This window comes from Camelus dromedarius, chromosome 14 (assembly GCF_036321535.1).
Source record: "Camelus dromedarius isolate mCamDro1 chromosome 14, mCamDro1.pat, whole genome shotgun sequence".
In the NCBI taxonomy this organism is placed as follows: domain Eukaryota; kingdom Metazoa; phylum Chordata; class Mammalia; order Artiodactyla; family Camelidae; genus Camelus; species Camelus dromedarius.
The window spans coordinates 26793014-26865102 of NC_087449.1; the positions used below are offsets into that span (position 1 = coordinate 26793014).

At 39.7% G+C, this 72089-nt stretch overlaps 1 pseudogene; it reads right to left on the minus strand.

The window, feature by feature from the left end:
• Window positions 1-25506: 25506 nt before the first annotated feature.
• On the minus strand, window positions 25507-33731 carry LOC105096289 (bridging integrator 3-like; annotated as a pseudogene).
• Window positions 33732-72089: the final 38358 nt, after the last annotated feature.

The window sequence follows — 72089 nt, forward strand, 5'->3', positions numbered from 1 at the left end:
AACATACTCTGAGCCATATCAAGAAATTCAAAATAGATCATAAATCAAAGCAGTTGCTAATTATTCAGCTAGCCAAATGCCCCCTTCCCTTAGCATAATATATAACATTCCAGAATAAGAGTTTCAGCAAGAGTTGGCCTGGAATTTATCCTTAGCACCTTCAGTGGTGCAATTTGATCTTAGTACAGTAAATGTGCTAATCCCCTTATCTAAAATTGCCCAGAATAGGGGCTTTTAGAAGGAGAATTCACTCTAATACTGACATTGTTAGAAGGCAAGAGCTCATTCTTGTGACTTGGGGGGAGGGGCAGAGACTGAAGTAAGAACCTTTAAATTCAAAACTAGTCTCTACTTGAGAACAGTATCTTCTACCTTAACATGCTGATTTTAGTTTATGAACCCTCAGCAATCAGAGTACATTAAAATGTGGGTTATGGGATCTTACAACCTAAGGTTTGTCAAACTGAGGACCTCTCCCACACTCTTTAAAAATAAACTGGATATAAAATTGTGAAATTTCAACTGTTTTCAATTCTAAGCAGTTGTAAAAGGACATTGTGCCAAGTAAAACCTCCAAAGTGAAAGTAAAGGTACAGAAAACACTTGGGTTATAATGAGCCTTAGCTTCTTACAGCTACCTTAGTTTCAGCCAAATATCTTCAAATAACATTGGGAATTGCCCATCTGGATGAAATTCGAAAAGAATAAACTCTTCTCTTTGTGAAGGTAACTTTGAGACAAACTAGACAACCTCTGCAATATGTCAAAAAATCCTGAGTTTTTAAAAACATTTTTATAAAAAAAAGTTTTTATTTTCTCCAATTACATTGTAATTTTCTTTGTACAACTCATTCATATATCACATCTTCATCCATTCACTTCACAAATACCTACTGAGTGCCTACTATGAATACGAGGACAGTATGAAAACTCATTTACTACAGTGGCTGGTATATAGCAGCTGCTCAGTAAAAAACAGTTTGAATAATGTGATTTTTCATCTGTCGTTATACTCAGGTTCATCACACTTATAGTATTGTCAACTTTTGTTCATTCATTTAATAAATTTTTATTGATGGTTTTTGAGCTGCTATGCCAAGCACTGGGGACACAATGCTAAGTCAAACACACATGGTCCTTGCTTTATGTGGCTTATGGTCAAAGATTCTCACTAACACATATCAAATTTTTATTAAGCCGTGCTGTGAAGGAGAGATTCTCACCAGCTGGAGTTGGGGAAGAACTTTAGATAGTGAGGAATTCCTAAGAAGTGACATTTGACCTGAGATCTAAAGAGTGAGTATGAGCTTATCTAGGTGTCTTAGATGGAGTTCCCTAAAGGCAGCTCTGAGACACAGGATCCTGCACTAGAGATTTATCATGGAGAGATGGGTAAGGGCTGGGGAAGTAGGGCAGAGAAAGGGAGGAAGCCAAGCAAGTGTGTGCAGGAAGGCAGACCCAGTTATAAGGTGATCTAGAAAAGAAATGATGATGGAGCAGAGTTGGGGAGAGGTACAGAGAAGCAAGTATATTGGAGAAATTTTAGAAGGTGAAATCACATGGAATCGCTGACGGCAGAGGGGAGCCCTAAGAAGTATCAGTATTTGTGGCTTGCCTAACCAGATGGATGGTGGTTTTGTGCATATGAAATTGTGGACACTGGAATGCCAGGTCTCAGGGCTCAAGAGTACTAAAGATACACACATTATCCACAGGGGGAGGCTGTCACCTACCAAATGTCCATTTTAATTCTCACAAGAGATTACCTGCTGACTAGGTAATATTTGGGGAACAAAGAGAGAAACTGCAACCATAGATCAATTTACAAATAGGGATTTCACAGATCTAGGCAAAAATTAACCAACTTGCCCCATGATGAGATGGGACTGACTGGGAAGAGAATAGATGAAACCTAGTAAAGATTAAAGAATCAAGACAGCATTAGATGGAGTATGACTGTTCATGTACATGATTCAACTAGAAGTCTACATGCCTGAAAGAAGTTTTTAATTCAGTGAAAGAATCAAGATTCTAGTCCATGGTTGGGCACCAAAGTTGGTTCTCCTTTTTTGGCATTCTAAATAATACTGGAAAGGATATCAAAGGGGGTGGTGTTACTGGGTCACAAGGACGAGAATTCCAAAGCCCATGGGCATGGAGTCAGTTTGCTTACCCTACAGTAGTGCTTGAATGCCCTTTTCTTGCACCCCCACCCTGCACACTCAGTTTTACTGAAGGGAAGCATGTTATGTTGCGGGGGTTGGCAGTAGTGGCTTGCAGTTTGCGCTTGCTTGTATTTGATTTCTTGCATGATTAAAGTTTTCAGTGTCATCTTCTTAACTCTTTTTTAAAAAGGTCTAATTTACTTTGCCCAAATATATACCTTATCAATTTCTATGAATTTTTTACATATGACAATATAAACTTTGTGTACATTTAATGTAAAAACTTTCTCAAGCATGGTATTTTATGTCCATGACCTTTAATTCTAGTCTACAGAAATTCTATGAGATTTTCCTTTGGGATTTCTTGACTGATTTTGTTTTGTGGGGTTTTTTGTTTGTTTGTTTGTTTGTTTGTTTGTTTGTTTTTTGCAGCTTGGAAAGTTTTGCTTTATTCAGAGGTAACAGTATATTCTGGATTTTGTTTTTAAAAAATCCAGCAAGGTGTGGGGGTTGGCAACAGGTAAGCATATAGGTGAACCAAAATTAGTCACGTGTTTTTCATGTTGAAGCTAAGTAAAAGGGTTCATTATACCACTTTTTTATTCTATCAAATTTTTACAACAAAGATTTTTAGAAATTATTTCTAATTCAAAGACCAGAATAATAGCTCTGCATCATTGCTAATAGTCTTCCAACTGGGCTTCCTGTTTCCACTCTTCTTTCCTACAATCTATTCTCAACATGACAGCCAGGGTGACCTGTTTAAATGTAGATTTCTTAGTTCCCTATTTGACCCACAGACCTTCAATGGCCCAAAAGGTCCTAGGTGATCCATACTGTCACTATTTACTGCTCTGATTTTATCTACTGCTTGCCCCCTTTGCTGACTGTCCTTCTTGCTATTATCTCAACAAGCCAAGCATAGTCCCATCTCAGGGCCTTTGCACCAGCTTTCCTCTGTTGCTCCAGATTCCCACAAGTGAATTCCATTTCCTCCAGGTCTTACTCAAGTATCTCCTTACCAGTCACACTCTCCCTGAGCACTCTATGGAAAATGGCATCTCCCCCAGGACTCTCTGTCCTCTGACCTGTATTTTACCTCATATCACCAGCCACAGAACATAGTTACTTTTCTATTTATTATCTATCTTTCAGGATGTAAACTGCCTATGGGTCCTTCTCAGTTTTAACTTTTTACTATATTTCCAGTGCCCAGAACAGTGCTAAAAAGAGAAGTAGTCATTAAATATAGGTTGAATAAATGAATGATATTCAGGCATTAAGAAAATATTTAAGAACTATAGTGCATCTATAATGGACTATAACAGTCATTAAAAACTGAGATGATTTTTGAATAACATAGAGAAACAGTCATGCTGTAATGCTAAGTGGAAAAAAAGCAGGACACAAAATCTTCACCTTTGGAAAAAATTATGAGTTAAAAATACCTGGGAGAGAATTCAGACCCCTTTGAATGGGACTATTTTGTGTGATTATTTTGTATTTTTGTAAATTTTCCAAGTTTTCATCAAAGACTTTTATAATAAAGAGGTGAATTTTAAGAAAATATAGTAGCAAATTATAGAGTTTTCATTTCTAGGGCAATATCTAGTATGACCAGTAATAACATCTATACTCCATGATAATATTCACAATACATGTCACTAGATTCTCCTGGACAATATAAAGGTAAAGATGCTAATAATTTTATATTAAGGTTGTTAGCTAATGTCATTGGCAAGAACAAATACACACTGAGCCCTTGATATGCTGCAGATCCTGGGGTAGGTAACTTGGGAGTTCAGAGAGTAAGCAGGGAGAATGTCTACCTGTTTATTATAAGATCCCTAGCACACAACACAGCAATAGCACAAAGTATGTGCTAAATAAATCATCACTGAATAAACTGAGGAAATAGAACTTGGGGCCACCACCACCTTCAAGTAACTTAGATTAAATGAGAATTAACACCCATAGCACTAGACCTCACTCCTTTTACAATATTTATCACACTGGAAATTATTTGTATACATACGTCTTTCCTCCATACATGTCTTTCCTCTTATATTGTAAAGTTTGTCATGGCAGAAGCCATATCGTTTTGGTCAATAACTGTGTATCTGTTGCCTAGCCCAGGGCGTGCCACATAATCGGGGTCCGATAAATATTTGTGGCAAGACCAACAGATGGATATGCCCCAAACTCCCAGCTAGCTCAAATGTATAAGAAGGCATAAGAGGTTCAAAGAGGTTGAGAGAATTCAGGAAAGCAGAATTTATGCCTTGTTTAAAGGAATCTGCAAAATACAAGGAAAAGAGTTTGCACTGAGCATGACTTTAAAGACTAGATCACAAATGTTAAGGTAATGGTAAAAGAAGCAGATGTCATTTTAAGCAAAGAGAATAGAATGATCAGTGGCATCAGATGTGCTTCTGTGAGTTTTTACTACTCGGTGCCTTTTGAAAAGTTAATCCTATTTAAAGAAAAGTTTAATTGTAGGGACCCACAGCTGGTACCTTAAGTGCCAGATGCTGGTTTTGTTTTATAGTTAACAGTGGCGACACCGCTTAATTGTATATTTACAAGCAAACACATGTTGTTTCATGAAAACTACTTGATAATTACACAGTGACTACTGGAACCCCTGATAATTACACAGTTACACGTGTTACTGCTACCAAGTTATCTCCTGATAGCTGAGTAATTAACTTGTCAACTCGGCAAATGGGGCTGGAGGGGAGGCATCTGAAACGCTTGTTCCATTTCTTACAGATGTCTGCGGTTCATTCAGCACTTGTTGAATTTGGTACCTTCCTCCTCTCACTTTACCTAGAGGCTGAAACATTTTCTGCCTCCCTAAACCTCTTCACACTTCTGGTGACTTTTAACACATTTGCCTTGCTGCTAATTTGGGGAGTATCAGTCCATCCACCCATCAGTCCATCCATTCATCCATTCATCCATCCATCCATCCGTTCATCCGTTCATCTGTCCGTCCATCCATCCATCCATCCATCCATTAGTCCATCCAACCATCAGTCCATCCATCCAACCATCCATGCATGCATCCGTCCATCTATCAGCCCATCTACTCATCATGCCATGTTTATTGAGCCCATCCTACGTGCCAGGCCCCATCTGAGAATCATTGTTACTGCTTCACAAAGCATTGTGCTATAGCCCAAAGAGCATGAATCATGTTTCAAATTCAGGACCTGCCACTCTTTAGGTCTGTGATTTTGTGCCAGTTTCCTAATCTATAAAATGGGCCTAATAATTCTTAACAGGATGGTTGTTAGAATGACAGATAATAAAAAGGCTTGGCATAAAATAAGCACTCAATAAATTTTAACATTCAACCACTACCCACTTCCCACTGCCAGGCCCCAATTAGTCTTAGCTGTTCCATGCCTTCATCAAAATAGATCCCAGAATAGCCTCTACAGGATATTGTTAAAAATTTATGTATATATTCAAAATTAAAGTAACTACATTTTTTTAATTCTCAAAATTCACAGGTATTAACCAAATCAAAAGGCCTTTTTTATCAAGATATATTGCAATTAACAATTTTGCTAAATGGTGTCCCAAATACTTGAAATGGTAGAGACAAGTAAGATATACAAGACTGGTTCACTATTTTAATAAAAGCGATGCACACATCACAAACATGGGTCCTAATCACACAAAGCAAACCCCTTAGAAGGTAGAATCCAGGTGTCCTCAGAGCTCCTGGTCATTTGAGATGCCTCACTGCTCCTCCAGCTTTAGCATTCCCTGCCACAAAGCTTCAGTTAGTAAGGAAGTGGCTTTCTGCCTGGAGAACAGGGCACCAGACACTGTGCTAAGACACAAATAAAACAGAAGGTGAAAATTACACCTACCTCTGGGATTAAATAAGATACTGTTGAGGCTGAGACAGATGAGTGACTTGCCCATGTTAATGAAAACAGGAGGCAGCGGGACTACAGTTCAAACTCATCATTCTAATCCCCAACCCATGCTCTTTAAAGACACCACCACCCTACCTCGAGACAATGTGCACAGTGCCTTGAAAATTCTCATCCAGTGCTTTACTATTTATTTACATGTTTACCAGCATGCAGTGGGCATTTATTAAGTGACTACTACATGCTGATAAAATATCATGCCCCGTAATAAAATTACGTCTCACCAGCACCCAGTCAATGCCTGACGTGCAGCAGGCACACATTTGCCACACACATTAGCCCCCTGGATCATCTTGACAACAATGTAGGAAGGATACTGTTATCCTCACTAAATGCAGGAGGAAACTGAGGCAGCGAAAGCTTGTATAACCTGCCTAAGGTCACACCCCATTAAGTGGTACAAGTGAGACTGGAACCGAAGCTGACTATCTCCAAAGTGCACACTGTTAGCCACCAGGCAAACACTACTCTGCTTTGCTGAGATAACGACAAGGCCCCCTACAGGACTGGAACAAGGGCAAGTGTGCTCCAGATCCAAAAAGCTCACAGTCTACAGGAAAGAAAGATGGAAACAAACTTCATTCAATGTGCTGGGTGTTATAATGAGTGGATGTGATGGAGCCAGGATCCCCCATCCCAACTCAGTCACTTAAAGCTCCTGAGAAAATATAACACAAAAGATGCCAACCATATGCACCCTGGTTATTCCTTGCTGTGGTTTTCATCTGAATCTCTGCCTAAGCTGGGGAGCTGGAATAGATCCCATATGGAATAAGTGAGTCAAAAGTACATTTCAGGGGAGAACTCTAAGATGGAGCTCAAATCCATCCCAAGTAACTAGAACTAGTTTCCTCTTTTTCACTTTTTCACGGTACTTACCTGATCCCATTTGGCCCTCTCAGTTTGGGGAACTCTTTAGCAAAAGCTCTCTTCAGTCTAAATTTTGTATTCCAGCCACAAGGGAGGGGAGAGACTGTCACATGGCACATAGTCATTTGAACCCCTTTGTTCCTCCAACAAATGGTACTTCTCACATCACCAGAACTCTCCTTCTGGCTAAAGAAAGGACAGGACTCTGTGTCAACGTAACACAGGGCTGGTGGAGCTCAGAAGAACAGGTACGCACATCTGTTTGAGGAGAAAGGGAGGCTTCACAGGGGAGGGGATGTTTGAGGGATGACTAGGAAATGCCAAACACATGGGGAAGAAGAGACGGCCTGACAGTGGAAATATACGGAGGCACAGAGCAGGAATGGTAAGAGATCCAACGTGCACCTGGGCACCTGGACAAGGAGAAGGAGGCAAGTGATAAGAGATTATGGCTATAGAAGTCACTGGGATAGATGATAAAGAATCTAGCTTGTCAAGCTGAGTAGTTCAATCTTATCATGGGAGAGCTTGAGGCATAGAACTGGCATGATTTATTTCAAGGAGACCAGGGTCAGGAAGACAAGTCAAGAGCCTATTCCAATTTTTCAGAGAGTGTGAGTTTGCAAATAAGCCAGAAATAAACTTGCAGGCTATTTAAGTAATAATATCCAGGGCTTAGTGACAGATACGGGGAGAGAGGAGGCAGGGGAGAAAAGCATGTCCTCAATGGAAGGGAAAGTGGCACATAGAAACACAAACAATAAAACTCCGTACGTCTGTTCTCAAAGAGCTACAATTGCAAACTTGCCAAAGATACGAGCAAGCGTAAGCTTCAGGCTCCTTTCTCCTGATGGGGAGATGGTGCTGGTTGTGGGTGGTGAAGCAGGAAAAGAGAGATTTAACCCAACTTTCAGGCATAGCTCTTCTGTCTCAGTCCTAATGACACCCCCATCACAGGCTACAGCATCCAGCCAGTATGGGTTTGTAACCTACCTGTATATGCAGAATTTCCCACTAGCAGCTCTGATTTACCTATATCTGCTCTGAGAAATATAATCTTAACTTTCAGGTTAAATCCATGCAGCTAAAGTATTCACCAACAAAAAAGGCTGGAGTCTAATCTGTAACTTGTAAATAAACGTATATAAACTGTAAATAAACGTATGATTGGCAATGATTGAACCCAGTCTATGAAATTGCAATAGTTTAAGTAATACTTGATATTCACTGAGGGCTTTCTTTGTTCCCAGCCCTGTATTAAGGGATTTACATATAGATTGCTAATGTGACCTGTGATGTAATATGAATTTCACTTAAGGTGTCTCTTCTCCTCCCAAGTTTGCTCCTTATAATTCTCTACAGCATTACCAACTAGCAGGGGAGCAAAAAATGGGTCCATTGCTTACTTGGGCCAAAATGTAATAGAACTTTTAAAGCTGGAATGGGAGGCAGTGTGGTAGAATGGGAAATGTTTGGGGCTTTGAAGTTAGAGAGAACTGGCTTCAGATCAGCTCAGTTCAACTCGGTGAGTGTAACCGAGAGACACTAATTAAGTCTGTACCATGAGCACTCAGCTTGAGAGTGGGTATACAAAGAAGAACAAAGACGTAGCACCTGCTCTTCAGGAGCTTACAAGTTACTGGGAAGAGGAGGGTACATAAACAGACACCTTCAAAATAGACAATATTAAGATGGAGAAAGCCCTATGGGAGCAGGAGGGCGAAATGCTTAGCACAACTGAGATGATTCCTGACCCAGGCCTTAAGAGATAAGGAAGATGCCCCAGACAGGAAGGGTGAGAATCCAGTTCCAAGCATTAGGAGCACTGAGTGAAGACACATAGGAAGGTCATATGGCGGGTGTATGAAACATGATAAGCAGCAGAAAGTGAAAGGCGGGGCACACTGACTGTGTGAACCTGGGCCAATTCCCTTACCTTTCAGAGCCCCAGTTTTCTCACCATAAAAAGATACAAAATCTATGTTGCCAGATGGCTGTAACGATTAAAGGGGAAAACTAATAAAGTACCCGGAACAATGTCAGAAATTCAAAGTAAGATAATTCATAAAACATTCCTTCAATGGGATGTTAACAGACGTTATATTTTTAAGTTCCACAGTCAGTTACGATTTGGAAACATGGAATTGAACTAAGTACAAACTTTGAGCAGATTTCTTTAGAACTGGAGCTTTTAAGATGCTAATTTTCATTGTGGACCTTTAAGGGAATGAGAGCATGTACTATAAAGCTTTTCCAAAGCACTTTTTCTTTTTCTTTCTTTTTCCCCTAACTAAGGATCCCAAAGGACTAACGTCCCATAGTCACCCTGGGAAATACTGGCCAAGACTGAAAGAGCACATAGGATGCCCAGCACAGATTTAATCTACTTTACTTTTAGGGAAACTGTGTTTCATTAGTTCATCACGATATTTGAAAGCCAGGGTTTTTTTAATCCTATGACAGAATGAAATCTGTGTCACAATGACCCATGGTAATTAAGGGTCCTGTGTGTGTAAATTTTAGCCTTAGAACAGCTGGTTTGTGAGGAAGGCCAGACTCTAATACCTGGTCTCTTAAGTATCTGCACTACCATCTGGATGATAACCCACCGCTTTATAAGTAAGGAAGCAGCCTGATATGGCAGTTCTGAACTCTACAGTGACAGGAAAAATCACTTAGGTTCTCTGGGCCTCCGTTTCCAATTCTGAAAAGTAAAATCCTCTTATACAGCATCTATCAGCCCTCCTGTTAGATTCTGCAACAGTATCACACCCTAGGTCAACCCAGAGAATCCTCAGCCTCAGACTTCTAAACTCGGTGAGGCAGGAAGCCATGGCTAAGGAACAGAATTCCATACTTCTGTGGATTCCATACTCAGTGTTACCTGTGCAGTAATGTAAGGGTTCCCAGAATGAACGGATGTGCCAAGGGGAAGAGGATAGTATCTTTATCTAGCCAAAGTATTTTTGAAAGAACATAAGGACTAACAGCCTGTGTTAAAGGACTTGAATGAGGGCAGTGGGACAAAGACCAAAAAGAAAGTTATTTGCTTAAGTGTAATTTGACTAATTCAGGAGATTTCCAAAACTCCACCCAGAGATCTTCCAAAGCTATGTATCTATATATTCAACTGTCCAGTAAACATCTCCACCTACCTAACAGACACCTCCAACTCAATGTGTTCAAACCAGAACCTGTGTCTTTACTTCTCTACAATCTGTGAAGCAAGATGGTTCGAAGAGCTCCCACACGTCTAGGGAGGCAACTCCCTGCATCAGATCGCGCAGTCCTGACGCACTGGTCTAAGCAGACAGTCACCAGGGACCTCGGCTTCCTTAGCTGTCAGTACTTTCCCTGGCACACTGACTTACTTAATCCCTAATAAAAACCATTGATAATTAAATGTCATTATCCTCATTGTTACAAATGATAAAAAGTGACACTCTGAAGGGGTAAATGACTACCCAAGGTCACACAGCTGGACTTCCTACTGACACTCGACTCCAAAGCCATGTTCCTCTGACGAGGCTCTCTCCAGCCTGAGAATGGCAGCGTGTTGGTGCAGATGATGCTGGAGCTCTGATTCTGGGGGAGGCTGCTCCATGGGCTGCGTTGTGCTCTACGGCACAAGTGAGCATCTCGAAAGTGCTGACTACCACTAGAATAAGTCACAGAACTGTCAGGAAGGAAAAGAGATGGTAGGATACAGGTTCAGGAACGATCTCATGTGATGACTTGGAGCACCATGCTTCCTGGTCCTCTCACCTGAGAACCCCTCTGTCACACACACATAGCTCACCCCACTTCCAGCCCTGTCTCCCTGTCACTCTCTCTCTCACTCACACACACAAACCCTCTGCCTGCTTTCTGTGGACACTGGGAAAATGTGCAAGATTTATTCTGAGTTACCACACAGCATTAGCTCTCATTAACTGAGCACCTATTGTGAGCGTCTGCTCTACACGCCACACCCAATTTACGTCTCACAGCATTCCTCTGAAGCAGGTACTGTAAAGCTGCATTGTGGAGATGAGGAAACTGAGGCACAGCAAGTTTCAAAACCGTAGTCACACCGCTAGTAAGGAGACAGAGGCGGAGGAAAGAGTCCCCAGAGGCAAGCCCAGGTCTTCAGGCTCCAAAGCCTAGGGTTTGGCCAAGGCCCTTGGCTGTCTCAGCCAGCTCTGTCGGTGTAGTGCTGGGTAGACAATTCCATCAAGACAGCTTCCTGGTGAAGAAAATTAATTTGAAAAATCTCTGATCCCTCCATTGCCTCAAACTTAAGACTCACAGTAGCTGGGAAAGTATGTATCAAAGAGAGTTCTTATCCTTTCTCTCTTGAGTGGAAAAAAAAATCTAACAAATGTTACTTCATTCTGGTTCACCTGAGATATGTGAGGAAAGCAGGAAGCATTTCTTGCTGCCAAAGACAAGGTCCAGAGGCCTCCTTCCAGTGTAACAACACTGCCACCCAGTGGCCAAGTCGTCCTCCCCAGGCCCTCCCTGCATCCCCTCCCACAAGCCTCCGATGGGAGCCCACCAGCTCTCTCAGACCCTCTAGGAGGGGGCGCTAAGATGGACAGAACCCTTGAGAAGGAACCAGCCACTCGGCTGGGACAGCTGCTAGTAGAATCCAGTTTGCTCTCATCAGAAGGCAAATAGTGCTGAGAGTAACTGACCACAAAGCTAGTTCCTGGCATGGGAGAACAGGAAATTAGACACCCACCTCAATTTCTGCATTTCTTCATTTAACAGATTACATATCCCTTAACTTTCTTCCAAATATACTAATAGGCCACCTAAGAAGATGCACTGATGTTTAGTTTAGGTGATCCATTTTACAGTCTGGTGAGCAACATGAAGCATAGGTAAACGATGGTAGAAACAAAAACACAGGTCTAGGAAAGAAACCCATACAACCTGCATCACTGAAACTGCATACCATACCGGGGGACGGGGGTGGGGAGGAATAAACTGGGAGTTCGAGATTTGCAAATATTAACTATATATATAAAATAGATAAACAACAAGTTTCTTCTGTATAGCACAGGGAACTATATTCAGTATTCTGTAATAACCTATAATGAAAAAGACTATGAAAATGAATATATGTATGTATATGTATGACTGAAACATTATGCATTATACATCAGAAATTGACACACTGTAACTGACAATACTTCAACTAAAAAAATGTATACCAAAGGGGAAAAGGAGGAGGGATAAATTAGGAGTTTGGGATTAGCAGATACAAAGTACTATATATAAAATAGATAAACACTGTATAGCACAGGGAACTATATTCAATATCTTGTAATAGCCTATAATGAAACAGAATATGAAAAAGAATATATGTGTATAACTGCATCACTCTGCTGTCCACCAGAAACTAACACAACATTGTAAATCAACTACACTTCAATAAAACAATGCAATCCAAGGATATGGATGGGACAAGGACTTGCCTCTGGGTCTTCTACAAGCCAGTGAAAGGATGAAGGTCTCACTGGTTGGTCTATGAGATAAAAACAACCCACAGGCCAAAGAGGACACAACTAGTCCTAATACTGACAGCAGGGGGAAAAACAAAACAAAACAACAATTACAAATGAAAACCTCTCCTGATGCCGTCACAGAGGGCAGGGAGTAAACGTCATGAGTAGCCTCAGTACACAGATGGGCACAACTGGCCTGGACGACCTTTCTCTGTGACTCTGCAACTCAGAAAACGCTAGGACTCGTAACTCAACCCTCCACTTTTGCATTCTTAAAATAGTGCAAGACTTTTTTTCATTATTGGTTTTGATTGTGTGTGTTTGTTTAGAATGCTTTGTGCTTCCCCTTTAAATGATTGCTGCCAATTAGCTTTGTTTGTTTGGAACGCAGTAAGATTCCATCTTAAGAAGTCGATGCAGGGCTCTTACCGAGGAACACAATAAATTAATCATTAAATCAATTGTATTGATTGGAACTTGCAAGACATGAAAAATTGCAGTGCAAGGAATATTTTCACCATGGGGTGGGAGGGACTTCAGCATCCTAGGGGAAGGTGGGTCTGTATTCTCTGAGAGTACTGCCTCATTCTTTCTCTGGGTTGTGAGCTTCATTTATCAACTCTAAAATAAATATGAGGACCATTTAATTTCAAACATCTACCCTAAATTATAGTTTCCATTTATTAAGTACTCACTAGGCATTCTGAAGTATGCTCAGTGCTTTTCTGCCTTCTCTCACACAGTCCTAACAGTAAATCTGTAAAAAATGGATTCATATTCCCAATTTGTGGATGAGAATACTGAGGCTAATGGACACAGAAACTCAATCAAGGGGACCCCACTTTACCAGAAGCAGTGTTAGGATTTGACCCCAGTTCTGAGTAAACACAAAGCCCGTGCTCTTAAGACTAAATTATACTTAAATTTAAAAGGACTACAGAGGCAGGTTGGAAGCTACAGCGTATTTTTCTGTCTATTGCCTGGGTGCTCATCCTCCCAACAGTGTTCCAACACAAGTGCAGCGAGGTGGGATGTTGGAGCCAAGATTATCTTCTATTTGGAGGAAACAGAATACTGGTTACCAACAATGATACAACGAGCAAAGGCCCAGGTGAAGTAATGAGGCACCAAACAGACCACAGTGTGAGGCACTGAGATGAGGGCTGTGGAAAGAGCGGACCACCAGGGAAGGTAGAAGAACTCGGGGAGTGGGGGCAGGACACAGTTATCCACAAGAAGCAGCACTTGCAGCCTCTGGCAGTTACTGCTCTGATTTGGGGGATGTACAGACATAGTTTTCAACCGTAACTTTTACATCATGCACCTTGAGCACACACCTTAAAATTTCTAAGCCTCAGTTTCTTCATCTGTAAAATGGGGCAGTCAGACCTCCCTCAAAGTGCTGTTGCGAGGTTTAAATGCAATATGTCTGGGGAGCTCTAAAGAGTCCATATGGTACCAAGCAAGTGGCTGGGGAAAGGGTACCTCTTCCTCGCATCCCTCAGTCTCCCACAGCAGAGCCTCTCAAGGAACCTCTGGAATGGATTCCGTGGCAGAGTGTTCTTATCCCAGTTCTAGCAGTTTTGTCTCTTTACTCTAAGTAGCATGCCACCCAACCATACTCTGGCTTCATCACTTTGCCCTCAAGGAGAGCTCCCTTGGCCGGCCACTCACAGCCCAGGTAGGAAAGGGTAATCTGCTGTCGGTCCTCACAAGCATGAACAGGGCTGGTGATGGGGTGATGCTTGTGGCAGCGGTAAGCATCCACTGTGTGGCCTGACTCTCTGCTCATTTTCATGGGATAAAGCCATCTAGTCTCAGAAGACAGTCTTGCTTTTCAGGGAAGCAAAGACAGAAAGAAGCCTACACTGGTCTTTCCCACCACCTTCTCTCCCACAAGCAGAACCTCTCCCAGGCTCAGTGCCAGAGGTAACCTTTTTAGGATGATTCATTCCGAAGACTGATACGAGAGGCACTATTGCTGGACACATTACAAGCCATAGAACAAAACAAAACAAAACCAAAACTCCAGTTGATGGGCAAATTCTTTGGACCAATGCATACCTATTGGCTGATTAAAAATAAAGGTGGTTATTTATTCATGCCCCCACCTCTTGAAGAGACTACAGCTAAAAGGAGAAGAGGTCTTGATTATAGTTGCAGCAGCATTTAAAGGCTGGCTAACTACTCAGCTGAGATTTGAGCTTGAAGTTCTGATACCAGACAGTTTAGGATTCTAGGGAGGAACAGGAAATGGCCTAGCTCAGAGTATTCCTTTTCACTTCTTGAGTCCATTTATTTTATGGTTCTGACTGCACGCCAAAGCCATTTGGAGTCTTCAGGAGTTTAAATAGCAATGTCCAATTAATAAGGCATAAAACCCTGCAGCTTCCTCGCCCCCATGCATTTAGCCAGCCCTTCCCTGTTCTGAATGTCTAATTGATGGGAGACACTCGCAGGCCTATGTTTGCATCCAGGCCAAGGATGGGCGCAGAGTGGTCTCCAGCATGAGTCTGTGTGTTTGGAACCATTTGAGCAGTCATGTCAAGAAGAATTACAATTCCTCATGGACACGGTGTCTATGATTGGAATAGGATGAAAGTTCTGGTAGTTTTATTTCTTTCCGAGACATTCTGGAACGTTTTAGCAGTGAATTTGTCTCCTGGCTTTTTTGGACTAAAAACTCCCCACATATTATTTTAATAATGAGGCCTTCTGCGGAGGAATTAATGAGATAGCTTTGCGGTGTTCAAACTGACAATTAAAGCTGTTGTTTTTTCTCAGCAATGCATTCATCTCTTTCGAAGTGATTATTAAAAAAAAAAAAAGGCTCACATTTAGATTTTAGATTTCACCTCTATGCGAACAGAGTCAAGCTGGAAAGTATATGGGAAATAACTTTGTTCCAGGAATATTCGATCATGTTTAATGGAAGAGTCTATTAAATCTTTCCTCTTTTGTTTTTTTTTTCCCCCCACTGGTTTTAGGTTATAGCAGGTATTCAATACCCAATTTATAAAGGATAAAAAGCTCTTTTTTGGCTGAAGCTTTTAGTTTTGGGGAGGGGGCATGCAGAGAGGATCTTCAATCTCTTCCCTCCATAATTTGTAGATTACACAAACCCGTGTGCTTTTAAATAGATGGTTCCTCGTTAGACAGCACAACAGAATAAAATAATTGTCCTCTATTATCCTTGGGAGGCAGGGCCAAGTTACCCCCGCAAAGACATTATCATATCAAACAACCACTTTAAACGCAATGCAAAATACAGGCTTTATGGGAAACCTTTGGATTTCTCCCTCCTGCCAAAGGAGTTCTAAAAGATGAGCCCTTGTGTTATGGATGGCTCTGGAGCTTCTCTAATAGGTGTACCAGATGAAAGATGACTAAAGACATCCCAGATGGAAGAGTTGGCTAACAGCAGCGCCATAAATACCTGATGGATATACAAGCCTCTTGGCGTGAAATATAGTCTTTGCTCTGATTTACACTTTGAGGGTATATTTAAAAGAATGCCACATTTGCTGGTGTGGTGGGGAGGCATTAATAAAAAATGTTTTAGATTTGTGGGGAGAGGGTAAAGAGAGCCTCTATTCTTGACATATACATTATTGTTTTTGCTCACCAGGGCCCCTTCTTTCTATGGACACCTTTGCTTTTCTGGGTAGATTTTTTTGTTGTTGATTTTTGGGTTTTGTTTTTGCCAGAGAGAGCAAACTCTATTCTTCTAGATTGATTCTGAGGATTTTGCTGGAAGAAAAGGCTATGGTATTATGGAAACAGCATTGACCTTTGAGTTCAGAGGTAGGACTCTTTCTATCTGTGCTCACATTTGTCACACTGTTGGCAATGGTGCTCTGTCTGACACTGAGTTGGCTCTTAATAAATATTTGTTTATCTGAGCCTCAGTTTTCTCATCTGCAAAATGGGAGCTAGCAATATCTACACCACAGGGATTCAACCCATATTTAACAAGAGCCTCTGTATGCCATATGCCTTGCTCCGCACTTGGTTTATGTAACCTACCTGCACAAGTACAGGATGAAAAGGAAATGAATAAAAACACACCTGCATGCGAGATGGTCATAAGTAGTGAAGTCAAACGAACCTGAGTTCAAATCCCAACTCAGTCACTTGCTACCTTAGTTACTTTGGGAAAATTACTTAGCCCATCTTGGCTTCCAATTGTCAATTTGTAAAATGGAATATTGGTAGTTTCTACCTCGTAGGGTTCTTGAAAAGGCTAAGTAAGATGATGCATTAAAACTCTTAAGAAATTGCCTGCATATAACAAGTACTCCATAAATCCCTGTCAGTGGTTTGTCTAGACTTAAGGAAACTCAGTGCCTAGAGTGAGCTCTCTGCTGCTTTCTCCTGATCAAACCATTGTTTGGGTGATATTTTTGTTGCTGGACATCACAATTTAAACTGATGTTGATATTTCCAAAAAAAGAATCCCTGAGACAATGAAACGTTTTGACATCATTTTGTATTAAAAACGGTTGAATAACCTATTATTTTTGTTTAACAGGGAAAAAATCCATCACTTTATACACATTTGAAGAGAGATTCAAGTCCTGAGGGATTTTTAAGAAGCAAAACTGGAACCATCTGACAAGGAATTAGATACCACTTCTGTTTAGAAGAGGACCATTGAAAATGAAATTTTCTCTTTCACGTGAACATTAATCGCCTGCCACTATAGTTAAGAGAGCAGACCTGCTCTCTCTCTCCGACACAGACCCGAGCACGAGGTAGAGGACTGGACTTCCTTCAACCGTAAATGTTCTGTGACTCCACCTAATGATGAACAGGCTGGCTCTCCTGATATTATATATCGAATGGCAGAAATCCAGAGAGATCCTGTCTGTCCAGCTACTTAGTGGTAAATGTGTGCTACAAGTTCATTCTGCTAATTCCATTCCATTTATAGAAAGTCATCACTTTACTGTGATGTGTCGTTCCTCGGTCCAAGGCCAAGCCCTTCACATTTCTTCTTGATTCTGTTCTCCCCATAGTCTCTATGGTTTAGATCTTAAGTCTCTTCCTCTCTCATGGTTTGCCTCCTGTAAAAAGGAGCCAAATGTAAACCTGAAAACACGCTCGGAGCTCTCCTGTCCTCCTCTCTAACACCTCATTTTTCATCTTTTATGTCAGTTGATGATGTGTTCTCACTGTCTCTGGTAACTCAACTCCCACCTACTCCTCCATCCACTGACATCCACAGCACGGAACTGAAACAACTCCAGCAAGTTTCTCAGAGCTTTTCTATCACCATCCCCATAGACATCTCTCAGACCTTCGCGTACAAGCAAACTTTCCTCTCACTCACATCTTTCCAGGCTTGTGTCTCTCTTCCCACCATTACACACACAGAGAAGCTGTGGGACCTGAGGGAGGAACATATTAGCAACAGTAAGGAGGCAGGGCATTTTAAGGACATATAAGGGGAGTGATGAGTGGTTCATTTTGACTCACTTTGGTATAATGGTGGTGAGGCATAATAGACTCCTGCAAGGCATTAAATTTTAGGCTGAGGAACTAAGAATGACTTATATCTGCAACAAAGAACCATTTCATGTTTCTTAGTAGAAAATCATCATCATCTTTAATGATGACACATTGGATGGAAGACTCGAGGTAGGCAAACCATTTGGGAAGATCCATTTATCTTCTGCATGCTTCTCTTTGCTTCTCATCTGGGAACCTGTGTGGTTTCACTTGAGGAGATGGTATTCAAAGTGAGCATTTGCTTTATTTCAGAACAGAAGTTTATAATTTTGCCTCTAATAGAACAAGTTTCCCAAAATACAGGCGTGGAATACTGATGGTCCTAGAGATGGTGGGGTGGAGGGTTAGTGGAAGAGCATTGAATAGCCTTGAAACCCATGATGGGAATTTCAGTTATCTTTCAACCTATTTGATGGTATCAAAGGGGAAAACATCATTTTGGTGCTCTGTATCTTGAGCACCTCTCTAACACTTTGTTCATCTTTACTTACAAAGAAGTATACCTTAGGCACAGAGCCTTCTAGACATTAGCCTCTATTGCAGGAATTTAACACACTATCTTGTTTTCATGTATTCATTTTTGTTATTACCAAGTGAAATTGCCTTCCACTTATGTTGGCATTAAATATCTTCCTTTTAAAATGAATTCATCTAAGTAAAATTTAAGAAGGAGGGGAGTTGATTTATAGAAAAATCTTAAATAAAAGTACAAGGGCCACGCAGTTATGGCGAAAACAAGAAAGGGAACACCAGTGAATAGAATTTGGAAAACCATAATTTGGTGGAAAATGTGGAATTTGGAGTCAGACAAAATTGGCTTGATATCTAAGGCATGCTGAATAATGTAAGACAATTTTCTTAAACTGTTTTGGTCTCAGTGTCTTCATTTGGAAAAATGAAGAAAATAATACCTACTTGATAGGACTGTTGAGAGGAATTAGAAGAGAAAATATTTAAAAAGTGCTGAGCACAACACAGTGCATAGAACACATACTACATTTCAGCGTCCCCTTCCTTTCCTTCCCCTGCTGACCACTGGGATTGGCCCTTGCTCCCTGCTCCTAAAGTCCTCCCTTTCACAGTGTAACCTGTAGGCAGGCTTTTGGGTCTGATGGACTCAGTGAGTGAGTTCTCTCCTTGTCAGTTCTTCTACGGACAGGCTGCCATGGGGCTGTCTGTCCTGCTTCAAGGAGTGGGGAAACGCCTGGCTGCAGGTGGCAGGAACTCCCAGACAAGCTCTCCCCACAGGCATGCTCCTTCCTCCTCTTTGTGAAGGAATAGTGTCGTTTGTTCCTCCTCTTTCCTTCTACCTGCAAAGCAGCTAATAATCTGCCCTTTAATTGGTTCCCCCATGGAGGAACCCAGGAGCCCCACCTAGTGCAGTCAAAACCTTGAGAACCAGCGGATCTCGGGCTTCTTAAGAATTCTTCACCAGATAAAAAGTCAAACCCTACTGTACTTCTCACAAGCTTAAGAAAAACAGTTTCCCTTTCTGAGCTACAATTTTCTTATCTGCAAAATAGAATGATGAAGTCCCTCTTTTTAAGGTCATTTGAGAATGCAAAGGCTTCTAGCACTGTCCATGGCACCTGACATGACGGCCGCTCCATGGTGTTAGTCCTCTCTGAGTATCGCCACACTCGTGGACAGAACTACCATTTCAGAGCTGTAATCTCCAAATTCTTTCTCTCATCAGAAACAAGAATCTTCTCCAGTTTTAAAACATTCCACTTTCCAGCTGGAGGCTCCTTTCTTTGAAAGGTAGTTAATTTCATTGTTTGACAGATTACAGTGTTACAAATTTGATTTAAATATTGAGTTTAAATTAGCCTTCATTTATGTGTTGTTCTTTCTGGAGCAAGACTGGATACACCTAAGATTTAATGACTTATCATTATTCATCTGTTTCCAGGTGGCTTCTGATTTGTTATTTCTCCACCATCTCTGGTTCCTTTGAAGGATTTTCCATTTGCCTTTTGTTTCTCAGTATCAGATGGTTTTTCCCTACCCTTCAGTTAGTCCCACATTATCATCATTGTGATGTATAAAGAACCCTAAGATATTCAGACAATTATTTTGTATTATTCTGGGATTTCTAGCCAGCAAACATGAGTGCTTAATAAAGTAGCACCTAAGTGGGAAGACAACACAAGTTGTCTTCAAAACCTAGAGTCATAGAAAGATTGAAGGAGGAAGGCAGCCACATGGTGGGTTGAGGGACAACCACTGCATAGAAGAGTAAATTCAGCATGGCATGCCCAGCAGGACTTGAATAGGCTAAAATCATACAAGGTAGGAGCTAGGAGAGCCTTTGAATTGCTACCTATTTCTTTCTGATATTACTTGTGAGAAAGCTAGAAGCTGCCATAGAGAAATATGAGCAGACATACGACACACAAGTTAGGTCCCTTTAGACCCATTAGGTCTCTGATGCCCAGCCCAGTACTTCCTCCTCTACACCACATTGTCTCCTACCCACCCACTACCATTCTCCCTCTGATGACTGTCCCCAGCCTCAAAGCCTCATTACACCACTGTCAATGGGGTTATCTTCAGCTCTAAGAGTCTGCACAGGATTATTAGGCTTCTAACAAGGCTCCTGAAGCCTTTAATCCTTAGAGTCAAAGGATATAAGCATCTAGAAACTGAGAAGCAGAATCAAGGTAGTCTAATACAAATCTTCTTTTACAGAAGGAAAATACAGAAAAGAGAAAAGAAAAGAGACAAGAGAAGACCCGAATGACTTTCCCAGCGTTATACCTCGTTACTGACAGAGCTAGAATGCAAGTCGTAACAATAACTAAGTTTATTGAATGGTTACGATGTTTCAGATACACGATGTTATGATATTTACAAGCATTGCTTCATTTATAGCTCTCAACAAATCTGAGGAATGCCCAATTTTTCCTGTGTTTTTCAGATGAGGTAACCAGAGCATGTAGCACTAACCTGTCTCCTGAGACATCATGCAGTTATGGGCAAGACACTGGGGATACAGAGGTAACTAAAACCCTACCATCATCCACATGGAGTATAGAGTCTGGTCACAAAGACATACACATGAAATGTGAGCCTTAGGCTCTGTGATGAGTGCAACAGTAAGAAATATAGACAGAGGCAGCTCAGAAAACAAAGTAACAAATTCCCCTCTGGCCTACTTTACGTACAAATTTGAATCCCATGACCCTTCTTCTTAACATTGCAATAAAGGCATTTTCCATGTTATAAGAACTGTCTTTTGTAAGATTCTCATAATGTTCTATGAAATAGATGAACTGTCATTTAAACAGAACTGTCTTATAATACTCACCATTATAAATAACTCTCCAAAACACATCTTTGAATACTAAACATTAAACATATTTTTTTCCTTTTCCCTTTGACCATAAATGTAATTAGTGGCTCAACACACTCCCGTTTCTTTCCCAAAAGCCACTTCCCCCATTTTACATACAAGTAAGCCCTCGTCCAAAAGCGTTAAGCTGTTTGACCACGTTGAAATAATTAATAAGTAGTTGGTTTGAGCCTGGAATACAGGTTCACAGTTTCCAAGGTGATGCCTAAAGGTTGTAGGAGAAAAATATTTCTCTAGGTTAGGGTTTCTCAATCTTAGTAATACTGATATTTGTACTTACTACGACTGATAGGTAATTCTTTCTCATGGGAGAGTATCCTGTATTGTAGGATAACTAACTACCCAATAAATGCCAATAGCACCCCCCCACACACACATACCAGTTATGACAACCAAAAATATCTACAGACATTGCCAAATGTCCCCTGGGTGGCGCCAAAGTTGCCCTCAGTTGAGAACCACTGCTCTAGAGGGTTCCTGCTACTTTGATCTGAGAGCAGATTCTCACTGACAGCAATGACAGTAAGAAGGCATCCTTCTCAATACTGAATAGACTGACTCACAACCACATATTCACAAATGAATCAAGTGTAACTTACATATTAAACCTCAACAAATTCAGGATAAAATACCTATAAGGGTTTTGAAGTAGGTTATCCCAAATAAGAAGGCAAAATACGTTATTCTGAAAGGCTTTTAGGATTCCTGCTGGTGTCCAACAGAATATATGATCCACATAGACAATAAAATGAAGGCAAAGAACACAGAAACACACACCAGCTCCACAGTTATCATGGTCTTCCAAGCTGCTAATCTCCTAGAATTTCTCTGAAAAGACAAACTGTATGGAGAGCTTGTTATCTGCCACTCGTGTTTGAGTCCTTGGGTAGTGATGCAGGGCCTTGGGAAGACTCTGGCAGTCAACAAGGAAAACCGCAAAGCTCCAGGAATCTCTTTCAGCTAATGCGTAGGTGTCTGGTTTCTTAGAACACAGAATAAAGGGTATCGAAATCCTGTAATGAGTCCACGTACGTAGCCACTGACTGCATCCCTCACCATTCTGATTTCAAGAGACCATGGTTAAAGGGTGCTAGTGAATCTCCCAAAACCCATTCAGCATAAAGCAAGCAGAATTTGGCACAATGTAAGCTTTGCTTGAATTGCTCTTATATGTGAATAGAAAGAAAAGAAGTCATAACTAGGTGGAAAAAATGGCCTGGAAGTTTGCTTTGAGATACACTGCCATTCAATGCATAGAGTCACGGGTTTTCAAACAGGAGGACTGGACCATTGTTTTCCCTTGTGCATCTCTACATCCTGTGTTTTCAATTTGATGACTAAATGCCTGGCCAACAGCACACAGACTCCAAGGTGTAGTGGAGGGGAAAGAGGTTCTAGTAATTACTAACTGGGAACTCACAGGCAGCATCCTTCATTTCTGAGTCCCAGTTTACTTAACTGAACATACTTCCTCAAATTGTTTTAGGATTCAATGAAATATTATATAACTCCTCTAACGCAGCATCTGCTATGTGATAAACACTCAATAAATGTTACTTCTTTTTCCCTTTATCACCCTTCAGTAGTCAGGCTGTGGGCTAGTGATCATTCTTCTTATTTTGTAGATCTTTGGCATTTTGATAAATAAACTCTTCAATTAAAATCCAGGATAGAGTCCCTCACTTAACCTCCGTGAGGGAACAGATCATGTCTGTCTTTTTCTGTTATTTGAATGATAACTTAGTACTTGGCATATATTAGGTGCTCAATAAATCTTTGCTGAAAGAATGATTACGTAAATAAATAAATTGAACAATTAAGTCTTGGTATTGGGAAGGGAAAAAAATTGCATTTATTTAGTTCTTGCCCTGTGCTAATCATCTTGATATACATTCTCTAGCCACTAACTTATTAGTTTTCTCAAATTGTAGTCACGTTTTTTGGAAGATGAAACTGTGGCTTAAGTAACTTGGCTAAGGTCACTTGGTTACTAAGTGGGTTTGGCTAAACTTCAAACTCCTTACCCCTAGTACCTTAGAATGTGAACTTACTTGGAAACAGAGTCATTGCAGATGTCATTAGTTAAGATAAGGTCATACTGCAGTATTGTGGGTCCTTAACCCAATGTGACTGGTGCCCTTATAAGAAAACGGGAGATCCACACAGGAGGAAGATGGCCATGTGATGATGGAGGCAGAGGTTGGACTGAGTTATCTACAAGCCAAGGGATGCTGAGGATGGCTGGAAAACAATAGAAGCTTGGAGCATGCAAAACACCAGATTGCTCAAAACTCAGTTCTGAGTATATTGTACCCTTGATTTGTGTCTCGATTTAGCATTTTAAAAAACAAGCCTTTATTCACCTGGATATAATAACAGTGCCTGCCACAACCAACAGACAGACCTGGGGCTCCAATGCCCAGTTACACAGAGCAATCACTGGCATGTCTTCACTGGCATTATAAAATGTGGCCGAGAAGACAGGCTCTCAGAGCAGGAAGTCCACACTGGTGGCAGGAAACTCAGGTGGGGAGCACTTTTATCACCAAGTATCAGTTATTTATGTCAGTTCCCCAGTGAGACTTGTCTGTGAGTCTGGGTGCCATGATGGACTCTGGTCTATCTGCTAAATGCAACTGTGCTTAGAATAAATTTTGAGAAGCTACCTAATGCAGAAGCTTTATAATGCTGTAAAATATAGCGGCTAAAATTAAATGCCACTTACTTATTCAGAGATGAATTAATGGACAGCCTGGTCAAATTCAAAGCTTTTTGATGTATAAAACTTCATAAATGGAACTATTCCATCGATAGGCGAAGTATAATGAAACCCTGTCTTGATGTTGTTTTAGGGGGGCATGTTATTCTGAGTGTTTTATTTGCACCTCATATTAACAACCTCTGTGGAGGTAAACAAAGACCACCCAAATGAGAACAAGCACCCCACTTACTGACAGCAAGAAAGGGAGCCACTGACACAATTTGCATTGGGCAGAGACTCAAATCAAAGGCCGGTGGAGGAGTTGAAAAGCTCTATGATGGCAAGAGGGGAAGGTTCAGCCTGAGGGGAGGTTGTGGGAGTGAGTCAGCAGGAGTTGGGCTGATGAGAGGAGGGGCACCCTACATAATTGGCGAGGCGGGGCACATTTGTCTTGCCCTTGTTGGTCCTAAGTTGAGGGGATGGGGGAAAAACAGCAAACTGTCAGTTTAGTCCTGACTACTTGAGGCCAATTGTAAAAGGTGTGGTTTGGCTTCCTGATGAGACCCCCTTCTTGTCTTCAGTCAACTGAACATGAAGCAATGGCCCAGGGCAGAGATAGGCTTTTGGCAGGGAACCCTGGGGCCCCTGTTCGATGTCTGCCAAGGTCCAAGGCCGCATCAACCCAAATGCACTTCCCACTGAACATCCTTGGGCAGCTGTTCCTCCTGCCAGCTGTGAGGTGTGTAGTTTGTCCCAGGAAACCATGGCACCCTGTTCCTGATGCCTTCCCCCTGAAGAACAGCCTCAGGGTACTGTTCTCTCTGACCTAGCCCAGCTGCCAGCATAAACCCACTGCTCTTGCTTTGAGGATGTGAACCCATCTGTGACATGGTGTGTGGTAGGATATTTATATGAGTTGAATCCCGGTTACCTAGGGAAACTAGGAAACTTGAGGATCTTCCCTGCACTTGACCTAAGGCATAGAGGTGGACTAAACCAGGCTTTGTCATGCGGAGGTTGGAGTGAGGGACTTGGTAAAGCTGGAAGACCACAGGTCTCACTCCCTAGGGCAGGCTGACTTCCCAGATTCACACATTATGGGAGGGCAGGGCCTCTCCCCTTTAAAATTAAAATAAAAGTATCTGATATGGAAAGGAAGCAAGGATGGGTGGACTCCCAAGATGGGTCTTTTGGAGGCAGATGTGATTCCAACCATGTAAGCAAAACAAAGACCTCAAGTGAGTTGACAAAGCCCTTGCCATCAGAAGGCTGGAAGCTTGCTCTGGTCCCAGGCTAGGTTGTGTCTGCCGGCCCTTGCTACTGGGTGAGGAGACAGCAGCCTGCTTGGGTGCCAAGCTCATGCCAAGGTAAAGCGAGAGCGGCCTCTATCCCCAGCCTGCCAGCTACCATACTTCTCTCAGAGGCAGGCCTTCTGCTGGGCTGATGCCTGAGCCCAAAGTTGAAAAGGATAAAGACTAAAGAGGCTGCCTTGTATCCCAGGAGTCTTCTGAGGGGACCAGGGGCTCAGTCATCAGCCACAACAGAGAGGCTCTGAGCTCTCTCAGTTTGGTCTCTTTCCCCCACTCTTGCTGTCCAAACTGCAAGATGTCTGGTCAAGCCTCCGAAGTTACCGTGCATTTTAGAGCAGTGCACAGCTTGCACTTAGGTGAGGAGCTCACAAAGCTGGGCTGGAAGGAGTGCAGCCAGCCACTGCACACCCACAGCATCTCTTCCAGGAGCTGTTTTGTTTTGCTTTGTTTTGTTGGCATCAAGGTTGTCCTGCACAGGCCAAAGCTCCTCTCGGGCCAGGCGAAGCTTGGGCAGCACCGGCCCTGTTTTGTCCTTTCCCTCGTGCTTCTCCACCTTGGCCTGCAGTCCCCCATGGTCCTCCTATATGGGAAGCCTGCTTCCCACCACCTTTCCACCACCATGTCGAGGCTCTGGAAGACACTGACAAACTTTTTTAAGGCTTCAGTCATGGTCTTCTGGATCTGGTTCACCTTTTCCTGGTTGAGGGTGTGTCTATCCACTTCATGGTTATGTCCAGGGTTGTCACCATGTTCAGAAAGTCCTGGTCTTGCAGGCAGAGGGGATTCGAGCGTAAGTCTAAAAACATCTTCACAGCAGATTTGAACGTGATTGGGTGATTCTTGGCAGTCTTCTTCATGTCCTTTTGTAGCCTCTTGGTCTGCTCTTCCAGCTGCTGGAGTTTTCCATGTTTCCTTTTAAGGTCTCTCTCCACCGCTGCCCAATCTTGGAAGGAGTCCAGCTCATGGTCCTGAACATGGCCCCGCTGCTGAGGTCCTTAGCTGCAACTTGATCCTCCTTTATTTTTTTAAGGAGAATTGTTTACATAGAGTAAAAAAAAATACGATGCCAGGGACAAAGGCAATACAAACATGCATATGAAATACAAACATATGTATAGAACATTATACGTACAAAGAATGCTTGTAGGGGGTTGTACTAATGCAGAAGTAAGAAGCTTGGAGCAAGGAAGAATTCTCCCCTACAGGTTTCAGAGGAAGCATGGCCCTGTCAATGACTTGATTTCAAACTTCTGGCCTTCAGAACTATGCATTGATGAACTTTGGCAGTTTTCTTTTTTCATTTTTTGTTTTATTTATTTATTTTTAATTAATGTATAGTCAGTTATAACATGTCAATTTCTGCTGCACAGCACAATGTCCCAGACATGCATGTACATACATATTTTCGTTTTCATACTCTTTTTCATTAAAGGTTATTACAAGATATTGAATCTAGTTCCCTGCGCTATACAGAAGAAATTCGGGGGTTTTATCTATTGTTATAGATAGTGGCTAACAGTTGCAAATCTCAATCTCCCAAATCTACCCCTTCCCACTCCCTTTCTCTAGGTAACCATAAGATTGTTTACTATGTCTGTGAGTCTGTTTCTGTTTTGCAGATCAGTTCACTAGTGTCCTCTTTTTTTGTTTGTTTTTTAGATTCCACATATGAGTGATATCATATGGCATTTTTCTTTCTCTTTCTGGCTTACTTCATTTAGAATGACAATCTGTAGGTCCATCCATGTTGCTGCAAATAGCATGATTTTATTCTTTTTGATGGCTGAGTAGCATTCCATTGTATAAATATACCCCAACTTCTTCATCCAGTCATCTGTCAATGGACATTTAGGTTGCTTCCATGCCTTGGCTATTGTATATAGTGCTGCTATGAACATTGGGGTGCATGTATCTTTTTGAATTAGAGTTCCCTCCTATCTGATATATGCCCAGGAGTGGGATTGTTGGAACAAACAGGAAGTCTATTTTTAGTTTTTTGAGGAATCTCCATACAATGGTGATGTTGTTGAGAAATCTGAGTTAGTAATTATTTCTAAGGGTCACACCTAAACCAGATCCTGTGATCTTAAGATACAACGAACTTGGAGGGGAATGTTTCTGTGATTACATTATAACATCGGGAGGTGTCTGGCTAGTGTCACTAGTACCAGTAGAATTTTCTAAATTTGCTCAGCTTTTAAGCTACAGCCATCAATTAGAAAAAGATTTTCTTAAAGTGTTGTTCAGGTTTTTCTCAATGATTTATCTGCTTTCAAACAGGGTTCACCCTCCATGTGCACTGTGGATTTAATTGCTTTGTCTATATTTTGCCATTTTTCAGACCTAGGAGTGAAAATATATGTTTCATATATGAAATACTCTCTTGAACTAAGAAAGCAGGAGGGATTAAGAGGACTTCACCTGAGCCCTCCAACAGAGCTCTAAACTCCTCATCTCAGACTCTTGGAGCTTAAGAAGCATTGGATGACTGTGGAAACTACCAAACCTACAAATGAAGCAAACTGTACCAATTTCAAATGTCTCCTGTGTATATTCCATGTTGGAAATGGAGCCCCCTGCCTTTTTTATTGTTAGAGGAGTCTCAGTTTCTTTCTTGTGGTTATCCCCCACTATTGGATATTGATTTATCATTTTCATAAAATTGCAAATGGAAGCCTGTTGCCTGAGACCTGTCATAAATTATGAAAATGTGTTCAGCAACTCTGTAGGAACTGATCCTCTTATGGAGAGAATTTCCCAGAGCTAAATGTAACTGCTTTGCATAAGTTTGCAAGAAGGTTTAATGTTCCTGGCCCTCTGATAAGGAAGAGAAAGTAGAAAGGGACTAGCATTTGTTAACAACCTACTAGGGACCAAATTCTTTGCATGGTACTTAGTTTGATGCTCTTAACACAATGAAGCACAATCACCCTCTGCTTTGATAGAAGATAAAATAGAAGCACAGGATGATGAAAAGACATTCCCCAGGCTAGTGAAGGAATAGAGCCAGGTTCAAATCTAACTTTGTCTGCCTCTGAGGTTAAACCTCTTTCCACTTACTTCATTGCCATTCTGGAGTGGAAAAGTAATATCTCAGATAGGGGTGTAAGGGGTGGTTTTTATTAACATCAACCTAAACCTTGTGCTCTTCAAGTTCTGACAGATTTGCTCCAAGGAGCCATTAAGAAAGGCCACTGATCCAAGCACTATAAATTAACACCTTCCTCATACACAGCTATGAGCAGCTATTTAAAACCTGGGTAATATCCTCCTTAAAATAAGTTGCAGTTGTCTGGGTATTTATGCTCTGTCACTCTTGGTTTTTCCATCCTTGACTCCATTAATAGAATTTTTCTTAATTCCTGTTCTCTTTTTATGGCTTTGCAAGGGGGCTAATTTGCAGGCAAAATTGCTAATCTTACAGTTGCGTTCTGCTTTGTCAGCATGAAGCTGACTGAGGAGTTATTAATAGAAGAATAGGATTCCCTTTTCATCCTTTTGCTCTTGACTGCTGCAGGAGGTGGGACAAAATCCATTATTTAATAACATTTGTTCTTCTTGAAAGGTCATCATTCCAGCCTTTCAGTTTCCACTAAACCATGGCAGTACCAGCAGCCACAGCAGCCACTTTCTCTTCCTGAAAGGCTCCTGGAATCCCTCCAGCTTATACGGCTGGTGTAAAATTGTCTTTGAGATCCACCTTGGGAATGGGGTCCAGCTGGGAGATTCTCTCAGTGTTTCTGTGCATTTTCCAAATAGTTATTTCTAGCCATGATTATTTATAAGTGCCCCAGTCACCTACATTCCTGGAATGAACGCTGGACTTGGAATATATGAGTTGAGAATTGTATTTGGCTGCTAGTAGCACAAAATTAGAAGTAACAGTGGCATAAACAAGATAAGTGTATTTTTCACATAAAACATATCTTAAAATAGGCATTCAGGATGGGTATGGTGGCCTCATACTATCATCAGGGACCCAGGCTCCTTCTGCCTTTCAATTTTATTGTAACTACCTTGTGGTATCCATCCTCACAAGTGACCCATACTCTCAAACAGCCACTGGACCCATGACTATAAATATATGAGGCTAAGCAGGAATAAGAACATAAAGGGCAAAAAGGGACAGATCAGCTATCTACCCATCTCTTAGGGACTTTCCCAGAAGTCCTCCCAACAAATTCTGTGTATCTCCTCCAGCTGTAAGGTAGACTGGGAACCATAGCCTTTTAGCTGGGCACATTGTTGCCTCCAGATTAGCCAGGGTTATCTTACTAAGAAGAAAGGGTAGGGAAATATTAGAGAGGCAAGTAGCATGTCTGCTACATGGAACAAAGAGAACGACTTCAATAAAGTCAAGCCAATAAGCCCTTCTTATGCACCTATTTCATGTCTGGAAATGAAATAGAAAGTTTTGATTAAATCCTGTAAGGAACAAAAGCTTGCGTATCTTTTGCCCATGTTTTCTCAAGTCTAGAATGCTTCCCCCCACCACGCCCCACCCCACTCACTGTTGTTTTTATATTATTATTGCTGGTAATATTATTATGATCAGACTTGAAATCAAGGTAAAATTGATTAAATGTTGTAAACAAAAAAGTTTACTAAAAATACAACATATGGGACTATAGCTGTAATGACTTTTAAAGCACTGAAATAAATAGAACCAAAGAGTATGAAGCAAAATTCATGGAAATGCAAGCTAAATAGCTAAAAAAAATTATAGGCATAGAGCACTCAATATAATAAGTAATGTGAAATAATAGGTATGTATAAGCAAAGCTAGAGAAATATATCTGCATGTAGAGAGAGGAGAGAGCTCATGAGAGCATGAGTGTTAAATCAAACCTTATCATCTGTAAATATAAAATAAACTTTCTTTTTAAGGACTTATAGGATAGTTTTGATAATGATCATATATTAGAAAATTTTAAAAGCCTCCATGAAACTCAGAAAATAAAGCTATTATATACTACTTTTTCTGGTGTAAGTGAAACAATATAAAAACTGTTAACAAAGAGGCATATAAAATTCATTTATAAATGCAGACATGGTCTCTTAATTTGTATTCCAAAAAGGAGGGTATCAAGAAAATACCTAGAAATATCTGTTAAAATTACAAAATAAAAACACTAATATTAAAATCCATTTAACTCTGCCAAAGATAGACTAAAACAAAAATTCACAAAATTTAAGTAAGTTAAGATATATTAATTATATACTTAAATAAGATTTTGAAAATAAACTGAACAGTATAATTGCTGAATAAAACCAAGATGGGTTCCCTTGAAGAAATAAATAGAATAAATCAGCCAGTTTTTCTAAGAAAAAATAAGTGGGAGAAAACAAAACATATAAAATTAGAAATGAAATGGAGACAAACGTCTTAAAGTTACAGAGGAAATTACTGAAAATAATGTGTAATCTACTGTAATATGTTTTGAAATTCTGTATGAAAGTGATTATTTTCTAGGGTTTAAAAGTAAATTCAAGAAACAAAATTTGTGACTTTGTTCTGTAAATACGGTACACTGGAAATCCTATCAATTCTCTCACTGTAAAACACCTAGGAATAATAAATAAGAAAAGGGTATTTATAAATGCAGAACTGAGATTACAAGACCATAAGTAAAATTCTTAATGATGAGATATAAAGTAGGAGCATGAATTTAGACTGTAAGCAAACATTTAAAAGGTAACTGCCCTTTGTATATTTATAGACCCAAATATTTATTACAACCTACTATCTGTCCAGAGTGAGATTATGAGACCTAGGGCCAGTGCAAGGTGGAGAGTAAAAATAGAGACCCTGTAAAGAGCTGAGATTCCCAAATCACTATTTTATTAATAAAAAATGTGAACTAAAAGAGAGAAAAAGGAAAGTGCCCCACATGGAAAGTTAATTCTTTTAGCCTTGGAGAAAAAATATCTCCCATGTGAACTGTCGCCTGTGTCAACAGTATCATCAATCCTAAAGTCACAACCTAAGAATTTAATTTAAAGCTGTTCTAGGTTAAGACCACTTCTCAGCACTTAAAATGAGCAACACAATTCCTCTCCTGAAAAATATACCCTTAATCCTGGTCCCATGGAAGTACTGAATATAAAGCCCCAGTCAACATAATTCCACAAAAAATGTGCAAATCACACTTAGCATAAAGCACACAAATCACAAAGCAAAACCGCCATGAGTGAGGGTCAAAAGAAAACACTCACAGCAAAAACAGACTCCCAAAGACCTCATATATAAGATTTAAAATAAGACTAGTCAAAACTAAAACATTATAAAAGACACCATGAAAGCCAAGGGGTAAATCATTAGAATTAGAGTATTTTAAGATGCTTATATTATTCAGGAGAAGGGCAAAAATATTTATATAATTCAAACTTTCTTAAGCATAAAATAACTTCAAGGTTAAACTTCAAGTTGACCATAAAAAATAACAAAAACAAGTATATCACTTCAAAATCAGCAGGAGGAAAATGGTAAGAATTTTTTTTTAAAGTCTATCCAAAAGAAAGCAAAAAAAAAGAGAAGACAAATAAATAGAAGTAAAATTAACAAAAAGAACAAAAAATGCTAAAAATGCAAATATACCAGTAATTATAATAAATATGAATGGATTAAAATCTCCAAGTAAAAGAAAATTTTGTCAGATTGGATTTTTAAAAATATTAATACTTTTTATTTATAAGTGATATAAGTAAAGCATAAGGGCACTGAAAGGTTGAAATAAAATAGAAGGAAAAAGATTTGTCAGGCAAATACTATCCAAAAGAAATTTATACCTGTTATGTCAAAATTAAATAAAATTGACATGAAAGCCAAAAGCATTTTTTAAAATAGAAAAGGTTACTACATAACAGTAAAAGTTTTAATTACCCTGTAATTTTAATGATCCTAAATCTATATGGACTTAGGATGACCTCAAAATAATATAAAGCAAAAAAAAAAGTGAAACTTTGGGTAGAAACAGATAAACCTATGACCTAACAGAATATTTTAACACAATTATCTGTGAAAAATTAAGCACAAAAATCAGAAAAGATATAGAAAGTTTGAACAATGCAACTAATAAACTTGATCTACAAACTTGATTTAATATCTATCTATCATCTATCTCTATCAGTCTTGTATCCATGTCAGCAATCTCAGACAATTTCAAAGAATTATCATTACATATTATATATTACACATTATATATATATTATACATTATATATTTCAAAGAATTGTCATTATACAGACCATATTTTCTGAACAATGTAATGCAGTGAAAAGTTACTCACAAAAATATAATTCCATACAATATAAATTGGAAATTTTTAAATTTACTTTCAATATCAACCCCAGTTAAATGTAACTCTGTCTACTCTCCAACATCCTCACAGCAGAACTGATTACAGAAAAGCCAGGGCTCTGCTGATGGTCTTATTTTAGATTCATGATCACTAAACTCAAGCAGACTTTAAAACTGCTTGGTAATCCTGCTAATTTCACTTTCTCCTACTCTGTGACTATTCTGTACCTTTCTGTCTCTCCCCAAAACACCACCCCTACTCTCATGCTTCCTCTCAGCTAAAGACCTTACTTGCTATTTCCCTCAGAAAAAAGAGGCATCAGAAAATATATTCACCTATGTCTTCTTCAGCTTTTGTTTTGATGCATCAACTCTTCATGTCCCCTATAGGCTTCAACCCCCCCACATTTACACTCGGTCCCATTTCCTGTCACCTACCCAGAAAATAGCTCCAACACTTCTCCACTTTATTTCCTATGTCATCAATTTTCATAATCATATAGATATGTACATTTTCCCATCTTATAAAGAGAACACATTTTCTTCCATTTATCACAATATTTCCCTCTCCCCTTTTATAGAAAAAAAAAATCCTTATGATGACTGCAAGAATGCATCTGGTGACCTCCAACTACAGACAGCATAACTGACCAAGACCCCAACTGCCATACTCTGAAATTTACCTCTATGTTTGCACCAAGGCCCTGTTTCACACAATCTCTACTCTTAGTCAGTGGCTGAGTATAGCAGGAACACTAAAGCAGACACATTCAGTCCACTAAATAAGACTCCTCTGATGCCTGACTTTGGCTCAAGGACTCTCTGACAGCCTTGCAGAAATGTCTTAAGCTGCACGGCAGTCCATGACATGGCCATCCAATCTTCAGCCCCTTCCTCCTTCGTGCGGAGTCAGATTTCTCTTTTCCCTGATAGTCATCTGGCTCACTCCCTGGCTCTTTGCTTCATGGCTCCTCCTTTGTGAGACATACATTAAGTACCCTCTTTAAATCTGTGGTCCGAGGGGCTTCTTTTCTTACACTGCTTATCCACCTTTTTGGACTTATTTTTCTCCACCATGCTCATCACCATCAGACAAACTATATTGTCTAGCCTGCATCTCTCCATTAAAATGTAACTCTGCAAGGGCAGAAATTTTCATCCGTTTCATTCATTGCTATAATTCATATGTACACTGCACAATTATCATATGTACAAGTTCTCAATTAATATTTGGTGAATGAAAGAGTAAATAAATGAATGGAAAGACTTTTTCCTAGGGTCACAGGTTGGCCCACTGCCAGTCTATAGATTTTTCAGTCGTATCTAGACCAGAATACGTGAGAATGTGGCTCCTGGCTTTGAGTCACTAAGTCTCTCGTAGTGACCCGAGAACCTTGGGTTCTATTCTGGCTCCAAACTATCAGAAGCATCATGTGCTTCCCTCACTTGTACTTAAATGTCACTTTCTTGAGCTCCATCCTACTCCCCTTCAAAGATATATATAGTTCCAACTCCTGCAAATCAGTGTCTATCACAGGCTTTTTCTGTCTCTCCTGAATGGATTGCCATGGTCAGTCTTATTGGGGAATGGGAAATAACACTTATTGTGTGCTGGACATCATACAAGCTGTATCTCATTTAATTGCGGTAACACTCCCAGGAGTCAGGTGGGTATTATTCTATCCCTTTTACAGATGATGACACAAACATCTGTAATTAGGCCCAAAATCATATAAGAAATGATGCTCAGGATGAACCCATATTTAACTGTAAATCTGCAGTTCAAACTATTTCTACCCTTGGATCTTGTATTAGTTTTCTACTGCTGGCAAAAAAAAAAAAAAAAAAGCCTATTGTATTTAGCAGCTGAACAAAATACCCACTCATCATCTCACAGCTCCGTAGGGCAGATATCTAGTACTGTATAGCTGGATTCTCTGCTTAGGCTGAAATTAAGATATTAGCCATCTGGGTTTTCATCTGGATCTCAAGGAATGCTTTCAAGCTCATACCTGTTACAAGCAGAATTCAATTCTCTCCGATTGTAGGACTGATGTCCCCATTCCTTGTTAGCTGTTAGCTTGAGAAGCCACCCAGACTTCTCATCACATGGCTCCCTCAAGCCAGTAGCAGGTCATGGACTCTCTCTCATACTTGTACTCTCTCTGAGATCTTCTGATACCAGCCACAGAAAACTCTGCTTTTTAATGGTCCATGTAATTATATTAGATCCACCCAGATAACCTCCTTTTACCATACAATCAATAACACAGTCATGGGATGGATATCTCATCACTTCCACAGATTCTACTCACATTCAAAGGGGGGTCTATTACACAGGGAAGAGAATTAGAATTGTGCCTACCAGATACTGCAAACCTGAAATGAGACCTCCTGTTTCACTGACAGCCACCTGGCCTCAAAGCAGGCACTAATATCCTGATGGCTTTCCTGCAGTCATAAGCTTTCCGAAACAGCCAGGAGCAGATTTCCATCTTGTCTTAATTTAATCTCCTCCAATTCCATGAGATTCCTTCATCCTCTCAAAGAGTTGGCTAGGCAAGGCTAGGACTGAAACAATAACAATTAATCATCTAATGTATATGATGATGAAATAGGAGTTTGAGGAGAAATAAAAGTAAACTTTCAAATGCATTCATAAGTGTCTAACTAGAAACTAGAAAACTTTGTCAAGAAATAGCCAAAATTATTTTTCTTATCTCTATGAAAAATATACTCGGTACCACACTTCTTCCTGTAATTTTTGTCTTGTTTAGTTTCATGTAAACTTCAGGCTTAGCAAGGAAAAAAGCTCCAGGCTGATGACCACACAATGAAATCTGAAATGGTCTGAAATGGCTATGAGAAATTGGTACTAATTATGATTCAAAACTGGGGATGTGAAGGTCTCTTCAACTCACCACTATCTAGAGAGCCGCTGGACTCAGCTTTCCCCAGCTCACCCCAGCACACAACTTGATGAGACAACACATCTGCCTCAGATTTCAATAAATGTCCCCATGGGAGCACGCACAAAGTAGACGTTTTTACTTGAAGGAACAGAAGGATCCCATAACACTCCAAAGTATAACAGCATGTTCTAATGGAACACTTAAACCAGTAGGAACTTTCTGTCTATCCCAGGATTTCCATGTCATCTCTCAAACCTCCAACAAAGAAATGAAAATGTACAGCTGCTGGTGTTGCAAACAGCTCTCCTCTGTGGCCTTTCCTGAGACCCTGAGAAATTCCAAAGTTGCTTTGTTCTCTACTCTGTTAGAGGCTGTGAATTTGTTTCACTTATATGGCCATTATTTTTCTCATCATTTTTATTAAACTATTACCTTCTTAAGTGAGGAATCTATGCCTTACTGTATATGTACATATAATTCAGTGTCTGACACTTAGTAATTGATTAATAAAATGTCTAGTGATGCACCACCAGCCAAATGAGTGTTCTGTTATTATTCCTTGTGCACTGTTTTAGTTTCAGTTTCCTCAAGACCAAGGTTATATATTTATGAGTTAGTGACTTGAGTTAGGGTACTGATTATTAGTGTGAACAAATAAGAAAGACTTAGGTTCTGTCCCTGCTTATAGCCAGTTACAGTGTGAGCTTGCTGGGAGCATCTGGGGTGGATTCACAAGGATCTGGTGAAAGCAACAAAACCACAGGAATGGATTAACAAAGTTCAAATGGGACTGGTGAATGTATCCAGAAAAACACTGAGCTCCAAAGGAAAATTTCATCTGAGTACTAACAACCTCTTGCATCACTCAGATCCATTTGTCCTCTCCTGTCCTAAGGAGCTCCAGGACTGTAATACACATGTTTTGTTTTTGTTTGTTTTTTTAATGAAAGTGTTCTCACTCCTCTGAAAGCCCAGTAATTCACATTCAATATGGCGGCCAGTTGTGATATCCTGAAACACTAAAGCAAGAGAGCCTGTGAAACAAGATACAGCCCTACTGCTGTAGTTTGTCTAGAGGGCAAATTTTATATGCCTCTCCTTTATCAACTGCCCAGCCTAAATTCCCCTCACTTTCATCTAACATGTTAGCTGGTCTAGATTACTTGCTTAGTGGGGTAACCCAGATTTTAACACCTAAGAGATAGTAACTAAGTACTCTATTCTTATTCAAGCATGCTTGCTATAGTTGACCATTGTCATTACCAGTCATGGAAGTATGAAGAGCTACTCAGTGATTCCTCTCGATTCCAGGCCTGCCTGCTTAGTGTAGCAGTCACCCTTTCTCCTGGTAGTGACAGACACGCTAATTTCCTGTAGCCTGTACAGTAATGCCCTCCTTAACCTACTGGTCTATTAACAAGTGAGGAGTCCAGAGTGATTCAGTGGTAGTTACAATACCCAGCTTAGTAGAACCCTACTTTATTCCCTGGGAGAGAGTTGCCCCCACCACAGAACTAGGTTCTGTAACCTGGTAGAGGCCAAGGTTAAGGGAGTGGAAGCCCCAGTTCCACAGGTGGACCATGGAACACGCGAGTTGGGGTGGCCACTTTCACTTTCACTCATTTTTCAGAGCCATGTAGTTTAAACAGGATAAAATACTCTGAGTTCAAGGTATATGATACATCTTGAAGAAAAGTATCCCACCCTGCAAGCCTTTTCCCACTGCCAGTGTCTTAGCTGAGTGTTCACTCTTTTACCAAGCTGGCTGTCCCTATGTGATAGGGTACATAGTAAGACCATAAATCCATAATCACGAGCCCACTGTCACACTTCCTTTGCTACAGAATGGGTCCCTTCATCAGAAGCAATGTTGTGTTGGCCTCACACCAATGGATAAGACTTTTAAGCTGTCAGAAGGCACTGATGGGAACAGCTCTACAGGAAGGAAGGTCAAACCACTATCTGGAGTGTCAATTCCAGTCAACCATAAATGATTTCTTCCTCCAAAGTAGAAGGCTTTTGATATGATGTTCTGCTATCATGTAGCCACCTGGTCTCTCTAAGGAATAGTTCCTTGGTATTTGCTTCTAGCAGATTTGCATTTAGCAGGGATGATAATTGGATCAGTCTTGGTGAGGGAGAGTTTATGTTGTTGAGCCCACACATAACCTGCAAATCTGCCACCATGGCCTATCTATTAATTGCACAAGCACTGGGATACTGAGGAAAGAATCTAGCTGACATCCTCAGCACAGGTCATTCTGTCTTCCTGCGCTGGATGCTGTCTGGTGGCATTAAATGTGAGACATAGAGATCTGTACATTCCAGCAAATCACTGTTCCTTGTTATTCCTGATATACATTAGACAAATCCTGGAATTGCTTTGGCTTAAGAATTTTTCTTTTCAGAGCTAGGCTTGTACTCTTCCATCAGGGCTGTGCTGAGTCCTCACTCTGATTATTAGCCAAGAGGTAATGAGAAGTGGTACAGGTGAGTTTTAAGACAGTCACTTTATAAGGTACCTGCTCCAGATGAAATAATCGCAAGGTCTTCAGGAAAAGGGAGGCTAGTTTCCTCTGGAAAAGATGAAGGTGCTGCTTTTACTGGCCAAGAGAATTTTGCGAGATTTGTTTACTCAAATGTTACCACCCCAGGTCTCATGCTTCTACTCTTATACTATCAAGGCCCTGGCTTTGCCATAGGACACCTTCTGAGACTATACACCTATCCCTTTTGTAGCTCAGTAACCCTTATAACCAGTTCCTGGGTCTGACTTTCATCACGATTGAACCCTAAGACTGCAGGAGAGAAGATTGATTGTTTAAAAGCTTTGATAGAAACCTTCTAGTTTTCATATTTTTCCTTACATTGAAATTGTTTCTCCTTTTGTTTGTTTTTTTAAATTACGGCCTCTACTTTACAGCCATCCTACTTTACTACCTTTATTAAAAGAGAACAACAACATTGTTCCCATATCAATTAAGGGCTACAACTTTTGGTCTCCCAATGCTTTGCCCTCCAAATGCACTTCCCCAATTTTCCACAGGTAAAAACTTAAGTGATGGCAATGCATAACATCTTATTACCAGCAATGGGTCTAATTGCTTATAGACAAGTGGGCAATACAATTTTAAAATCTAGTTTTCTAAAATCATATCTGGTTTTAGACAAGTCTCTATAAAGTAGAGCCTGAGGCAAGGACTGAAGAGATGATACTTTATTTAGAAGAAGCAAGCCTAGAGAAATGAAGGTGAGAAGAAAAAGGAGAAACAAGGCAAGGAAATAGGAGAAGCAATGCAATGCATTTTTATGACACTGGCTACTTTCTCTCAATAAGCCCAAAGACTTACTGTAGCTTGTTGTCAGATATGTTTGCTTGACCTGCAGGACTTCTCTGGAGAGTTTACAAAGAAATTTTTCACCTCAGAGAAATACCCCAAAGAATAAATGAGGTGGAATTATCTGACTAGCTACCTTCTATCTCTCATTTGTCACTGCTCTTGGTCTGACCCATTGCACTAGATCAACTTCTATAGCAAATATGAGCCACAGCATTCTGTTTGAAAAAATATCTAACATTAAAAGTAACCAAATGTTTGGGAGCCATATATATAACAGTAAGAATTCATAAAGTAAAATAGACATATCAAGCTGACTCTTACATAAGAGGTAGTTAATATCATATGGAGAAGACTGAGGAAGAAAGAACCAATAGAACCAGATATTCATAGAGAATCTTGGGAATTTTCTTTTGATTGATATGAAAATGTGTTTAGATATCCATGATTATTCAAAAAATCAAGAAATAAAAATTACAATGTATTTTATATAATTCTACCCTAAAATAAATTTCTTCTTCTGCAATGAAATAGCAATGAAAATCAACATACAAAAATGAAAATGTATTTATATATCTGGTGTATATTTTTTATCTTTAAAACAAGGTAAGCATTTGTTGTAAAACAGTGGCAAAGGGACAACTTAGGGAGTACCCACTCAAGAGTGACCTCTGGGCTCATACTAAGATTATTTTATTTTTACCTAAATGTGTGGTCAAAAAGTATATAGTTCCCTCATGGATATGTACTTTCATACTGTTGTTACAAATACTATCCAAAGACTAGTGGATTGTATATTCTGTAAGAGTATGGACCATATGTTTTAGTCACCAGTGGATGTAGTATACCAAACTTGGTGAGTATTCAGTTAGTATTTATTGGATGATGCAGTAAGTCAATTAATCAATCGATTCAAAAATGTCTGATACACTTTTCCATCTGTCATTTTTCATTGTGCTTGGCTCACATCATTTTAAGTTTTGATTCTGTTTCAAGTACAAATTACATTTATTAAACTGTATTTGAGTAGGTATCCCCCATATTCCTCATAGCTTTCCCTCCGTGCAATGAATATAATATCAAAAATTGTGTAACTCCATGGTAAAGCTTCAGAATGCTCTGAATTTAATACATGGGTTGGGCATAGTTGAACGTTTATGGTCATCTAGGGTAACTTGGGCATCTTCAAAGGATTCAAGATGGCATATCATGTCAATGTTCATAGATTTCTAGGGGATACTTATTTTCATTCTAAATGTATAAAAAGACAAATACCAGATTGCCTTTTTGTAGCCTTATTTGACACGTCACTCACAATGCGCTCATCAATTACCTGCTATTGGCCAAATTTTCCTATTGAAAGCAACTTTTTTTCCTGCCTGTGCCTTATTTGATATGCTTCAATCCACATTTAATAGCCATAGGAAAATAAGCCTGAGCTTTGATACTCATCATGTTCTGTAGTCCAGAGCATAGATTCATGTACGGTTCTCTACGTCATGGACAGAAATGGAAATGGACAGGTAACTGACATGGGCTCAGAGTGTTCTAAGAAGGGTGTTATTTTTCTCCCTCACAATAATATAGAAATGTCCTTCTATAAGATACTTGAGAAACTGCCTAATTATCCCACAATATTTCCAAAAGTTACTAAAGTTCAGTCAGAAGGATAAAGAGAGTAACAACCTGAAGTAGAAGGGGAGCTCACCAATTCTCCAACCTAGCAGAAGCATTCTGGCCCTATTTAACCTGTTTCAAGATTCAACATTTTTAGTATAAGTTGACTGTCAAAATCAACCAACTGAAAATACATTGGGAATGTTGACTGTTGAAAGAATAAATGGTCAGAGAAGTGCAGGAATAGAAAATGACTCCCTGGTCAATAAAATCAACAAAGATATAAAGAGAAACAAGATATTAACACCCATGAATGGAATTAAGCACTTTTCATCCCTGGTGACATCAGACAAAATGTCCATAACATTTGTACCTCAGGTGGCAAATGATGCTAAGCAGATAACAGCTAGTAGAGCCAAAGGCTTGTTGGAAACTGTGAATGGATCACAGCTCAGGCAAACTCAGTGGGACCAGACCCAGTTAAATGGAATGATGGTGGTTCAAAAGGAGGCACAGATGAATTTTGTTTTAGTCTATTCTAAGCTAAATTCACATAGTGGATACTTGTGAAAGCTAGGAGGCTGAACACAAAAATCTTTCAAGTTTTCCGTGTCTGCTCAAGAAGACTAAAACATCAATCGTATGGGTTACTTGAATGACTCTTGAAGAACGAAGTTGTCCAGCAACTATCAGAGCCTAGCCTCCATTTATTCATTTCTCATTTAATCTAGTGTTGTAAAGTATGATATGCTGATTAAACTTCTTAACATATCTTAGAGGTAAGATAATTTGCCCAAATTATATAAAGTCTCAGAAATGAATATCATGCCCACATTCCATGAAGCTAACAACCTGGTGATGTCAAAGAAGATGCATAAGTTAAACTCTCCTCTTTTTAGCATAGACAGATGAGAGCATTTTAGGAGGTTTCCCTTCTTCCACACTTTTTCTCCAATTGTTTTAACACCGGATGTTTCCCTCTATGTTATCAGAGAAGTGATAAATATTCTTTCTCCCATTACTGAGTGGATAACCTCAGACTGCTGATCTCCCTGTCTGTCTCTGAGAGCCAGTATGATGCAACTATAAGGGCTACAGGCCTGGAGACCAGACACAAAGGCTACTGATCACAGCTCTGCCACTAACTCACGTTGTAACCTTGAACAAGTCATTTTCTTTTTCTAGGTCACAATTTCCTCATCTATCAAATGAAGGCATTCAATGCATAATTTGTAAGAACAATTTACAGCTTAATTGTTCTTTAATTCAAAGCATAATTTGGGGTATAGACTTCCTTGATACTTTTAGGCACTTCATTTACTCCAATAAAGATTAGACTCTGGATATTAAGTATGGTTAATGTATGTCTGATGTCGCGGATGTGGAGAAAGTAATTGTTAACTTTGTTGAAATTTTTGAACTTTTCCAAGTTTACTTTGGGTAATTTTGGAAACTCTGAAAGAGCTCATTTGCATACCAATCTCAGTGACCTGAGTGATTTGAAACATGTCTCTCAGGTGAACAAATCAATTTGTTCTTATAAATAGGTCAGTCTCTTTTGGTTCTCTTTGGGAATAGCCTTTCTGCTTAAGACTATTTTAGGAAGGAAATGGAGCTATTTAACACCTTGTGTCTTCCATATTCTGCCTCTTAGGTCCAATGTACCTTTACTGAGTGCCCAGTCAGAGAGAGAATTAGATGGTAACTGAGGCATTTGAAAAAGAGTGTCCATTTTGATTCAGTAATTAGTGATTCTCAAACTTTTATTATCCTCACTATGGCTGATTGAATGTGAATTCTTCATATGTACAGTTAGTCAATGGTTTTTCTTTTTTGTTCCACAGACCTTAAGATATAAAGCATAGAGAGATATGAAAGGGTCTCTCAGGGAGTTTAACTCTCCTTATATTGATGAAAAAATGCTTTAAAGTTGGCAAAAGACCAACTTCTAGAATCCTTTATGATTGTTTAAAGGAGAGAACTTATGTGATATCAGATGCTGCAAACTCTCAACTCACGTCTACAACTAAGTATGCATTCAATAAATATATTCTCTTGTTTTTATTAGTAGTATTATATTATTTTCCTAAACAATATCAGTACTAGAGAACTGGTATTCAACTTGATGTAACCCTTTTCTCCAGACCATATCCTCACCAGAGCTCTAAGGGTTGAACATATATGACGTATGGGGTATCGTCTATTTCTCCTTCAGATCCACTCTCTACATTTCTGCACCATGTGATCCAGGAGGCTGATCTGTATGAATACATTAATGGACTAACCTGCTTTCTAACTTCCAACTGGGTTTGATCCATGGATAATATCAGCAAGAAGTCAGAGGGCAACAGCAAAAAAGCTGTTTATTGCCCTGCTCCCTCCCATTATGATCAGTTAGTCTCTATCAACCAAAGGGCTCATCCCCTGTAAGGCAGTTCTCTTCACACAGCTATGTCTTGTCGCTAGTTACTAATCATTCCCTTGCCTTGCCTATCAAGCTAGTGCTTTCCTGTAACTAACCAGAGAACACTGCACTATTCTTCCCAATTTACCTACACTCAACCAATTCTTGGTAAGTAGTCCCTTTTTTTTTAATATTTTCTTCAAATTATCCAGTTAATGTGTGCCATGTCTTTCTTGACAGGACCCCGACAATGCACACGACCTCTAGGCTATCAGTTTCACGAGAACAGGGATCTCTGTTCTGGGTTATTCATTGCTGGATCCCTGGCACTTAGCACAGTGCTTGGTATGTATTAGGCATTTGAGATATATTTGTTAAATGAATGACTGTTCTCTAAGTAGGGCTTTAGCAAAGACTTTTACAATTTTGAAGGCACTCTTAAAGGAAAAAAATATGCAAATATGTCAGTGTTGCAAAGTTTACAAAAATATATCACCTAACTGCTTAGGCCCCTCAAGACCCTGAATGGGTCCTATCCAAATGAAGGGCCCTGAAACTTCAGTTTCTCTAGCTTCAACCTGATTTTTCTTGAATCTCAACTCAGAGTTTCAAGGAATCTTCTAATTTCCTTCATAGAAATGTGAAGAGAACAGCATGATGTAAGGGAAGATGCATAGAATTAGGGGTCAGATACACATGAGTGGGAATTCCAACTCCTCTGCTTGTAAGTTGGCCTCCGAGAGACTTGGTCTACTTCATCTAATATAGGGATAATAAACAGTCTTCTTTCAGAGAACTGTTGTGAGGATTACCTAACTACATAAAGGTCCTGGCTTACAATAGGCGCTTAGAGATTGTTTATTCTCGCCCTGGGACAGGTATTTTCCCAGCAGCCTCTGTTCAGGCCCTCCCCAGGCCTGCTTCCTATTATGGTAGAAGTGGATCTTCCTGGTGAGTTCTCTGAGAATCAGTTTAATCAGATGCTGCTTCAGGACCAGAACATGGCCCTGTGCATACTATGTTCCGGAGTCAGGATTTGCACAACGGCAAGCCTAGTATCTAGCACAACTTGCCTTCAGCTAAACATATAGCCCTATTTGTCAGGGATCCCTTTATATCACCGACCATAACTCAGCTGGATCTCTGAGGAGCCATTTAGATGCTCTAAGCAAATTTTTTCATTGCTTTCTCAGAGGAAAAATTCTCCCCATATCTCATTTTCTAAGTGATCCTTAAAGGCAAGTCAGCTGCCTTCTACATAAACATTTTATTATAGGTTTGAGTAAGCCACATTTTAGAGCCTGGGTTGTCTGTTTTTAAAAATTCTATGTGCTCTGTTATTAATGCTCTCCACTTCCAGTTACTCAAGTATGAATTACACCCAAATCCTTGCTTAAACAATGCAAAATCCATGAAGACAGGGATGTTGTTTGCTTTATTTATCATTATATTCTCAGAATATAGTGCCTGGTATGTAATAGATACTCAATATTTTAAATTAATATTGGGTACATCGTGCAGAATGGAATACCAGAGTATGATCTAGGGGATATGAGTGATAAGGATAAACTAAGAAATCAAATACGGGCCGTGTTATACATCACGTATCAACAAGGGTTAAATATCTTGTGAGAGAGTGAGTTCTTCATGACTGGAGGTGCCAGTGTAGAAACTGGTGAACATCTATCTGTCAGGGAGTCTGTAAAGAAAAATCTTGTCTTAAATTGAAGATGGAAGTTGGTTACCTCTAATTTCACTACGAACTCAGAATTTATGATTTCATAAATTCACACTGCCTAAGTGTTAAGTGGTAGTTTGTGGCAAGTTGGGGCCTAACTGACCTTGCAGCTAGTTCCAGTTCCAATGTCCTAACTTTGGTACCTTGACCACATCAACTTCTCTGAGCCTCAGTTTCTGTATCTGTAGAGTAAGCATAATACTGACCTCAAAGGATTAGTGCAGATTAAATTTAAGAGCCCTCAGTCACCACTCTAAATGTCTATTAACTGCTCAACAGGTATTAGATGACTTTTCTACCCTATTCCTCAATATGCTCTTAATAATGCTAGACTAGTTAAGGAATTTCTCAAGAATGCAATATAAGAAAGAGGCTGATACTACAATTTGAAAGACCTGGTCTCTTGGTCTATTGCTGGCCCTAACCACCTCTATGACTTTCAGAAAATCAGACACCTCTGATTCTTCAGTTATAACATGAAGGCCCTAGAATAAATAATGCCTTAGAGTACCCCAAGTCCTGAAGATATATCTCCAGAAAGCTCAGTTTACCTATATAAATAATCAGAGCAATATGAGATAGAAAAAAATCTACACTACCATTATGGGTAGGGTCCTAGTAGGTGGCTGAATCTGACTTGGTCTCATGAGTATATTACTACATACTCTGGGCTTTGTGAAATACAATAAGTCACATGTAATTCATTAGCCATAATCAGCCTGTCTTGGCTGAGATGCAGGTATTCTCTGTCTGAGGCAGATCTCTTCCACAATAACTTCATTCCTTCCTGGAATGAGACTGAAGAATTAATACACCACAGCTAGCAGGATAATATTTCAATTTTCCAAAAGGGAATGTTCTTAACATGGGCCTGGTATCCCTCCTCGTGGTACACAATAGGGTCCTCCACCTCCTTCTATGAGCCTCCCTATGAAGCCCAGAAAACTCATTCTCTGCTAAATGAATACTTGTATAACCATCGCGAGGAATGGATCATTCATTTTCGCTTCCTGTCCAGAAACCCTACAGTGCACTGATGTGTCTTCCTAAAATTTGATTCGTTCTTCAAATAAAAAGCCTGATAGTTTTTCATTATATTCTTTCTCCTCTGGGAATAATTTTCAAAAAAATAATATGAATAATAAAGCATACCATTAAAATGGGGTGAGCTATTCTGTGGAGACAAAGAGCAGGGGTCAAGAAAAGACTCTCTTGCCTCTAACTGGGAAATTAAACTGCCCTCTTAGTTTTGGTTATAAAGGGTAGAAAAAGATTTCACTCAGCTGTGAAGGCAAAAGGTTTGATTAATAGAGCTGTTATCCTTGGTTAGCTTTATAATGACTTCGTTTGGATGGGTTGATTTTAAGAAAAATTGATCTCAAAAATATGCTTCCACTTCTGTGTCTGTCTTTAAGTCACCGTCAACACCCACCTCCATTCCCAAAGCACTTTCGTCATTAACGAGCAGTGCTCAGGTTCCAGGTTATTTCAGGCCTCAGTCTGCTGATAACTGGCAGATCCTGGTCATGTTAAGTTTCAAAATATTCTTATCCAGAGGTTTCAATGAGAACCCCGTGTTTCTGCCACTTGCTCTAATACCAAAAACTCACAGGATCCACTACTCTTGAGAATTTTCAGGAACTCTCTACAGACCCGAGTTGCCCGAGCTCAAAGGATCTGTTTGGATATGATTAGAGCTTGAGTCCAAAAGGCACAGGGATGCCGTGAATTAATACAAAGAGCAGGGGAGAGAGCCATAATATAGACACAACCCTCCCAAAAAGGCTCTGGGAAAACAACCTCAAAGTAGAAATCAGAACACTTGAGCTTCAGGATCAATAAATACTGACTTAAGGGCCAGTGAAAAACCATAGCTTTTTCACATTATTTCAACATCAAATCTAGATTTTAAGGAGACATTAACTCTGTTTATAAGGCACTGAAGCTCAGAAAAGTTACATGATTTCTTAAGGTCACAAAATTATTGCAAAGTTGAAATCTGAACTCGTATCTCCTGAGTCTTTGTTACCAACTGCCTCTCAGAACCAAAAGGACAGCATTAAAATCCCTCTTTGACCAAGATTAAAATCACTGATCATTAAGAGTGACTTGCAATCACCAAGATCTTGCTTTTCCAGCTATAGTGACTGTCCACAGCTTTCAGGATAAAATTCAACATTCTTAGCTTAACCCACAAAGCTCCCCATCTCCTTTCTTCCAACTCCTTTGCCTTCCTCTCTCTTTAATCCTCAGAAGCATGTCTTCTTCTACAGCACTGCTCTCCACCCTAGACAGTCATTGCAATTTCCCAGTACATGTGCCAGTCCTCCACACAGGGTGACTTCTCCCCCTTGTTTATCCAGTTAACTCAACTATATCTTTAAAAATCAGCTCTATGTTCTCCTTTTCTGGGAAGCCTACTTTGACTCAGCTTAATTTAGATGCCTCTCCTCTGTGTCCCCACACACACCGCGGGGATCTTACTCATCGCAATTCTCCATGGACTTGCTTTTCCCTTTCACCAGATTTAGAACTACCCAAGAACTGGGCTATGTTGAATTTATCTTGTATCCTCAGCATCGATCACAGCTACTGAGGCATAAAAAGTGATTAATCAATGATTCTGAGTGAGTAAAGGATTAAAACAAGATTGATCAGGAAATGACTAAGAAGACAAATGGGAGACAATTTCTATTTCTGAGGAGACAAATTCTTTCAGCCGCAGTAGGGTTTCACCTGCCTACAATTTTACACATCACTCCCTGCTGCCCCTTTCAGCTCCTCCCATCTTATACAAGGAAGGAATCTTCTCTAAGCTCTCTTGACCTAAAACAGATCGACTGCCAACGATCTCTCAGGATCAGCAAAGAATTGCTATTTGGGGTCTGAAACCATGATGAGCCATGGGCAAGTCCCAGGAAAAGTGGAGAGAAAAAAATCATTTATAGAGGGGAAAAGGTTGGGAGGGTTACCATAAGCAAAGAGCCCATATCAGCATTTCATTGCCTGACTTCTGACAGTCTCTTAACAGGAAAGAAGAGGAAGTCTTTCTTTTTCCTATTGGTCTCTGCTTACTGTCACAGGGCATGAGAGCTTCCCTCTCTGGTCTCCCAACTTTCCTTAACTGAAGTTTGTTTGTTTGTTTGTTTGTTTTTACCACCCATTCGCAATTATCTTTGATATGTTAAAAATCAGCTCTCGTGCTCTCAACTGTCACTGACAATTACCATGAAAAATCACCTGAAAAACTCACTGCTGATTCTTGTGAATCTCTACTTTGGGAAGTTCTTATAAAGTTTAGCCCTAGAAGAACTTAATTTCCCCTTAATGGATTGGTGTCCTTTCACCTCTTTTACAATGTAAGCTTTGTAACCAAGTGTAATTTCATATTCACTTTAGCATCAAATTTCTTGTCCAACCATAGCAATTATATAAGCCCTCTGGTTTACAAATATAGTATTTTTATTTTACTTTCTGAACTCTACTTCAATTCAACACTGTCGAACTGTTCTGGGGGCTTAGTGTACATCCATTAACAAAACAGAATTAACATTCTACCCTCCTGAAACTTACCCAGTTTAGAGGTGTATAATTCTTACGTACATCACACAAGTCAATTCCAAAATTAATCCTGCATATATGATCTAATGTTGATGCTTATATTTATTCAATATGTTTCCCTCTTTCATATGCATTTATTATAAATACATCTCTCAGCTATGTTTTATAAATGCTAACAGTCACATATTTGCAACCTATAAGAAAAACATAAACTGCTGGTGGAAGTAGAATCAACTCAGTTCAGACTTTCCTTAAATAAAGGTAATAGCAAGTTTATAGGCAGCTTCAGTAATCCCTAATCAGCGTTTTCTAACACACTGGCAGTTGGTGTCTAGAGTCTGACATTTGCTGTGAATGAGTGCCTGACAGCTTTTGTTGGAAGTTTGGACTTCTTCTGCCTAGTAATTTGTTCCCTGCTGTCTAGAGGGAGGGAACATTACTTTCCAAGATACCCTACAAAGTGTCAATGTCAATCTCCCAACCCACTCCAGAGCTCACCACTGCTCCCCACCAACACCAGCTACCCTGCCCTGAAGCCTGTCTTGGTGCAGGTCAGATACGGCTTGTACTGGGATGCACCTGCCAGTCTTCAGAAATAGCCAGAGAGGGTTTTGTTTGTTTGTTTTGATCTGTTTAGTTTTTGGTTTGGTTTGGTTGGTTTTTGGTTTTTTTTTTTTTTTTTTTGGTTGTGTTTTGTTTTGTTTTAATGCTAGGCCTTGCAGAGATAGCCAAAGCATCAGTTGAGAGCTGAATCTACTTTGGACTAAGAATACACAGCTTGTAATACAGTTAACAAAAGCACAGTTTGCAGTGGACTGTACATACTGTACAATGGGAACCTGATATTTATGTCCCGTTCAACTTCCCAAAGGGTCAGAGAAAACCTTTAGAAATGGCTAAGCAAATGAGATCTACTACATCTACCATCATTCCTGTCATTGTTTAAACTCTTCTCCTGGGCCTCCTGCGGCTCTCATCCCACACTGCCTACTCTGTCAAAGGATCTGACCAGTGGGGGCCTGCGCTGAAAATGCATCCCTCATTGGGAAGAAAAACAGAAGTCCATTCACTAAATCCGACCTCACCTGCCCATCTCTATTTAACTATTTCACTCTCAGTACCATACAGGCTACACGTACAACGGTGCTATCCAATCCAGCCCAGTTCATCAAGCGAGAATTCAATGAATTGCTACTAAATAAGCAAAATAGAGACTGACTGCAGAACATGCACAGAAACGATAGCAGGGACTTGGGCCTCCTACAAGGGCCCTCCCCGTTTGTGTGCTCAGAGGATATCATCACCAGTCGGCCCAAAGAGTTCAGTTTTCCTTTGCTTTTTACATATTGAAAAATGTGACTTTTGCACTACAGCAAAGCAAACAGTAGCCTCCCCCGCTTTACCACTTTAGGTATGTGATTCCATTTTCTTTTGATAAATATACCACATTCCCCACTGCTTATTTTCATTTCCTTTCAGAAAGCTGGCAGGAAAACGTGCTCCCAAGCTACTGATACACAAAACATCATCAACAAATCTTAAACGCATTTTACTAGACAAAAGAAGCCCCTCCCCAAAGACTGCACACTGTGTGAATCCATGCAATAAAAATAGTCAGGAAAAGGTGAAACTATAAAAATTGAGAACAAATCAATGGTTTTCAAGGTTGGGAAGAGGTTCTGGGCTTGCCCAGAAAGAAACTACATGAGGGAACTTTGGCATTAAGAGAGAAATGAATCTGTATCATGATTTTAGAAGTGGCTGCATGACTGATTATTTATCAAAACCTATGGGATTGTATAGTCAGGCGTAATTTTGTTTTATGCAAAATTTTAAAAATGAATAAATGTCAAAGTCCACGTGATGAAAAGAACTCCAGCTTCATGTCTAATAAGCATGGCTTTGCTACACTATGTAAGAAATATATTAACATCATCTTTATTTATTAGCCTTTAGATTTATGATGTCCAAAATAATACTAGAATTTTGGTAAGATAGATCCAAGTATTTAAATAACTTATAATCACAGATCTATAGAATCTAAAATTTATTTTAAAAAATCTTGAGGGTACTTTACCATTAGAATAACAGATTAAAAAGGAAAACATATAATCATCTCAGTAGATTCAGAAAAATCATATGATGATATCCAACATCCAATCCTGTCTAGATTAAAAAAAAAAAAAACAGACGAAAATACAAACAAAAAACCTCTTATGCAGTCACAGAAGGGAACATCTTCAATTTAATGAACCACACCTACAAAAACGGTAAAGCTACTGTTAGGTAGTTTAGATAGAAATGAGCACTGGGCAGGGGCAGGGGATGGGGAAAGGAACAACCCAGAACACAAGGAACCTGAGATGTCAATTAACCAGAACGCAAGGAACCTGAGTTGTCAATCAGTCAATCAATCAATCAATCAATCAGCCAATCAATCAATCAGTCAATCAGTCAATCACAAAACCAGGATGTAAAAATTGGAAAAACAAAGGAACTGCACCATTTTTCTTCTCTTGGATTGGCCCGCTCCCAAATCTCAGGAGTGTCCTTTCACTTTTTTTCTTACTTCACTAATAAAAATCTTGCTTATATCACACTTTCTGTCTCTTCTCAAAAATATTTTTTTTCAGGTGACTAAGAACTTAGGTAATTCTTATCTCCCTTTTCCCGGTAACACTACCATCACACATAATAATAAAAGAGTGAATGTTTTCCCCTAAAAGGAGGAGCAAGTCAAGAGACCACTTTGGACCACTTCTTTTTAAAATTTTACTGTACATTCTACCCATAAGCAAGAGGAAACTATAATTTTTCTCATGGATGTTTACCAAATTATACGCTTCAAATATGTCTGGGTTTTCTGTATATCAGCTATACCTCATGTCTCTTCATAGCCTGGCAATATTGGACCTTAGAAGTGGCCAAGAAGTCAAAAAGTCATTAGGAAGCGGTAGGCCTGATGTTTGGGAGGTGGCTGAACATTTGTTTCTGACAAAATCGAGTAAAATAAATCAGATGTCCAGGAATCCTGTTCACTGAGAGCACAAATTATGAGTGCGGGCCTCACTGAGAAGTAGAAAAGAACAGTATGAAAGACTTCCAGTTATGGAATCACACAGATTTCAATCAAATCTGAATTCACCAATTCTTGGTTGTGTAACTTTAATGTATTTATTACACTTTCAGTTGTTAGGACAATGAGGACAATCATACTTTTTTTCTAAAGGGTGCTGTGAGGAACAAGTAAGTTCTTCTATGTTAAGTGGCATATACTAGGCTCTCAATAAATGTTGGGTAAATTTCCTTTCTCTTCCCCAAAGTCCTTTAAGTATTTTCTGCTTTTGTTTTTTTCCAAAGCCTTGTAAATAATTATTTATCCAATAATTTATAAAATATTTTCTCGAAATCAACCTCAGTACTGGGTAGTGGGTTATCACAGAAGAACCAGGAATGGCACTGAACTAGAAAGAGCTCTGTCTAGCCAGGAAAAACAGTGTAGAAACAAACGCTGTTCTGCAATCAGAGTAAGTACCACTGCGAGTAGCCTTACAACAAGCAGAGTGAAGAATTTGCTCAGCTGGCTCCGGGATGGTTTTTCCAGAGCAAAAAAAAACAGGTCTTAAAAGGTGGGTGAGAATTAACTAGGTTTTTGCGGATTTGGATGTGGCGAAACGCATTTCAAGCCGAGAAAACAAAGCGGACACTTCACGCTCACGGGCATTACTAACAGCGCTTTTTGTAGCGCACGCTTCATGGGGTAGCGCTGAATCCACACACACAGAAATCAACGTCACGTGTACCGGCAAAGCCCATTAACAATTCCCAGGGTATAAAAATAGAATATGGAAAATAAAGTCTGACCTTTCTTTTCCTTTGTGCTTCGTCGGGTGTCACTTGCTCACAGGGCACTGCACGGGGAGACCTTGCACCTGGCACTTCAGACCGGAGCTCCCCCGCAGGAGAGGGCTGCGCCCCGACAGCTCTGCTCATCTCAGGACCGCAAGCAGAAGCCGGGCCCACGCACTCCGTCCAAGATGGCGCCGGCGGCAGCGGGCCGTGCGCAGAGACGCTGCGCCGGGACGAGACTTGGAGCGGAGCAGCTCACCTGCGCATGCCCAGCCCTGCGAAAGCTCCGCCCCCTCCCCCACAGGAGATCCCCATAAAGCAGCCCCACCCATGAAGAGAGCATGCTCACTCCTCTCCATTCTCTGATCAAAGAATAGAACTTTGGTAATAATTCTACCTAATAAAACTGAAAAAGGAGAAGAAAAAGAAAAAAAAAAAAGAATAGAACTTTCCTTTGTTTCTGAACTGAACCCGGTCCCGTTCTATTGGCATAAACCACACTGGGCAGGGGTACCCTTGTTGGGGACTAACTCGGGAGGGACAATAACACAGGGACTGCTACAGCAAGTGTTTAAGTGAACAGCAGTCTGCCCAGAAAATGCAGGCCCTGGTCATTCTATATGATTTTCATGTCCTTGATCTAGCCCAGGCTCTGGGGAAGTAAATGGAAGAGGATTCGGCCCTTAACAATCTAATTTTGGAAAAATAGGTTATGCCTTCCAAGTACAAGTTTCCCACCAAGTTTGTGTTTATCACAACATTAGATCATTGACAGTCCCCTCCCTCTTAGGCTATAGGAAGTAGAGATATTGCAAACCCCTTGGGCATGTCAGATACAGAGATAAATACCAAATACTGAATGTTAGTTTTCCAAACTATTTGCAGGAGGAATGAAACAAATTGCCTCTAAAGAACTTGCTGAGCACCTTAGAGAAAAGTACCAAGTAATCATACCACAACCAGCAAATCTGAAACATCTGGAATCAGATCTTTTGTAATATACATCAGAAGCTATATATTGACTAGATCAAGGAAGTTTTCTTCTTCTGAGCTAAACAAGTTAATTTGATTTAGAGCCACAGACAGCAAACTGTTCCATTTTTCCGTTACCTGCATCTTTTTTCATGAAGAGCATTCTGATAGGCTGCCTTGATTTGAAGTTGCCTGGATGTGACAAGCATCATGAAATCCTGCAGGTGCCAAATTCTTGATTTCAAAACTTGTATTCATTTCATTGCGAACTGCTGCTTCTAAAAGAATGAGCATGCCATTCTCTCCTCCTCACCAGACCTTTTAGAAGGAACTTGAGTACACAAAGCTCACTCAGGATTGCTCAATTTTGATGGTGAAAAGGGAGAGTTTGGAGATCAGGTACATGAGTCCAAGGGTAGTCAAGCTTGGACCACCCTACAAAAGAAGAAACTTAGTAATTAGAAGGAGCTAAAAATAAGTAAAGGAAAAGAAACTACTTACATGCTTTGCACTGTGCTAAGTACTTAATCACAGCCAGTGATAGCTTTAATATCTCTTTGATAAAGATAAACTGAGGCTTAGTGAAGTGGTGAAGATTGTCACAAAGTCCTAAGCCTTTTATAATCATTATAATAACCTTATTTGAATAGTACTTGGTAGTTTATAGTATGTTGCTTAATTTGTTCTTTCATTTGCTCCTATTTTCATCTGTATGAAAAGGACAAGGAATATTTTTTTAAATTTTATTTTATACATGATCAAATTGAGGCACGGAACTTAAATACTTTGTCTAATTTACTGCTGAGAAAAAAAAAACAACACTACCCCAAAGCTTAAAACGATAAGCATTTTATTGTATCTCAAGATCCTGCAGTTAAGTATTTGAACAAGGCTCAGCTGTATGATTCTTCTCTCCCATGTAGCATTGAACTCTTTCAGTGGTATTCACCTGGCAGATGGGCTGGTTTGGAGGATTGAAAATGGCTTCACTTGTGTCTGGTACTTTCACAGGAATAGTTGGTAGCTGGACTTAGCTGGAACTTTTTTAACTTTATTGAGGTATAATTGAAAAATATCATTGTTTAGATTTAACCTGTACAATGTGATGATTTGACATACATATACATTGTGGAATGATTACCAAGATCAAGGGGGCTTTTGATCAGAATGCCTACACATGGCCTCTCCAGCATGATGGTCTCAGGTTAGTTCCAAAAGAGGGTGCTCCAGTGAACAAGGCAGAAACGGCATGACATTTATAACCTAACTTTGAAAGTCACATAGTCACTTCTCCCATATTCTATTGGCCAAAGCAGACATATACTCATACAAATTCTAGAGGAGGGAAAATAAACTCCATCACTACATGAAAGGAGATGACAAAGGACCTGTGGTGATGTTTCAAGACTGCCATAGGCTCATGGGTAATACTGGACCTGTGATTTAAACCCACAGCTTTGACTTGAAATACCATTCCCTTAATGCACTGTCTGAGGAGACACCAACAACTCACACGCCTGCAGGGCTGGCAGGTAAGAGCAGAGGTGCTGTCAGGGAACACTGGCAACCCAGAAGACACACTCAGGGGCCAAGAACCCATTGCCAGTTGTGTCACTGTGCCATGAAAATCTAGAAGTCCAGATTTTTATGTGAAATCTCTCAATGCGTAGTTATTAGTAAATAATTCAAAATGTTAATACACTACCCTAATTAATTTTAATCTCTATTTTTAATATCTCCCTATAGCACACAATTTGAACTTTTTTGTTTTTGTGTCTGGAGGAAAATGAGGTAATTATTTATTTCTTTCAAAATAGAAAGTACAGGTTACAAATTCAGGTCAGGAATCAGACAGATTCAGATTCCAATCCTGATGTTACCACTTGCCTGGTGCTAAGTCACCCATGCTCTCTGAGTCTGTGTCCTCATCTGCAACATGAGGCTAATAATAGTCAACCTTGCAGGACTGCTGAGAGAGCAAAGTGAGCCAGGTATGTAAGAAGGCTAGTTCATGACACACAGTAGGCACTCAGTCAATCGGAAAGACGCCCTCCCGCACTCTGATAGGAAGCAGTGTGGAGAACTTACTTTCACCAGGAGTCAGAAGACCTGAGTTTTATTCTGGTTCCACCTCTGACGGCTTGACTTTGGATTTTCTGACTTTGTCATTCCAAAATCTCAATGACCCACATCTACAAAATTGGAACAGTAGCATCAGCCCACCTACCTCAATATGTTGGGGACATCAACAAACCACAAGTATGGAAGAGCATCCTAAACTACTCCCAACATTTAAGGCACAATCACAAATACCACCATGGGTCACTGAGCACTCTGACCCCCAAACAGACGTCAGGATTAGAAAAGCAAAGGGCATACTGGTCAGAAGTGAGTCTAGGCTATGGATCAGTAGTCAGGGAGGCAAGAAAGTTGCAGGCCTCTGTAAAAGTGAGCTTCAAGTCAGGCTGTGAATCGAATAGAATGCATGAGACAGAGGCCCTGGTCTCCGCAGAGGCTGAAGGACCAGGTGAGCAGCATGGTGAGCCCTGGATTTGGACTCAGACATTACTTAGATGACCCTGGGACTATCACTGGATTTCTTTGACGTTTACTTGAATTCCTTATGGATAAAAGGAGTAATAGAATCTCTTCTTAAAAGGATTTATGTGAAGATCAACTGAACGTGTGTTTTCTGACAATGTGAGTTTCCATACATCCTCTTAAATGAGTGTTTATTGAATCCCATTCTGAAACATTCTGAAGTCAGGCAGAAGACTGAAGACGTTTCCTCTTTAAAACTCAGGACACACACACACACACACACACACACACACACACACACACGCATCTAAAACAGTTGGAACCTGAATAAGCTCTGAGGATAGTACCAATGTCAATTTCCTGGTTTCACTATTAGACTGTATTTATGGAAGATGTAACCATTGGGGAAAACTAATTGAAAGGTACACACAGGACCCCTGTCGGCAGCCTTAAGTGAGTAGGCCGTGGGGCCCAGGCCAAAGTTCACAATAGCTTGCACCTGGTAAGAGGGAAATGTACGCGTGCGCCAGTAGCGTGACTCAGCATTATGAACAATACACATGCCCGGGCAGACAAGTGCGCCACACGGGGCGCACCACCTTGTTGAACTAGAAGAAAGTGTTGAGCGCCGGCGCATTCACCCACTTGTACTGCTAAGTGCTGTTTTGCTCCATGTCGGCCCCTTGCGCATTACATTGGCTCCTTGTGCCTTTTTCCAGTTAGGGCAGCGCACCTCCTCGAATCCCTCTCCAGCCCCCCTCAGCTGACAGCCTCTTTGTACTTTTTTTTTCCCTACTTCCTGTGAATCTATAATTGTTTCAAAGTAAAAAGGTTAAAAAAAAAAGACGAAACAAGTGAAATATAAATGAGAGAGAGAAATTAGCAAGACACTGATAGCAGGACACAATGCAAAGATCAGAAAGGTGGGAGGGTGGCGGCAGTGGCAGGGAATTCACAGGCACTGAAAAAGGCTGGATGACGTCTGTAAGGAAACAAACAGCTGAAGATGGTTAGTCCAAAAGCCTCAAATCTAAGGCCATTTCTTCTTACAGCCTAGCTATTTCTTGCCTGGTTACTGTTCTGTTAAGAAAAATACCTCCGGACCCTGCCAAACCAATGGCTGCAGATAGAAATAGGTAAATGGGAACGTAGGGCTAGAAAGAGAGGGTTGCACTATGGAATGGAGAAGGAGGCAGGGTAAGAACGGTGGCCACGAGAAAGCATCCCAAACAGGATGATTCATCAAGCTGCATGTGGTTTTATAAGTGGCCCAGAGCTCACTCGGAGGCAAATCTTGAATGGTGCATTTGGCTTTCAGGCAGACTGGTGACCGTTTCCTTGTTTATTCAATCCACAGGAAGGTTAATTATGCTAGTGACTGTGGCTGGGAAACAATTCTTGGAAAATGCTTTGGTAACAACAGGTTGGCAGTGTATGAAAACCATCTGCTTCCCACAAATGTTAAGGTAAACTTTCAAACTTGTGGGGTTAACAATTACAGATTGTATAGTAGTTTAGTGGAGAGAAAATACATGCTGTGTTGACGCAGACTTTCTGGATCTTCTTGACACCCAGCCGAAAGGGAACACCCTGTTATAAGAAGGATGGTCTCTGGGCATATCAAAACTTTGAGTAAGTCATCTTTGTTTGCACGTATTAAGGCTAACAGAACAAGAACATCACACAAGGGAATAGAGTATTTATACTGAATGTCTCCTAAGTAAATTAAGCCTCTCTGGTTTGCTCTTGCCTTGACCCACTAATGGGAACAGGATCATAGATGGAAGATTTGTTTCTTATAAAAATATTCAGTTTATGCTACAAAGGAACATAAAATGCTGCTCCCCTGACCCCGCGGCATGAGCAGCTCTCAAGGGCTAGAGTTGTGGTTGTTCCAGCTGCTCTGTCATGGAGAGGTCTACCCTCCAACTCTCCTCATGTCAGGGTTTCATGGCTCCCCATCTCCGCTCTGGGGGAGAGAAATGGAAATGGCTAATGTGCTCCCAACTTAGCAAATGTTGTCAGGGCTACCAATCCATCATCCTAAGGGTACTTCTCAAAGAGACAGATTCTTGTGAAAATCATTCAGCTGAAGCTGAGAGGGAATATTTTAAGGAGAGTAGAGTTCAAAATTATGAATGGCAGCAGGGAGTGGACACAAATCATATTTGCTAATGGAGGTGAAAAATCTAATTGGTCCCGGGTGGTTTCAGCTTGAACAGCAACACCTTATAATGCTTAGGCCGTAGGTGGCTTATGTCCATTACTTGTTGAGGAATGGCCACAGAAATATATGAATTAAAGTTTTTAGGCAATCTTAGATCCATAGGTGATTAACTCTCCACATAGTATTCTCATCCTGATTGACCATCTGTGATGTTTTGGCTAAGAGCTAGAAGGGCAGAGGGTAAAATGGGTGTCATCCACCTCAATCTGTATATGTGAATGTCTTGTAGGGGTGGTTATAAAAAAAAGGAAACTCATGGGGGAGGGGATAGCTCAGTGGTAGAGCACCTGCTTAGCATGTACAAGGTCCGGGGTTCAATCCCCAGTACCTCCATTAAAAAAATAAATAAATAAATAAACCTAATTACCTCCCCACTCCTGCTAAAAAAAAGAAAACTTACATATTTGTCAGAAAACTCCAGGGCATTAAGAAGAGTACAGAATCTGAAATCAGATGAAATTTATTTTAACAGAGACTCTGCCACTAAACACTTGACCTTGTGCTGGGTATTTAAACTCTGTGAATCACAGTTTTCCGTAATTAAAACTGGATGGAAGGGGGCGGCGGGTGGGAAGGGACAGACTAGGATTTCAAAATGTAGAGTAGATAAACAAGATTAGTGCAGGGGAATATATACAAGATCTTGTGGTAGCTCACAGCAAAAAAAAAAAGGTGACAATGAATATATGTTCATGTATAACTGAAAAAATTGTGCTCTACACTGGAATTTGACACATTATAAAATGACTATAACTCAATAAAAAATGTTTAAAAAAAACTGGATGGATACAATATTATGCCTCCCATGGGACTGCTGTATGGGAGACAGCTATCTCTCCACGTGACAGATGCCTATTATCTCCTTCTTCCTTGTCAATCAGGTCCCAGTTTTGCTTAGATGTTCATACTCCCCCCAGCTGTATGCTCAGAGAAAGGACCCCTCCCCAGGCCTAAGTGGTTAATCTTCACCAGTCTAAGTCAAATGAGGTCATTCCATCACCCCTGACAAAATCTGGTTTAGGCATAGGAATGTGACGAAATTCTTGCCAAAGACACATGAAGGGAAGTCTTTGGGGGGAAGGAGGGCTCTAGAAAATGTATTATTCACTCTTACACAGAGCCCCATAAAGACAACTTCACAGCAGCCATTTAAACTATGAGAACACGGCCAGGAGAATTTTAGAGAGTCCAAGCAAGCTAGGTCAACAACAAGATGCATTTATGAATTAGCAGCCAAAGAGCCACCCTATCTCTGGATTTGATGATGTAAGATGATAAATTTATTCTGTTTAACTTGCAGCATCCAAGGGAATCTTACCTGATACAGTATTAGAAACAAATAAATAACGTCTATGGAAGGCTACCCTCCAGATATGGGATGGACCAGAGGCAAGTGTAGCCTCACCAAAGTTGCAACCCAGCTTCAGGTCATCTCATTCTCAGATTGTATTCATGTGTTCTGGCCTCTATTTACCATCCTGAGCATATGGCAAACTCACTCTGGAGGAAAATGACATGACCCAGAACTTCCACAAATTCCCATGCATAATGTCTGGCATATCAATTAAACATATCCATCATATCAACACACAAGACTAAAGAAAAGCACAGACAGGAGAAGAAGAAGAATGGGAGAAGACTTGACTCGGGGACCCATCAGACATGAGCTTTAAAATAACTTAGTAAAATGTTTTAAGAAATAGATGACAATATGGAGAAGATAATCAGAGAACTGGCACCTTAAAAAGTCAAATAAAAATTCTAGAACTAAAAAAACATACTAATCCAAATTAAGAATTCGATGTGGACCTAACAGTGAAGCAAGAGGTGGGTCCACAGAAACTGTTGAAGCCAATACAAGGAGAGCAAGAAAAGATGGAAGTGTTAGAAAGTACCATGAGAGCCATATGAGAGGATCACAATGGTCTAGCATATATATAATTGGAATTACATAAAGGAGGAAAAGAGAGAAAGGGTCAAAGACAATATTTGAACATTAACAGCTGAGAATTATCAAAAATTGACAAAAAAAAACATTAAGTCACAGATTAAGGCAGGATATATAAAAAGAAAGCCACACCCAGGCATAGCATAAAAAGACTACAGAAAACCAAAAATAAAATCATTTTAAAGCAGCCGGAGGGAAAAACACATTTACCTTCAAAGGAGGAATAATAAATCTTAATGGATGACTTTTCAATAGAAACTTTAGAAGATATAAAACTATAAAAATGCTTTTTAAAGTGATTAAAGGAAATATCCATTAACTCCCCAAACTAAAACCAGTGACAAAATGGTATATACCCAGCAGAAATAAGTGTTTATGTCCTACAAAGAAGAAAACATGTACAATAATGTTCATCACAGCTTGATTATTAGTAATGAAATGAAAAACAACCCAAGTGTCCATCAGTAATAGGATGCATAAACACATTGTGATATATTCAACAGAATACTATGTGGCAATTAAAAAATGCTGCTATTACACCTAAAAGATGGATGATTCCACAGACACAATGTTGAGTAAAAGAAGCCAGAAAGAAAAGTACATATTGTAGCATATCATTTACATGAAGTTCAAGAACAGGCGAAACTAAATCATGGTTAAGGAACACAATTCTGTAACAGAATTGCAGTTACTTCTATGGAATGGTGTTGTCTTTGGGGGAGGATGGGAGGACTTTCTGGAGTGCTTTATACATGCCAAACCTTGATTCGGGTGGTACACATAAAAATTCATCAAGCTGAACACTGAAGTTTTGTGCTTTTGAATGTATGTAAGTTATTCCTCAATAAAAACAATGTCAATTATATAAAGAAGAAAAAAAGCAAAGAGTAAATAAAAATATTTCTATACAAACAGAAAACTGTGAGAAAATTTGCTGTCAACAGAATCACACTAAAAGAAACACTAAAAGCAGTTAGTTTTTCAAACAGTAGGAAAATGATTCTAAACAATAAAGTCAAAATGCAGGAAAGAATTAAGGGCAATTGGTATAGGTACATTAAATGTATAAACCTGAATGAATATTGTCTAAACAAACAATGTTAATAATGTCTTATGAACTCTAAAATGTATGTGTTACTTTGCTTGACATTAATAACAAAAAAATCAGGAAGAGAAAAATGGAATAAAAATGTTTTAAATCATAGCAATATCTGGGAAGTGGTAAGAAATCTAATTTACCTTAGACTGTAATTAGTCCAGGATGCTTGTTGTAATTTCTAGGATGCTCCCTAAAAGTATAGTAAAACAATGTACAACTAACAAGTTAATAGAGAAATAATAAAGATAGGCATGGTAGAGAAAATAGCACACGCGAATATACCAGTATACACATTAAATATAAATGGACTTAACGTTTCAATTAAAAACAAAAATTATCTGACTGATGAAAACAACACACAATATGCTCCTTGTAAGAGATACTCTTTAAACTTAAAGATATAGACAAACTGTAAGTAAGAAGATAGTTTCTTAGGCTGGATTTCTGCAGAAGCTAACTCTGACACAAGAATTTGAGTGCAAATAGTTTAGTATTACACGGTGCCAGGATCATATGTAAGAGAGTGGGAAAATAAGACAGGAAAAGAAGGGATACTGGGTGCACTGATGCACCGTTTAATTCTTGGGGCAACTATAGCTGAATTCTCCTGTGGATTGCTGAGAGAAGGCATAAAACACATATCACAGTTGTCTCCACTGAGGGGTGAGGAAACTGAGGTACATATCCCTAAACTCCTGTACCGTGTTAGTGGAGAGTTCTGCCTGGAGAACTACGGACTCCCCCTACTTTCTGCCTGCCACGGGAGTCATTCAGATGAAGCTGTCAGCAGGGAGTCGAAGATGCCTTCAGAAGGACTCAGCAGGATGTTTGGCATTTCCTAGAAGAGTGAGTGCTGAGGAGATATGAGCAGGGCATTCATAGCTTTGGCCACACACACACAAAAAAAAGTACCAAGCAAATACTAACCTAAAAACTAAACAAAACGAAACCAGTGGAGCCATACTAATATCAGACAACATAGGCAAGACATTCTTAGAAATAAAAAATATATTTCATAGGATAAAAGGAAGATTGAGTACTCATTAATAAATATGATTGCATAACTTCACAATCTATGAACTACAAACTGACAAGAAAAAGAAAAAAATAAACCTACAATCACAGTCAGAAATATCAGCATGCCTCTCTCAATAACTGATACATACACTGACAAAAACATCAGTACGAAGAAAGTTCTGAATAACAGAAATAACACTTTGGAACTGACAGCTATAGAACACTGCAACTGAAAACAAAAGTGTGAGAACACACATTATTTTCAAGTGTACATAGAGCCTTTATCAAAACTGACCATTTGCTAGACTATATGTCCTCCAAACACAGCGATTTATAGCTAGAAATAACAAAAATTTAAATAGAAAACCCCTAAAACTAAAGGTTATGCAAAATGTTTCTAAATGGCTCTTGGGTTAAAGAATTAATCAAAATGAAAATTAGAAAATATTTTGTACTAAATTATTTTTTAAAAACATACAAAAATTTTTGAATGCTCCTAAAGTATATAGGCTTAAAGGAAAATGTGTAGCCTTAAATGTATACATTGGAAAAGAAATTTTAAAAGGCCCAAGCCCCAAATTTTATGTAATTAACTGAAAAAGGAGGAGGGAAATGAAAAGAGCAGAAATAATGAAATGGAAAAAAAATAAATACAGTAAAGGAAATAAACAAAGCAAAGGAGATCATTAGAATAACACAAGGAATAAAGGCTTAGCAAATCTGATCAAGAAGAGAGAGAGAAAGGAGGGGAGGGAGAGAGAGATTTAATAACCAGGTATAAGAAAGAACATGTCACAGCGTATCCCACAAATATTTTTTAAAAAGAAGGAAGGATAATGAAAGGATATTATGAATACCTTTATGTCAGTAAATTTTAAAAGTTAAATGAAATTGCTAAATTTCTAAAAGAAGAAATCTTGCCTAAACGGACACAAGAATAAATAGAAAACTTGAATAATCTATAGCTATTTGAAAAGTTAAATCTCCAATTAAAACATTCCATCAAATGTAGAAGTCTCCAGGCTCAGACAGCCTCATTAGTTACTTTTTCCATGTATTTAAGGAGGAACTATCATCAATCTTGCAAGGATTTTTTTCCAGGAAAGAGGAGCTAGCTTTATGAGATCAGCATAACCTTGATTCAACAGCCTGGCAAGGAGAGTACAAAAAAAAAAAAAGGAAAATGTCAGAGAAATCTCTCTCAGGAACATGTAAAAATCCTAAATAAAATATCAACAAGTCCAATCCAGCACTATATAAAAATGATAGTTCCCAAGGCCAGCTACGGTTTATTTCAGAAATAAAAATTCCTGGTTGGGTCAGCACCCAAAAGTTCAATCCATGTAATTCAGCACATTAACAGAATAAAGAATAAAATAATATAATCTCAATACATGAATGCATTTGATAAAATCCAACACCATTCATTCTAAAAATTCTTAGCAAATTTGGAATAGAGTGAACTCTCTTAACTGGGTAAATATTATCCTTTAAAAACTTACATCAAATATTGTACTTAATAGTGAAATGTCAAACTTTCTCCCTGAAATTGAGAATGTGACAGGAAGGCGCGATACTACCATTTCTATTCCACACTGTACAGAGGTCTGGGCTGGCACAATAAGGGAAGAAAAAAATTGAAAGCGTAAGACTGGTGTGGAAGAAATTAAACAGATCCTTTTTCACAGATGACATAACTATGCAATAGACAATGTGAAGGAGTATGCAATTAGAATTAATAACTGAAAATAGCAAGGTTAATATTTTAAAACTGCTTTATATAGCAATAATAAAAATATTTTTTAAATGATACCATTTACAGTGATATCAAAGATATAAAATACTTAGGAAAATATTTAACAAAAGAGATGCAAGACTTCTGCACTCACAACTATGAGACTTTAGCGAGAGAAATTATAGAAAACCAAATTAAACGGAGAGATATGCCATGCTTACTTCTTGGAAAACTCATACTGTTGGTTCAGTACTACCCCATTCAACATCTGAAGCAGAACTAGTTGATATTGTAAAAAATGACCAATTGATTCTAAATTTTATGTGGAAATGCAAGACGCTAAGAATAGCCAAGACAATCTTGAAAAAGGCAATACTGCAAGATCAGCCTACCAAATATCAAGATTTGTTTAAACATACATTGATTAAGACATACATCAGCAGAAGACAAGAGAGTGTTCAGAAATAAACCTACCCATATCTGGTCACTGGATTTGGACAGATAATTCTCTGCAGTGCAGTCAGGAGATAATGGACTTTGCAAGAAATGGTACTAGATCAACTGAAAATTATTACGGAAAAAAGGAACCTTCATCCCTTCCTAAAACAACAACAAAAAAATTAATTCCCCATGAAATGGATGTCTACATGTGAAAAGTAGAACATTAAATCTTCTAGAAAAGAAGAAAAGAAAATATCTTTATGACCTGAGAGTAAGCAAAGATTTACTAAACAGAACTCAAAAATCAACATAAATATTATAAATCGGACTTTTTAATACACTATACAATTATAAAATTGCATAAAATTATAAATAAATATATAAAAATTAAGAAATTTTATATGCCAAAAGACAATTTTTAGAGAGTGAAAAATTAAACCACAAAGCAGGAGAATATATCTGGCGTATATATAAAGCAAAGAATCTACATCCAGAATTTTAAAAAAAATGCAAATTACGAAGAAAAAGATAGAAAATCTAAATAGGCATTTCACAAAAGAATATATTCCAAACAGTCAATACGCATGAAAAGGCACTAGACTTCATTAGGCATTAGAGAAATGCAAATTGAAATAAAAATAATACCACCACACTTCCAACAGAAAGGGCATAAACAAAAATTCTGACAATACCAATTGGTGGTGAGTATATGGCGCTGTTAGAATCGTTTTCTGCTGGTGTGGGAATGAATTGTTTGAACTAGTCTGGGAAACCTTTAAGCAGGACCTAACCAAGCTAAAGATGAATAGTCTACAACCTGGCATTCAGCGCCTAAGCATACGACCGGCAGAAGTGTGTGTCTATGTTACCTGTATATCAAAAGACAAACCGCAAGGATTCATACCATCCCCAAACTGGAAACAACCCAAATGTCCACAAAAAGTAGAATGAATTTTAAAAAAATACTACACAGCAACAAGAAAGAACTATTGCTATATGCAACATGGGTGAATCTCATACACTAATGGAGAGGAATAAACCGTACAGAAAAGATTTACATCTATGTATATAATTTTGCCTATGTTTACATATATGTATATAATTCCATTACATGTATGTATGTATTTATATATATCTTTGTATATAATTCCATTTATTAAAGTTCAAAAACAGGCAAAACTAATCTAAGATGACAGAAGTCAGAAGAGTAGTTACTTTTGGTTAGGAAGAGACATGGGAAGATTTGGGGGTACGGGAAACGTCCTCTGTTCATCTCAGTGCTGATTACATAGGCACATGGACTTTGCAAATATTGTTGATCACTTGTGATTTGTGCATTTTTCTGACTACCCATTATAGGTGTATAAAATATGTTGAAATAAAACAGGACACATGTATATAAATGTACTTTGTAAAATGAGAAATAATGTAAAAGCAAAGTGAATGCCCATGGAAGCACTCTGTAAAGAAGTTTTGATTGCTCATCTGTAGGCCCATGGTAGACGGTCAAGAGATGGCTGGCAACAACAGAAAGTAAGAAAGAAATATACAAAGGACTGGAAGATGGAAAGAAAGGAGAGGAGAGAGGGAGGGAGAGGCTGACACTGTGGAACAGCCAGCGATGTTCCACCCTGGGCGACCTATCTCCTGCTGGCTCTGAGATTCACAGAGTAACTTGTACAAAAACCCGTGCAACTCCAGCAGTCAGTTAACTGCTAAGTACTAAGCTCTGGGCTTTTTTTTTAGTCATGCCAAGGAGGTATTTTATACACATTATATGGATGAGTATAATGAGGCTTATAGAGGTTAGATACCTGTGCCGAGTTCCAAAACTAATAAAGGCAGAAGCAAGGATGTGAATCCCGTCGATGTGACTTCCTCCAGACCATATTCTCAACTGCCACCCTCTCCTGCTGACACAAGAGTCAGGAGTTATCTGTTCAGATAGATATTTGAAAAGGCTAAATAAGAGCAAGCTCTAAGGATCTCTGACTTCCCAAACTGTTTTCCTAATATTTATTGTCCTTTATCTTGGATGAACAGAGAAGGTGTCGCTCAGGAAAGGAAAAGCGATGACACAGCCACTTGAGGTCACACAAAGCTGCCTGGAGCTGGGTCCTTGGAAGTGTTTGCAGATTTGCACACACAGGTGAACGCAGTGGGGCTCTAAAACGGTGTGACTCATGTACACTGACTCAATGAAGAAAATAGTCCTTTGCTCTGGAAGCAAATGCGTTCCTTCCATCACTCAGAAACATCCTTATTCACAACCTGGCCTTGGCCTCAGGCTGATCTGGCACCTGCAGTGTCACGATCACAGTGGAAACCTTCTGAGTGATGTCTTCACTCCCCCTGCACTTCCTCCATCCAGGCAGCGCTCAAGCTTTGCGTTGCCTCGTTTTAACACACTGGCATTAAGTGTCCTACTCTTTTGGAAATCTCAATAAATCATGTCTGTGGTTCACCTACTGGGTGATTTGATGGCCTTATTGCAATTATTCCTCATCACACATTTTTGGGGTAGCTTATTGGATTCCCATTTTGCATTAGAGAGTGAAGGTCAGAGATTTTAAGGGATGTGTTCAAAGCCACACAAATGTTAAGGGACAGGGCCAGGATCTATCAGATACTAGAGACCAGTCTTTCTTTTCTACATACTGCATATATAACGCCCACAGTCATAGGCTCTTATGAGCAGCAAAATATTAATGAAAAAGAGGGAAGAATATGAGAAAGGAAAAAGCAGACAAACGAAAACCTTAGTGATACTGGGCTAAACAAAAGGCCAACCTTGCGTATTTTGGTTGCCTCTAAAACACTGGTGATTTAATTGCATTACAATTATTCAGCTTCATTTTACAATCCATCGAGCCCACTTACACATACATTCATTAGTCAGGCCTTTAGTTAACAGCAGATGCCAGGTACTGGGCTAAGAACTGGGATGATGATGACGAAAGCACGCTGCCTACCCTCATGGACCTTTCCATCTAATTGGAAAGTTAAACAGTTACATTAGCAACATGAAAAAGTGTGTTGTCTGTTGTGACAGGGGAAATTATGACCCAGATCATCAGGTAGAAACTGCGATCATGGTTAGAGTTCTGTTGTCAAGAAGGCATGAAGGTGTAAAATGTGTTTAAAACAAGATATTATTTTAGTTCTTAATAATTTTTATTTATTTTTATTGAAGTATAGTCAGTTGACAATATTAAAATGAGTTTGGGGCCATTATATGTACATGCTTAATAACTAGAAAGTATTTGTTAACTTTTTTGATAATCAGGAGGAATAAGAGAGTAACCTAATTTGATTGATTATCTGCCTTTGTCTTACAGTAAAGTCAAAGCTCATTAGCATGCCTGGTTCCACCTCCCGTGTCTAGCAGGGCAGTGTGGAAAAAGCAAGGTCTTTGGAGGCACACCCACTGAGTATACATATGAAGTGTGTCACTAGTTTTTCTAGCTCTTTTTTATTTCTATTAGAAAAAGCCATTCACAAGAATGCTGGGCACAGGGCTGTAAGCATCGAGGAGGAAAATGTATATAAACATACCTTATTACCTATTATATTAGTCAGAAATTTTTTCATTGCAAATAACAAAAATCTAATTCTAATTAGCTTTAAAATTGCATTTGTCAAAATCTTTTGTCCACACAAAACCAGCACACAGGTGTTTATAGAAGCTTTATATTCATAATTGCCCAAAACTGGGAGCAACCAAGATGTCCTTCAGTAGGTGAATGGCAAACGTACAGGACAGAGAAGTGTTGACTGGCGAGGTCTGGTCACACTGGGAAGAACACTTGGGGTTAGCAGTCCTAACAGAATACCACGGACTATGTTCTGGGGGAGGGGAGTTCTCCAGAGAAGAAGAGCGAGTAGAGAAAAGCACGTTGGAGAGTCAAATCTGCACCACCCACTGCACACAGTGTACTTACTCAAGATCTGTGGGCTCCTACAGACACGCCACAGTCCTCCAGCTGTGTGACCTAGCCCTACACACTTCGCTGCTCTGTGCTTCATTCTCCTCATCTTTAAAATAAGCCACTTCCTCTGTAAGCATTAAATGAAATAATAAACCCCAGATGCGTTGTACCTTGCACACAGAATTGCTCTGTAGGAGGTGGCCATTCCTAACGCTAATCCCCGTCTCAGAGACGTGGGAACAAAGGCTCAGAGAGCCTGTGACTTGCCCTTGGCCACATCCGCTGAACACCCCAGTGGAGAGATCATAACAACAAGTACGAGAGCCTGGAGCCCTGCAGACGTCCTCTGCACCCTGGGAATTACACAAATGATTTATCAGTGGTGACATCTGGTCCTGAGGGAGACAAGGGACACTCTTAGCTGGGCTTAAGGACAATCGTATAAGAATCATAATGTCTTGTGCTGCATGGTGCTTTTATTTTTCAGAGTGTTTCCCATCAATTACATCATTTTGCTCTTAAATATCCCTGTGAGTCAGGGAAGACATTATCACCATTAGTTGTTGTTCTTATTATTGATTTTTTTTAATGCTCTGCTTGTGATAGAGCAAATACAGCCATTCCCATTTAAAAACTGTTTCTAATATATTTTTTCATGAATTCTGGTGCTTAGCTTTCTCTGACTTGAATTATTGTCTCCAAATTTAAAATGGCAAAATTTCTGGACAAATGCACAGCAAGACAGCTTAGGAAGAGACTAAGGAATGGGAGGGCTGGAAAATGCATTTTTTATGTACAAACAAATGGATTACAAAATCTGTGTCTCCCAGTCCTGAACTTCTGCAGAAGCTGGAGTCAGGAGGACCAAGGAATCTGTGAACTAGCTAACACCACAAGTTAACAGCTGTTCACAAGGGTCCCAGACAGTTGCCAAATGAATGCATTTCTCAGTGTAAACAGAACCGATGGAAAGTCTGGGTCTCATGAAATCTTGAAATCTGCCAGATCACTCCAGCTGCATGAAAATGAGTTCTTACCTTCTTTTCCCATTAGCAGAGTAGAAAGTTTAATGCAGAAAGGAGAGTCTTCATCTGGGTAAAGGTCAGGTGTCCCACATTCTACCTCTCAGCTCTGCCACTGACTAGCTGTCTGAGGTTAGGAAAATGATACCTGCTCCCTAAGCACCATTAGCTTCTGGAGAGTGGAAATATCATGAACTTCTGAGGAAGGTAGATCTGGGTGTGAATCCAGCCTTCCTACATTCTGAGTGCATGATTAGCTATATAACTATCTGAGATCTAACTTCATCACTCAAACTGCTTATATTTGAAGATTAAACAGCATCGATGTGTACAAAGACCTAACACACTGCCTGCTACGTAGCAGGGATCAATAATTATTAGTTCTTCTTTCCCTAGAGCAAAACAAACAATTAAGTCTATATATCTTTGATAGATAAATAGATATATACATAGGCACATAGATATTATAGATATAGTTAAATGTATATAGAACTACTGTGGTAAAATTAAAGCTTTCAGTTATTTAAAATACTTATAAATACATTTAATATGCAACATGCATTAAACCTTTTATACTCTGTATTATTTTGAATTCTCTAATAAATATTCCATCTTCAAAAAGAATATCATCGTACAAAAGCCAGGGTTAGGATCACTCTATTCTTTCACGTAGTAATTGTCCAAGGACCGCCTATGTGCCGAGCAGTTCCATGCGTCTAATGACCAGCAAAACAGATGTGGTCTCTACCCTGCGTCTAATGGAAGTTCAGGCAATGATGAAAAAGAGCTGTTCCTCCCCAGAGACAACACCTGGGGAGAGTATCTGGGGAACACATCCAATGGCCACCAAATTCATCCTTAGTAGAATTTATCCAGGTGAAAACAGAGGCAGAAGATTCTAGACAGAGCAAAGGGCACGTATGCATTAGCTTTGAGGCGGGACCCAAGAGGTGCTTCCAAAGGCAGAATCTATGGGAACTGATTGGCCAAAGACAATCTAATAAAATAAAATGAGCAGTCAACACATGATGAAGGTCTACCTTTCACCCTCTTCTCCCAAAGGGTTGGTATGCACATCTGCAAAAACAGAGACAAGCTTAGCTGCTCAACTTGCTTTGGTACCCCAAAATTCTTTGAACTGGTCTCTAAAGGTAACCAGTTTCACGGCCCATCCAATGCCTTATGGGGGGAACCTGGTTTCACAGGCTGGTTAAATCTCTCACCAGTCATATATCTTTGGGCAAGGCGCTTGACACGTAAGCCTCAGTTTCCCCATTGTCAAATGTTGACAGTCATAAACCAATTCACTCTTCTCTTCAACCACTCACGTGAGACCAACACTTTAGTGAAAAAGGGTATTTTGATGTCACCCCTTGCCCTATGATTTTACGCATTTATGCCTGATTTTATCATCAGCTGGTTACCATTTATTAAAAAAAAAAAATGAAGACATCCCTGCATAATAAGGCTCTTTCGGGGATGATGAGGGAATTGGAACTCACTTGTAAAAATCACGTAGCAAAACGATCTAGCTGTTAGTTCACTCCAGCCTGGGCTGAGCTTTGCATGAAAAATGAGCTCATCCTTGAACGTAGAAGAATCTGCTTGTTTGGGTGGTGCTTCTAATCGAGGCATATATATTTTCCCTCAATCACAGGAAAACAAATTGTCAGTGGCATATTGCTTTGATATTTCAACCATTTGCTGGATTTCCAGCCTCCAAAATGTCTTAAACAGAAGCATGAAGCATGAATAGGCCAAACTAGAGAACCCAGTATTTATGAGCTATTCGAACCTTGTAAAGATTTGATCAGCAAATATGCCAATTGATACACCATAATGTTTTACAACTGCAGTTGTCTTGGTCTATAAAACTTACTGTAATTCTGAAGGGATTTCTGCTTTCTTTGCAGACATTTCTGTTTTACTGCCACCTAGCGGTGCATAGTAGAACTGCCAGTTTTGCTGCTGGAGTTTTAGGGCATAGATTTTTTTAAGTTATAAGGCACAAACATAGGTTCCTCATAGGCATCTTTCTCTCCTGCCTCACTCACCTCACCCTCCCCATCCAAATAACTCCTCCCCCTTACACACGTACATACAACATTCCGGCCAGAATCTACAAGGCTTGGACTATGGATTGTGATCCATGCGGCAGTGAAAGTCCCAAATCTGTTTTTGCCAAAAGCCCTGATCTTCCTGATCTTTACTATCTTTACTACCAGAGCATTCACAAAGCTGATATTTTTACTCCCATTTGATTCTTCTTTCCAAAATCTCTACCAGTTGGAATGCAGTAGAGAGAAGCTTCTAGACGTCTGATGAGAGACCAAGGAGGTGGTGGTGTTGAGGAGCCAGGCTTGGTTCCTTGGGAGAGCACTGGGCTGACCTTGGCAGATTCCTCGCCCTGGACAAGCACACTGGAATGTCAAGTGGAGATCCCTTCCAGGAGATTCTAGGGCACCAAGCAAAGGAAGCAAGAGAAAATCCCGGTCACAGTGTTCTGAGCATACAGAGGACGAAAGGTCCCGCTCTACAGAGGCTCTGTGGCTTCCCACAGAAATGTTGGTTCTAAGCCTGCATGGTTATGTTGAGTCCCATGAGAGCAGTGATTTTCACCCTGAGGGAGTCGCGTCCCCACAGTAAGCATCTGAGATGGGGACGGCGTGTGTTTTGACTGCCGCACGCTCCTGGAATCCGGTGCTGAGGGGGGAGGCTTGCTTAATGCCCTTCAATGTCCTAAGTAGTTGTGCACAATGAAGAGCCTTCCATCCAGAATGCCGATGCCATCCCCACAGAGAAACACAGCGTTCACGTGAGGACTGGGACAATCTTTCATTCCTTCTTTCCTTCTTGGATAAAGAGTTGTCTGAGCTCCTTTGTGTCAGACCTTGGGTTAGAAGCTGTGGATCTGTTACGAAAGACACAGTGTCCCACAGATTTCAAAGGGTCCCAGCGGGTATTCTACTCCTTACCAACACCGTTCTTCTGTTGATTTCCTTCTTCTCCCTTGAGGATATGGTAACTGGGAGGAAGCCACTTGAGGGTAGCACAGCCTTGCTGCAGTCACCGGTGAGGGTGCCCA